General features: G+C 43.2%; 2 protein-coding genes across 11 annotated transcripts; one reads left to right on the top strand and one right to left on the bottom strand.

Annotated features, from left to right (window-relative positions):
• Nucleotides 1-1,434: 1,434 nt before the first annotated feature.
• Hnrnpa1 (heterogeneous nuclear ribonucleoprotein A1) lies at nucleotides 1,435-8,158 on the bottom strand. 5 transcript variants are annotated; one of them, XM_076556979.1, is made up of 12 exons: nucleotides 7,524-7,672; nucleotides 6,858-6,974; nucleotides 6,492-6,638; nucleotides 6,067-6,277; nucleotides 5,890-5,982; nucleotides 5,710-5,802; nucleotides 5,472-5,546; nucleotides 5,110-5,268; nucleotides 4,421-4,576; nucleotides 4,170-4,235; nucleotides 1,773-3,944; nucleotides 1,435-1,577 (listed from the first exon to the last, which is right to left on the bottom strand). In XM_076556979.1, the coding sequence occupies exons 1-10, from the start codon at nucleotides 7,536-7,538 to the stop codon at nucleotides 4,180-4,182; spliced, it is 1,122 nt and encodes a 373-aa protein (XP_076413094.1). In that variant the 5' UTR covers nucleotides 7,539-7,672; the 3' UTR covers nucleotides 1,435-1,577; nucleotides 1,773-3,944; nucleotides 4,170-4,179. The 5 variants fall into 5 exon arrangements, with proteins under 5 accessions (XP_076413094.1, XP_076413095.1, XP_076413097.1 ...); XM_076556980.1 differs by having other exon boundaries at nucleotides 1,773-1,844; XM_076556982.1 differs by lacking the exon at nucleotides 5,110-5,268 and having other exon boundaries at nucleotides 7,524-8,158.
• Nucleotides 8,159-8,193: 35 nt separating this feature from the next.
• On the top strand, nucleotides 8,194-57,168 carry Cbx5 (chromobox 5). Of its 6 annotated transcripts, none has more exons than XM_076556983.1 (6): nucleotides 8,203-8,321; nucleotides 30,830-30,929; nucleotides 32,516-32,697; nucleotides 43,255-43,441; nucleotides 47,420-47,520; nucleotides 48,733-57,168. In XM_076556983.1, exons 2-6 carry the CDS (start codon nucleotides 30,870-30,872, stop codon nucleotides 48,881-48,883), a joined length of 681 nt encoding a protein of 226 aa, XP_076413098.1. In that variant the 5' UTR covers nucleotides 8,203-8,321; nucleotides 30,830-30,869; the 3' UTR covers nucleotides 48,884-57,168. The 6 variants fall into 6 exon arrangements, with proteins under 6 accessions (XP_006981864.1, XP_076413098.1, XP_042120858.1 ...); XM_042264924.2 differs by lacking the exon at nucleotides 8,203-8,321 and adding an exon at nucleotides 30,560-30,690 and having other exon boundaries at nucleotides 47,423-47,520; XM_016000360.3 differs by lacking the exon at nucleotides 8,203-8,321 and adding an exon at nucleotides 30,567-30,690.
• Nucleotides 57,169-62,083: the final 4,915 nt, after the last annotated feature.

Below are 62,083 nucleotides of genomic sequence, written 5' to 3'. Positions count from 1 at the left end.
CCTGGTTTTGAGAGAAATGCTATCCAAGTCATGCTGGGGGGGGGGGGGGGGAAGCGGCGGTGGCGGCGGCTACTGTTTCTACCCTTCTAGATTGGAGACATGGTCTTAATATGGAGGCATGTCAGCCACCAATTCATAAAGTTCCATTTGCCCGTCTCCAAAGTGTGGGATTAAGTGTGTACCACCATACCCAGCCCACCCTTTTTTAAACATTTTGTGTATGATTCAATCAACGTACGTACCATAATCATGCAGGAGCCTATGAGGTCAGAAGAGGTGTTCCCTTGAAGGAGTTTAGAGTGCTGGGAACTGAAACCCTGTCCTGTTATTCTCACATAGGCAGGGTCCCACATAACAGGCTGGCCTTGCACTTGTGTAGTGGAAAAGGACCTTGAGCTCCTAATCTTCCTTTTTCTACCTCACAAGGGCTGAGATGCTGTATGCCAACCCAACTCAAACTATGTCTTTTCTTTCATTTGGAAATACAACTGTGTTCTAGAGGAAAAGGCAAAGAGATCCTAGGACAGCCAAGGATACACTTCTTAGAAAACTAGGTTGGCCTTACACTCATTTAGAAGTCCAAGCATCCTCTTGCCTCCCTATCCTACCTCCCTATCAGCACCCAATTTCCTTGGCTGTTTCCCAAGTCATAGCTTTTTAATTTTCATTTTCTTTTATTTCATTTTCTTTTCAGCCTGCCCATTTACTGCCTTTTTCCTCACAGGAAAAACTAGTAGACCTATCTACTTCATGCCTGTAGATCTTAACTGAGCTTGCTAATCTGGGATTTTTGGTCAGCTTTTGGCCTAGCAATGTTTTTCCTTCTATGTAAACTCACAAAAAGCAGTATGAATGTGTAGTGGCCCAAGCCTGTATTCCCAGCACTAAGAGGTAAGGGATTGCTTCATATTTCTACATGTATCTATAATTATCTGTATAAATGATTTCAGGTTAGCCAAGGGCACATTTAACTGCCTTCCACCAAGAAAATAAAAATTTTATAAGGGTCTCATAGCCTCATCTGGGCTGGACATTCCTAAACTGGGAGTGGTGTGAACTACCCAGTTCCATCATCTCTGGAACACTTAACCCTCACAACTATCTCTAAATTCCCCATCAAGTTTTAGGTTTCTCACATCAGAAACCAAACATGCAACAGGTTTGTACCCCACCCCTACCCTATAGAGATGGTCAGTTTATCCTTGCTAGGTTCTCAGGGACATTCTATGACCAGTTTACTTCCCTAAAATTAACTCACAATGCATTAATACACATGCATCCAAAATATTAACTCAAGGGTCAAAGAAACTCTGGTCAGAAATGACTCAGATTTGTATGCTAAAAAGTCCCATATTCCCCAAACTCAAATTTGGAATTTGCATAGAATACAGAACCAAGTCACCTGCCATAAATCCCAGAAAGAGACAACAGAAGTTAATTAACTATAGTTTATTTTAAAAAACCAAACTAAGCCATTCACAAAACTGAATGATTTTAGCAGCATGTTAAAACCCAACTGCATGGCAGTGAGAATGAAGTAGTGGCCCAGAATAAAGGCTGCTCTCATAAGGATGTTCCTGCAAAGGAGAAAAAAAGCCATGTAGTTTTATATTGACAATTGTGGATTATACAATTTTACCTACCCACCCCTGGTTACATTCTGTTGTCCTACTAACTGCCAGCTACAAAAATAACCAGCTATCGCTTGGTTTTTAATTGCAGCTTGCGCCTTTTAACTTTTAGATAGCAAATCACCAACCATAAAAACTTACCCTTTAGCCAAGAACTTGAAGTTTTTGTTTTAAATTTTACAACAGCTGTTAAGCCTTGTAGCAGATTCCTCCCTAGAAAAGTAAACAACCTTTAGAACTAGTCTTTTGTGAAGTTAATTCCCATCTTTTAAGCTATTCCCACCCTCCTCCCGTTAATGATCCACCCATCCTCCCACCATTTTGGGGAAAGGTGTCTAATATATTACTTTGAGCCATTGCTTTAAGAAAATGGGTCAAAGGAAGGTTACGTAAAATTAAAGGGCAAAATGTATCTTCACAATAGAAATGTGTTAACTTCCTTCAAGTAGGAATATGGGCATTAATTAAAACAATTTATCTCCAGAAAAACCAAGTGCAGCTTAACTGGACTAGTTTTGGCTCAATATATTAAGAAAAAAATCCAACAGAGAATTGGACTTGATAACTATATGGATGTAAGTAAAATCTGTTCTTACCTACTAGCATAGCAATAAAACCTTTCCTTCTGGTTCTGCCTGCTAGTCCTAAGAGTCAGGTGTGTGCCTTACTCTCGTCTGCCTCCTTTCTTGCGATGGTCACTGAAACTTCACTCCCTCCTAGCTTTCATGGAGGTGCTGCCGTGGCCTGCCCCTGGCTTATCTGTACTCCACATACCACAAGTGTCTACTCTCAGCTGCAGAGTTTCTGAGCTCAAAGCCATTCGCGCTATGCTTGCTAGCAGTTCCTAGTAGCTGAACATCTCCTGGATCTTTAAAGGCATTGTCCCGATTCCTGAGGTCTCTGCAAACTCCCTCAATAGTTAAGGTTCCACCTGCTATTGCAAACTCAGCCAGTATCATGGAACTACCATCCACACTCCCCACCCCCACCCTGCCACTCCCCCTCCCTTCCCCCCACCAAAACTTCCAAGCAATACACCATGAGATGGAATATACAAGTCCTATGGCAAACAAATCATCTATGCTACCAGGTACAATGGCACTTAAAAGGGCACCAAATGGGAAGCTCAAAAGCATCTATGCACAAATAACAATTATTGGATAGTAACTATTTTGAATTCATTTTCTATACAAATAGAAAACACTTCAGGATAACAGTGTGAAGGAAAACTGCTGTTAATACACAATTATATTTCTAATTTGAATTTTTAATTAACTCAATTATTTCTAGAAAACCCTGAGGCACACCCACCCATGACCCTGTTAAACTGCAGTTTTCCTTCACTATAGCCTGCTCTTATAGCAATTAAGAGTCCTTACTATATATAACCACTTTTAAGATGCCCCAACACTCTAATCTGTGGACTTATGGGTGGCATAAACCAGCAGTTGGTTTCTACTCTGGCAGAGCTCTGAACTTGCACTGTGATAACAAACAATCAACATTTACCAGGGGTAGTGGGTAGGGAAAAGTCCAAATCTCTGCCAGTCCCAAATCCATACAGTTGTCAATCCATTCAAGAGAATTAAATCGTTTATTGATTTACACATGATAATGGATGATACACAAGCTTCATTCCCATCTGTTATTTTTTCTGATACCATTATTCAATTTTGATATTGCATAGGGTGTGCCAACAACCATTTATTGTAACCAAACTGTGACTTTGCTTGGATGACCCTTTTAATGGTAAAACTCATTAAAGTCACAACAGTAACTGGCAGTTTAACTACACCAAGGTTTTTTGAAGACAATGGCTTCTCCACCCAAGCAATTATAAATAAATTCCAAATGGAACTTGGCACCACCCTGAAGGAATTCTAACTTCACACTGTTGGGGAAGTTTACCAAGATGGCTTCAGAGTAGACTAACTTTACACAGCACATTTAAAAAGAAAAAAAAAAAAAGAAAATAGAAAAAAAAGAAAAAAAAAGACACATTTATTCAGCGTCATGATCAGACTATTACATTTAGCAATCAACAGCATGGGTGAAAAAAGGTCTACAGTAAAACCCTTTGTTGGAATGCTTTACACTTTCCACAGAACAGAAACTAAAATAACCTGTTATACAATTAGTCACAAATACAGTCCTGGAGTTTTTTGCCCATACACATGAGTATTGTCTAAAACATGTCTTCTTTGTAGCAGCTAGACCCTGCCACCACTGTGCTTGGCTGAGTTCACAAATCTGTTGTAACCTGTAGCTTCCCTGTCACTTCTCTGGCTCTCCTCTCCTGCTAAGCTTTGTTTCCTGTTGAACAATATGGAATAAAGTTGTTAATCTAAAACACATTAAGACTCAAGGCTACAATCCAATAGAGCAAGTTGTTTCCCACAAATTTTGCTGAACTGTATATTAACTTAACATCCACCATTTTACTGCAATTATAATGTTAACTATGTTGCACTGCTCAGCTATATTAGGGTTACTGGGTTCAATTACAAAATTTAGTCAACACACAAAACAGGTACTTACCTGGCTGTAATTAGAACCTCCTGCCACTGCCATAGCTGCTGCTGCTGCTGGAACCACCATAGCCACCTGGAAGCATTCAAACAATGTTTCAATACTGTGCATGTGTGATAGCAATGATTTTACAGTAATAGACAAATTCAATCATGATCTGTTACGTGTCCCACACCTATGATGTAATTAAGGTTACAAGACTGATGGGAGGGTGTGATTTTTTTATCAGACTTTTGCCATATTCATTACATATACTGTACCTTGGTTTCGTGGTTTAGCAAAATACTGGCCACCACCACCATAAGGGCCAGAACTTCTGCCTCCAAAGTTTCCTCCCTTCATTGGTCCAAAATTTGAAGACTGATTGTTATAATTGCCAAAATCATTGTAGCTTCCACCACCTCCAAAATTGCTTCCTAGAAATGGAAAGAAGGCCTTTATTGATGACCTGAGGACTGAGCTCGTTCTATTATTTAGTGTTCTGAAACTCCAAACCCTTATAGTTCATTCCCCGAGTAAGGCATTCAGTTAATAATCCAGTATTTACAGGAAGAAAAAGTCAACCCCACTAATGACAAACTGAGTTTTCTCGTTAGTGGTACTCACAAGCAATTTAGACATGCAGGCCTTCTATATTCATGGCCAATGCAGGGATCTCTTGGATATATCAACTAAATGCCTGAATTCCCAAAGGAATTTAGATACTAAATCCAGGTATTGTTTAATCTAATTATCTTAAATTGAAGATACCACTAACCACTCATCCACCTACTTATTTTTTGGGGAGGCGGCCCCAGCTTAAAGCCAGGAGGAGGTAGCACAGCAAGCCTATTTAATGTACCATGCAGTGTACCCACAATGCTTTAAGAGCTGTAAACCCCAACACGGGTATTAAACTCTATGGCTAATCTAGCTATCACACCAAGTACTTGCATCACTGGATACCTACCACTACCACCGCCAAAGCCGCCTCCGCCTCCTCCGTTGTTATAGCTGTCATAGCTGCCACTCCCGCCATAGCCACTGCCCTGGTTTCCATAACCCTGTCCACCACTTCCATAGCCTCTGCTTCCTCCAGAGTAACCAGGGCCGCCTCCTCCATAACCACCTACAAGAATACAAGCCTTCTCAATAAGACAAAAGTATTTAACAATAAAAATCTAAGCATAATGGCTAGTCCTGCTCACAGCATGCGTATTATGGGGCTGGTTGAACTCTGTCATGCACTAGGTTTAGTCTCTACTACTAGCCTAGTCTAAAGGTACAGGTTGCCAGAAAACTTTGTACTTACGGACTCCTTAAGAAACTTACCATCATTACCAAATCCATTATAGCCATCCCCACTGCCACCATATCCACCACCACCACGGCTGCCACCGAAGCCACCTAGAGGAAACAAAGGCTTTAAACCAGGCTCCAAGTGAACGAATCAAATGCTAACTGTTGTGTAATGAGAACTACATTTGTGTTAAGACCTAAATCCTGGAAACACAAGCCAGCAGTTACCCTGAGTTCCAAAGGCAGTAAGTATGAAATCCAAAATACATACCACGACCACTGAAGTTCCCCCCTCGACCAAAATTGTCATTGCCACCAAAACCGCCTCCACGACCACCACCAAAGTTTCCGGAACCACTTCGACCTTAAGAGATGTTTGGATCATTACATTAGACCAACTTGCAAAAATTCAAACTAGCCTCTATGTACTCTAAGTAAGCAACAGAAATACCTCTTTGGCTGGATGAAGCACTAGCCATCTCCTGCTTTGACAGGGCTTTTCTGACTTCACAGTTGTGGCCGTTCACAGTATGGTATTTCTGAACTTTAAAAAAAAAAAATGTTAAAATTTTAGGGCTCAAAACCACTTGAATTCCACAGTCATTAGGAAATCTAACACGGCACTTACTAACAATCTTGTCCACAGAGTCGTGGTCATCAAAAGTGACAAAAGCAAACCCTCTCTTTTTTCCACTGCCTCTGTCAGTCATGATCTCAATCACTTCGATCTTTCCATACTGCTCAAAATAATCTCGCAGGTGATGTTCTTCAGTGTCTTCTTTAATACCGCCAACAAAGATCTTTTTCACAGTTAAGTGGGCACCCGGTCTCTGAGAATCCTAAGAGGAAAAACCACTTCAGTCATTTAGAACACTCCAATGTCTTATGTCATTACCAGCAGCACCCTTCCAAATGATAGGCAGCTGTGGCGGCCCACGCCTTTAATCCCAGCACTCTAGAGGGAGGGGAATCTAATCTCTCTGCTTTGAGATCTGCCTGGATTAATACAGTCTCCAAACAACAAGAACCCAACTATTAATAAAAACCACTCACTTCTCTCGACACGGCTCTCTTAGGTTCCACAACTCTTCCATCCACCTTGTGTGGTCTTGCATTCATAGCGGCATCCACTTCCTCCACAGTGGCGTATGTGACAAACCCAAAGCCCCTGGATCGCTTGGTGTTTGGATCTCTCATTACCTGTGTAGAGTTAATTCAATCAACATATTGCCTGATCTCAAGGCCTGACGCCATTCCTACCCCGAACACGTCGGGGCTTATTTATACAAAAGTCCCAAAACTGAGACTTTTTTTAAACTACACCATTAATTACCTTTACAAAACATCTGGCTAAGAAATGCAACAAGATTAAACCAATAAAATTAAAGCAGCTCTGCTTTGTGTTCCTTCTAATCTTACCACGCAGTCCGTGAGTGTTCCCCATTGCTCAAAATGGCTCCTCAGGCTCTCGTCGGTCGTTTCGAAGCTCAGCCCTCCAATGAAGAGCTTCCGCAGCTGTTCGGGCTCTTTGGGAGACTAAACGGAGGAAAGAGCGGTTAGCCAAGGGGATGGAGCTTGGGAGAAGGAAGCCACTCCACGCATCAACACAGGCCGCACTTTTTTTTCTTTTATTGTTCTTTATCACTGCGCAGGACCACGTGCTCCTCCCTGGGCCAGGAGGTGCTGCTGGGGGGGACGAGCAGGCAGCGCATGCGTCCCCACTCCATACGCACGCGCAACAAAAGACATGGGCTGGACTGGTCAATCGCCATTAACACTTAATGGCTCCCAAAATCATTTATTAGACAAAGCCAAAAAAGGGAAAAAAATAACCAGAGTCACAACACTCAAAACTGTTTGTCTCTGAATTGTGCCACAAGGCGCCGTGCGTGGAGATCAGTAGTCAGCGGACGGCAGCCTCATGGCGACTGCGAGGACAAAATGGCGACCTGCACTTTGTGAGCAGGCCTCGGCGAAGACCGACCCCACACCGACAGCACGGGAGCCGGCATCAAAATCGGGTCAGATCCCGCCATATTCGTAAAGTATGAAAGAAGACGAAGCTGCAGAGCGCGCCCAACTCACCTCGGATTTGGACATGGCGGCAGGGCAACGAGAGCCTTCGGCGATGCTTCCCCGGACGCGTCAACAGGCAGAAAGGAGTGAGCCGACGAACGCACCCGCCAGCCTACCGTCTGCGCGCCCTTTTATCCCGCCTCCGCGCTCTCGGCATTGGCAGACTCCGCCCTTGCTTCACTCTGATTGGAGATCTGAAGTTGTTCCCGCCCACTATTGGCCAGTGGACCCGCCCTGCTCAGAGACATCATCTGTTTGGGCGTTCTACGCAGTCTCCGCCCCCTGGCGTCCCTGAGGCCCCAGGATCTGTTATTTTTAACCAGATTATTGGCTAGATTATCTTTTTTTTTGGTATTTGAATGTAACCATGTCTTTAAACGCTTTTTATAACTTTCCAGCGCCGAACATTACAAACTCACTTGGCAAAACACGATACGTTAGAAAAGTAGTTCGTACCACTTTTTTCAGCCACCACCCACAGAGCGCATGTGTAATAAAAAATGGCGAGTTTACGCCGGCGCACTAAGAAGTTCCGCTTGCCTCCTGTAACACGTGAAATGGCGGGCGGGAGAGGGTTGTGAACCTAAGGCGCCTGCGTGGTGGCGGGAGCTGCGTCCTGTTTTGCGCAGGCGTTTAGGGCGGAGAAAAAGGTCTGGGCCCGGGATTGGTTGCGCAGGCGCAGGGAAGGATCCGTTTTGGCGGGCGGTTGGCGTTGCGCAGAAGGCGGCGGTAGCGGTGGCTTGTGGTGCAGCTTTACCACAGAAGAACCGCGCAGGCCTTAGTGTGAGTGGTCACTGTAGCTCCCGGGTAAGTGGCAGAGAGTCTAGACTACCCGTACGAGATGTTGGACCCGCTCCAACTGGACTCGTTATTGTACGAAATGAATGGACCGCTGGACTGGGGGGGAACGGCAGTGGAGGGGCCGCGATGGGTCGGGCCAGCCAATGGGAGAGCTGGGGGCGGGATGTTTTAAGCCTTGCAGGTTCTTTTGAGCTGCGCTACCAAGGCGTTTGACTGGCGGGGATACAGGCCAATTGGGTCTTCCTACAGCCGCCCGCCGCTCGGCCCTTGGGCCATCGGAATGTGGGAGGCGGGCTTCTCCCGCCTGAGTTGCGTCTCTCCGAGCCAATGAGCCCCAAGCGCGCGATAGGCCGGCCTTCTAGAGGCAGAGACTGGACTCCAAAGGAGAGCGCGCGAGTCGGCAGGTTTAATTCATGGACCCCAGCCTGGAGCCCCTAAATGGACAGACTCTCGGAAAGAGATGTTTACTCTTGGAGGGAGTTGTGAGGGTGCATATTTTATCTACAATGACTCCTATAAAGGAGGCATTCATTTAGTACATCACCTTAACGAAAGCATGCTTTTTTTTTTTTTTTTGTGCCCCTCGAGTTTGGTCTCTTTCTTGCTCTTTTCGGTACGTTCCACTCTTCTCTTGATATTTTGAAGGACTTAGGGAGGGAGGTTTTAGTTTTTGAAAACTTTTAAAGGAGAATATTTAAAATTTTAGAGTGAAATGGCTACCTATTACTGTAATGGAGAGCATCCAAGAAAAATACTTACCTCCACCACAATTCTATTTCTGTGGCCACAGAGAAAGTTTTTGAGAGCTACATGACCAAGTGTTGCTTCTATGGACGCAATGGGGTAGAGGCCTGCTGTATGTCTATTTGAGGGATAATTGTCATTAATGAAAAGCTTAATAAAAAAAAATGGATTCATTTGGGGTTTTTTTTTTGGTTGTTGTTTCCAGTCATCATGTGCTTCTCACCATCATTCAGGTCTCCAATTGTTTAATCTGAGTCACCGAGCAACTTTTTTTAAAGTTTCTCTGTGTAACCCCCATGGCTGTCTTGGAATTGGCTTTGTAGATCAGGCTGGCTTCAAACTCACAGAGATCCGCCTGCCTCTGCCTCCTGGAGTGCTGGGATTAAAGGCGTGGGCCACCACCGCCTGGCCCCTTGTATTTTATCTGCAGTCTTTGGTATTAATAATGCCCACACTTCTCAGAGGATCTGGACAAATGTGTAATTTTTGTTTATTACCTGTCCGTTGATTTATTTTGAGTCAAGGAGAAATATTTAGATTCATGATGAATAACTTTTGAGGTGCACTTGTAATTAGAAAATACTTTCCAGCCTGGCTTAGTTTGAACACCTTTGATCCCAGCACTTGAGAGACAAAGATAGGTAGATGAATCTCTTGAGTTTGAGGCCAGCCTTTGTCTACAAAATTCTAGGACAGCTAGAGGTACATAGTGAGACCCTGTCTCGAAACACATATAAAAAATAAAAAGAAAAAAAAATACTTTCCAACTTTGTACAAAAGACTGGTGATTTCAGCTTAATTTTGTGTTTTGTTTTTGAGAAACTATATCCCAGGCTGGCCTCAAATGAAGGGATCTGCCTGTTCCCGTTTTGAGTGCTGGGATTAGAAGCCTATGCTACCATGCCTGACAGACAAGTGAAATTTGTAATGAGTAGAGATTTCCACACTGGTACTTGGACAAACACGTTTTTTATAACTGGTTACCTACTTATGCTAATAATGCAGTTGCAGAGCTCAGCTCCAAAGCAATAGTGTTCTCATGCATCTACCTAGATACAGTTTCTGGTGTGGGGGGGTGTCGCTGGGTTCAGGACAAGGTTTCTTTGTGTGGCCATGCCTGTCCTGGAACTTGGTAGACCATACTGGAGTAGACCATACTGGCCTTGAACTCAGAGAACCCCCTGCCTCTGCCTCCTGAGTGCTGGAACCAGAGGTGTGCACCACTCAGAGAACCTCCTGCCTCTGCCTCCTAAGTGCTGGAACCAGAGGTGTGTACCAGTGTTGCTATGTCTTTTCTTTCTTTCTTTCTTTCTTTCTTTCTTTCTTTCTTTCTTTCTTTCTTTCTTTCTTTCTTAAATAAAGTCTCAATCTAAAATGACTGATGCTAGAATTTATTATTTTCAGATATTTTAGATTGATATTAACAGTGTGGAGGAGATGAGGTGTAAGGGAGTAGTCTTTTTGGTTTTTCGAGACAGGGTTTCTGTGTAGCTTTGCGCCTTTCCTGGGACTCACTTGGTAGCCCAGGCTGGCCTCAAACTCACAGAGATCCGCCTGGCTCTGCCTCCTGAGTGCTGGGATTAAAGGCGTGCACCACCACCGCCCGCAGGGGAGTAGTCTTTAATAGATGGATCACAATCCTGTTTTTCCTCTGGTATAGATCAGCCTTTGTATCTTGGCATGAAAAGGAACATTTTACTATTTCTTGGAGTGTAAACATAGGATTATTCCACTTGTGGTGGCAGAGGCCGGGTGATCTTTGAATTCAAGGTTAGCTGTGTCTGCTTTGTGAATTTCAGGCCAGCAAGGGCTATATAGTTAGACCATGTCTCATAAATAAACCTGATTGATTACATCTTGTGGCTTGCTAGAAAATGACAAATAAGGGGCTGGAGATGTAGCCCTGCCTTGGATAGCTCTTTTTATTTACCGGACATGGGCTCCTTCATTCTTTTCCTTTTTTTTTTTTTTACTGTGTGTGTGTGTCAGCCCTGGATGTGCTGGAACTTTCTGTAGACCAGGCTGACCTCAAACTCACAGAGATCCCCCTGCCTTTACTTCCCAAGTGCTGGAAGTAAAGGCATACACCACCATGCTTCCAATGTTGACATTCTTTTGGAATATTTCAGGCACTTAACATTGTTTCTTTATTGATTTTTAAAAAAAATATTGTGAGCTGCCATGTGGGTGCTGAGAATTGAACTCTGGTTCTCTGGAAGAGCAGTCAGTGCTCTTAACTGCTGAGCCATCTCTCTAGCCCCCATCCCCACCCCCACCCCCACCCTACCCCTTTTTAAAACAAAGTCTCTGTTGTTCATGTTGTCAACTCATTACATAGCTCAGTTTGGCCTTGACTTGAAACAATCCTCCTGCCTCAGTCTCTCAAGTGATGAGGTTACTGGCACGACCCACCGTACCAGACTCTTGATCCTGTCTGTATACACATTAAAATGAGTTTCAACAAACAAGCATATAAAGTACCGTGTTCTCGTCTGTAATGTATTATTTCATTTTCTTAATCAGGTCAGTTTCAAAGTTGTGGATATGGCTCAGTTGGTAGAATTCTGATCTACCATGCATGGAGTCCTATTTTATCCCCATAGCAGGGAATAAACCTGCTATGGTGGTGCTGACCTGTAATCCCAGCAGTAGGGAAGCCGCCCTCAGCTAGCAAGTTAAAGGCCACTCCAGGCTTTATGAAACCTGCCTCAGGTTTGTGATTCTCCAACTTCAGCTTCCTGTGGTGCAAGTTTATCATGAGTTCTGCCATCCAAGTAAAGTACAGCTCTAGCTCTTGCTTTCTGGGTTTTTTCTTGGCTGTTTTATGTAACCACTTAGCTTGGTTTTTGTTTTTTGAGACAGTTTCTTTGTGTAGCTCTGGTTGTCCTGGAACTCACTCCATAGACCAGGCTGGCCTTGAACTCAAGAGATCCCGCCTGCCTCTTGAGTACTAGGATTAAAGGTGCCACCATATTCTGCATAGCATTTTTTTTTATAAGATTACATAACTCTACTTAGTAAAGAGCACTTTTACTATTTTGTCCTTTCTTCTGGTAATTTTTATTTTATGTGCATTGGTGTTTTGCCATGGGTGTCGAGTCCCTTGGAACTGGAATTAACAGAGTTGTGAGCTGTCATGTGGGTGCTGGGAATTGAACTCGGGTCCCAAGCAGTCTCTGCTCTTAAATACTGAGCCATCTCTCCAGCCCCTATTCTGATAATTTTTATATACATTCACCTTTCTCAAAAGTGGGCCAGTGGCTGGGCAGTGGTGGCACACGCCCATAATCCCAGCACTCGGGAAGTAGAGCCAGTTGGATCTCAGTTCGAGGCCAACCTGGTCTACAGAGCGAGATCCAGGACAGGCTCCAAAGCTACACAGTGAAACTGGGGGTGGGGTGGGGTGGGCCAGTTTTTGTTCAGTGTTCATTCTTAGACACCCACCATTGCTGCTGCTAACAGTGCCAAAATTTTATCCTCCTGTTCTGCCTGCATTCTCCCCAAGACACTCTAGGGGAAAGGGGGGCTAGGGCTCAGCAGGCTGGTTACCAACCACCCCACACCAGGGAAGATGGGGCCCATTTTGATGGGGAAAGGGTGTAGGACCACCTTCTCCCCTTGTTCTGTGGGGAAGGGGGGGCAGTGTTTGTCCCGGCCTGGGGCTCTGCTCTGGTTTCCTATTTGCAGTTACTTTAAAAAAAAAAAAAAAAAAGTGGGCCAGTGCTACACTATATTGAGTTTAAAAACAATGTAGCTATCATTTGGTACAGTATGACTGTTACATATTGTTATTCATGACCTTTGACTGAACAGTCAATCATCTTTTTTTCTTTGGCATGAGCTTTTACTTTTTTCCTTGTACTTAGAAGATGACTTTAACTCATTGTACTGATAAAAAGAAGTCTAGGGGCTCAAGAGATGGTTAAGCATTTAAAAGCATTTGCTGCTCTTGTAAAGGGATCTGAGTTCAGTTGCCAGCATCCAGCACAGATAACTCACAACCACCCATAACTCCAGCTCCATGGGGTCCAGTACCTCTGACCTTAGACACTTGCACTTACATGTACAAACATGCAATGCATACAATTTCTAAAGTTTTTAATAAGAAACAACAAACCTAGGTCATTCTGAGAATTGACTTGTGTACAGTGGAAGCTGTGGATTTGTTTCCTTCTGTAAGTCACTTGAAGCCACACACTCATTTCTGGGGACTTTACACTTGTGCTGGCAGAACACCCACAGTGACACCTGTGCCTGTGTTTAGTCTGTCCAGGAGCTCAACCCCATCGGTTTGTGGAAAAACCTACACTTCTTGTTAGCAGCTATGTAAATATTAGTCCTCTTAGGTTTGCAGGTTTATTTTGAACAAATTGTATCCTGCTTTTTTTTGAGACAAGGTCTCACTGTGTAGTCCTGTCTAGTCTGGAATTCAGAGATCCCCCCTGCTTCTGCCTTCTAAATGCTTAGGATTAAAGGTGTGTGCCACCACACCTGGATGTAGATTGTAATTTTTTTTTTTCATTTACCCATTGGTATGAGGGATTGAAGGTTCTTTGTAACAGGCTACTACACTTGGGAGGCAGGCGGATCTTTGACTTTGAGGCCAAGGAAGTCAACATGGTCAACATAGTGAAACCCTGTCTCAAAAAAGTTAGGCTGGGCTTGACGACATATGCTTGTAATCCCAGCACTCAGTGTGATGAGGCACATATATTTCTAAGTTGTTTTGTTTAGTTTTTTGAGATAGGGTTTCTTTGTATCCTTGGCTGTCCTGGAACTCACTCTGTAGACCATGCTGCCCTCGAACTCAAAGAGATCTTTCTGTCTCTGTCTCCCTAGTGCTGGGGTTAAGGCCTGTGCTGCCACCACCTGGCCATATATCTTTAAGTTTGAGGCCAGCCTGGTCTACACAGTGTGTTCCAGGACAGCGAGAGCTACATAGTCAGACCTTGTGTCACAAAAGAAAAACAAAGAAGCTAAGGTAGAGGATGATGAGTATAGGATCCGTTTGAGCTACTTGGTGAGACCCTGTCTCAAAAAATAAAAAAGTCAAGCCAGGCATGTTGGCACACAATTTTTGTTGTTGTTGTTGTTTTGTTTTTCGAGACAGGGTTTCTCTGTGTAGCTTTGGGCCTTTCCTGGATCTCGCTCTGTAGACCAGGCTGGCCTCAAACTCACAAAGATCCACCTCCCGAGTGCTGGGATTAAAGGTGTGCGCCACTACCGCCCAGTGGCACACACTTTTAATTTCAGCATTTAGGAAATGGAGGCAGTCAGATTTTGTGTGATCAAGGCCAGCCAGGTCTACATAGATGCTTTCTTAAAACAAACAAAAACATAGAGGAAGAAGTCTTAAACATTCTTTGGGTTACTTGAAGTACAATTCTTTTCTTTGTTTTTTGATTGGGTGCTGGAGGCTGAACCCAGAGCTTTGAATATACTGAGTACATTCCCTTACCACTATACCATACAACTCCCCCAGTTACTCATCTAAAAGTTTACTTTCCCTGCTTATTAGCTTCCTGCAGCTTCTATAGCAGCACATTGCTGGAAATGTGCATTAAAAGTCTTTAAACTCGATGGACAGCAGTGGCACAAGCCCTTAATCCCAGCACTAGGGAGGCAGAGCCAGGCAGATCTCTGTGAGTTCCAGGCCAACCTGGTCTACAGAGCGAGATCCAGGACAGGCACCAAAACACAGAGAAACTGTCTTGACCCCCGCCCCGCCCCAAAGTCTTTAAACTCTTGTGCAGACTCTAGAAAGAATGTGTTCCTTTTCCTGCTTCTGGTGGTCACCATCCCTTGGTTTATGGCATGAGGTCCCTTTTTGTCTCATTCTGTTCTTTGTGTGCCTGTCTGGGAACTCTGCCTCTTATAAAGATAAATATGCTTGTACTTAAGGCCCACTGGGGTGAATCAGGATCTATTTCTCTCCTCTCATCTTTTTTTTTTTTTATATTTATTTTTATTTTATGTGCATTGGTGTTTTGCCATGGGTGTCAGGTCCCCAGGAACTGGAGTTACGGACAGCTGTGAGCTGCCATGTGGGTGCTGGGAATTGAACCCAGGTCCTCTGGAAGAGCAGTCAGTGCTCTCAACCTCTAAGCCATCTCCCCAGCCTCTCTCTTATCTTCTAATAACAACTTTTGCTATGTAAGGTAATATTCATAGATTCATGGGATTAGGGTATAAATCTTTTTTGAGGGGGCCAGGGGGACTGTCATTCAAATAAGTTTTTTTTTTTAAAGATTTATTTATTATGTATACAGTGTTCTGCCTGTATGCCAGAAGAGGGTGTCAGATCTCATTACAGATGGTTGTGAGCCAACATGTGGTTGCTGGGAATAGAACTCAAGACCTCTGCAAGAACAGCCAGTGCTCTTAACCTCTGAGCCATCTCGAGCACTCAAATAAGTTTACAAAAAAGAGGTTATTTAAAAAAAATTTTTTTTATTCTGTCTGGGTGGTGATGGTGCATGCCTTTATTCCCAGTACTCAGAAGCAGAGGCAGGCAGAGGCCAGCCTGTTCTACAGAGTGAGTTCTAGTACAGCCAGAACTGCACATGGAAACCCTGTCTTTAAAAAAAAATTCTTTTAGCTTTATTTTATATGTCTGAGTATTTTGCCTGCATGCATGTATGTGGACCATGTGTGAGCCCAGGGTCTATAGAGGCCAGAAGAGTATTGGATCCCCTGGAACTGAAGTTACCGATGGTGGTTAGCCATGAAGGTGCTAGGAATTGACCCAGTTCCTCCACAACAGCAGCTAGCACTCTTAATCACTCAACTATTTAGTTGAGTCCAGTCCCCAAACTTGGATTTATTTTTTTATTTTTGAGTCATAGTCTCTCTCTGATAGAGCTCTAGTTGTCCTGGAACTTGCTATATAGACCAGGCTGGCTTCCAACTCCCAGAGATCTACCTGCCTCTGCCTCTCAAGTGCAAGGATTAAAGGTGTGTCCAACCACAACACAGCTGCATTTGGTTTTAGGACTACTCTCCATTTAGATTAGGCTAACCTTGAACTCATTCCCAGAATTTTGTTTTTGTTTTTGTTTTTTCTGAGACAGGGTTTTTTCTGTGTAGCTATGGCTATTCTAAAACTTGCTCTGTGGACCAGTATGGCCTAGAACTTTTTTCTTTTTTTAATGCCAATAATTAAAAATGCAAATCAAGGCAAGCCTGATGCTGTATGCCTTTAATTCCTGTACTTGAGAGGCAGAGGTAAGAAGATCCCTCAGTTTGAGGCCAGCCTGGTCTATATACCCAATTTCAGGTCAGCTAAAGCTATGTAGTAAGACCCTATCTCAATAATAATTTATTCTAACACTTTGACCAGTCTGGTAGTATGGCATTTTTGCCTAGAACTTAAGAGGCATAAAATTGACTTGCTGGTTGATTCTCCACTCCTTGGGCTATTAACATAGACAGACAAACCTGTACTTAAATATATGCATGAACTTTTTTAAAAAGTGTAGGGGATGGGGATTTAGCTCAGTAGTAGAGCGCTTGCCTAGCCCTGGGTTCGAGGAAAAGGCGCAAAGCTACACAGAGAAACCCTGTCTCGAAAAACCAAAAAAAAAAAAAGGCTGGGCCATTTTACTCCCTTTAGTGAATTTGGGGGCCATGTATTCTGAACTTTCCTTTCTAGTAACAATAAGTACTTCATCAGAATTAAGCACTGTCATATTTTCTATCTTAAAATAGGTCATAGATGGAATAAAGAACACATGCAGGGTTTTGTTTTTGGGGGGAGGTTGTTTGTTTATTTTGGTTTGTGGTTTGTTTTTGGTTTTTCTTGACAGGGTTTCTCTGTGTGGACAAGGCTGGCCTTGTCCTCACTTGGTCTGCCTCCTGAGTGCTGCAATTAAAGGCATGTGCCACCACCTCCCGTCTTTTTTTTTTTTTTGGTTTTTCGAGACAGGGTTTCTCTGCATAGCTTTGCGCCTTTCCTGGAGCTCACTTGGTAGCCCAGGCTGTCCTCGAACTCACAAAGATCCGCCTGGCTCTGCCTCCCGAGTGCTGGGATTAAAGGCGTGCGCCACCACCGCCCGGCCCACCTCCCGTCTTTTCACATGAAGTTTTAATATATAGATTTGCTGAGTGTGTGTTGTATTAGGCTTCATAGCTAGGAAGGATACTAGAATTCATGAGATTGATAAGGTATACTTGAAAAGATTTGTTCAAGGTCAATCATAGCAAATCGTACTCCCATTTTTTCCATGGAGCCAAGGAAGCACATTGAATTCAAGTACTCCCTGATTGTGATCTACATTCCTCAGAATACAGCAAGTTTGTATCTGAGCCAACAGGTATAATTATGTTGGAATAAAATGGCCTGTACTAAAGAGGTCAGCTAACAAGCTGGAAAGTTTTAAGTTTAGTTTCTGAAGCAAATCCTTGAACTCAGTGTGCCTTGTTCTCATTCCTAAATCATGGAGACTCACTTCACAGGGAGTTGTTGAGTGTGATATACTGCTAATTTGTTCAGTATCTTACAACAATAAATTATGTCTAAAGATCTGATAAAACATAGTAAGCCTCATTTATATGAGTAGTTGGAGACAGCATAGATAAACTTAGAGATAATTCAGAAAATTCATTAAAGTTATTTTTTAACTTCCTTTATTGTCAGATTTTTGCCTCTGTTTCCAAAGTGCTCTCTTGTTCTTTTTCCATAACAGACCTATGAAATAGGTTGGGCAAATAACAGCAGGTTAGTTAATTAAGGTATCAATTCATCAAAAGGACATAATAATCTTAAGTGTTTATACAGCTAATAAGAAAAGCTTTAGGGGCTGGGAATATAGCTCAGTGCTGGTGTTAGCCTAGCATGTGTTAGGCCCAGGGTTTCATCCTCAGCCTTACAAGTGTGTGCACACACTCACTCATAATGTGTGAAGGAAAAAAGATAAAAGGGAAATAGCAGACACCTGTAATTATATTGGGAAATTTAGCCAATTGATAAAAACAAATGTGTAGGAAAGTATGAAAGTAGAAGACAACATTATCAACTAGTCTGACATCACTGACATCTGTAGAATAGTTTACACAACCGTGAAATGTTTTCAAGTAGTATTTAAGTCTCATTCAAAAGGATGCTATCATATAAAGTGTTTCTGACCTTAATGCAGTTGTATTAGAAATTAGCTACACATTGGGAAGTCTCCAAATATTTGGAGTACTCTATAACCAAAGTTACTCAGGGTCAAACAAAGGGGAATGCAGCTCAGAGCTTTTGTTTATGCAAGGTGCTAGCTTGGTATATTCCCAGCACCAACCCCAGCAACAAAGGAGGATCACATGAGTTCAAAGACAACCTGGGCTATATAACGAGAGACCATCTCAAAAGACAGAAACAGAAAAATCAAACTGAAAGTTATTTGAGAACTGATAAATCAAGAAAAGTAGAACACATAAATAACCATTGTTTGGAATGAGAGAATTGGTGCCACTGTTGACCTTTGAAAAAATAATAAACGTTAGAAAGCTTGCATGGTGCTTCTCTAATCCTAGCATCTAGGAGGCAGAGGCAGCAGATTTGCTGCATGTTGGTGATTAGCCTAGGCTACAAAGTGAGACTCCATCCCAACATTTTCCCTTCCCTCCTCACCAAGAAAAGAGAAACTAAGAAATAATGCCACTGTTCCCATGTCTAATGAAAACCCTGTGCCCCACCGGGTGGTGGTGGCACATGCCTTTAATTCTAGCACTCAGGAGGCAGAACCAGGAGGATCTCTGTGAGTTCGAGGCCAGCCTGGTCTACAGAACGAGATCCAGGACAGGCACCAAAACTACACAGAGAAACCCTGTCTCGAAAAACCAAAAAAAAAAAAGAAAAGAAAGAAAGAAAACCCTGTGCCCAATTTGTTTTGTATGCCTCCACCCCTGCACCCACGGCAGCCCTGTGAGATAAGCAGGACAGTAACTAACATCTGGTCTTCTACAAGGGCAACAACTGCTCCTAACAGCTGACCTGTGCTCCAGCCCCCAGTTAAAAAATGAAGTTACACGCCCCCCCAGGAGGCAAGCTTTCTCTTTGTAGCTAGCCTTGGCTGTCTTGAAACTGGTTCTGTAGACCAGGCTGGCCTCGAACTCACAGATTCACCTGCCTCTGCTGTCCAAGTACTGTAGAGTTACCTTTTAAGTAGCCTTTACTTTTCCTTTTGTGACAGTTACACTGTAGCTAAGGCTGTGGTAGAACTCACTATGTAGCCCAGGGTGGCCTTGAGCAGTTCAGTGATCCTTTTCCTTCAGCCTCCTGACTGCCACTGGTTTGGCAAACATGTTGCCTTTCTGATCTTTTGGTTTGACTTGGTGGTATTGGGACTTGAACCCTCAGCCTTGTGCTATCTCCCATGCACTCACTGCTCATTAGCAGCTAAGGTGCTGCTTCCAGAACCCGTGTGGTCCTTTGTGGTGGTGGTGGTGGTGGTGGTGGTGGGGGGGGGGGCGGGGGGCAGCCTTTGTGGAGCACTGACTTAACCCAGGGGAAACTCAGATTTTTTAGCCCACAGGTTGAAGACAGCAGATTTAGTGCGGATGCAGTGCTTGACACTTATTAGACTCTCAATAAATATCCCACAGCCAGCTAAACAGTTTTAGAAAAGGAACAGAATGACTATATTAATCATCTCTTTGGCACAGGATTTGAATTGGGAATGTGGTTGGAAACTGGACAAAAAGAAAAATCTTACTTGGCTTAAATAGCACATCAAAACACTTGAAGAGCTAGGTGGTCTGAGATCAGCCATCCTCTCAGTCATTTATCTGATGGTGGCCTTTCTTTGCATTTAACTATCAATATATTTGAAGTGTAGAGCACACTTTTATTATATTGTGCCATAGTAACTCACACTTAAATGTCAATAGAGACACTTGCAAAGACCTGCAAGGTTCAATAACTTCTGGTGTGGGTTTGTTCCTCCTGTCATCACCCATTATGGTGTTTTTTTTTTTTTTTTCTTTACAGCTTTTAAATTGCCAGAAAGCAGAATTGGTCAGGATCATAATAGATGGCCCAGGAGCTGCCAAGGATACCCTTGTATGGGATGAGAAAAATTTAATGCTGGCTTGATTTTATTTATCTAAAATGTAGGATATAACTTCAATATAATTCATGTTGCAAAAACACCAAGGTGATGACCAAGCACAGAATTGTGCCATATGTTGGAGGAATGCTCTCTTTATTTCCTGAAGTTTTACACTCTGAGATGTTTCTTACTTTAATCATGTAAAGATTCCTTTCTTGTCAGCATGCATCAATCAGATTATAGTATATAATCTTAAATAAATCTTCAGTTAAATTAGAAATATTTTAGATTATGGTTATGTAAGTTAATTTTTATGTCTTTTGAATGTCTTTGCTAAACAGGTTATTGGACAAATCTAAATTGTCTGACTTAGTATGTATAGGCTCTTCCTTAAAAATAGATGATTGGTTGAAATGACCTAAAGGGGTCTTTGTAAGCCCTAAGCTGTTTAAGTCTAAAAACTGCAAACAATGCCAGGGTAAAGACTGAGTTTTGTTTGTGGTTTTTTGGTTTTTCAAGACAGGATTTCTCTGTGTTGCCCTGACTGTCCTGGAACTTACTCTGTAGACCAGGCTAGCCTCAGACTCAGAGATCTACCTGCTTCTGCTTCCCTAGTGCTGGAATTAAAGATGTTTGCCACCACTGCCACCCTACCCCCAGTTTGGGTGATGTTTGCAAAGTGTTTTCTGCCCATAGTTTTATTTAGGTAGAGAGACATTTCATTTCTCTTTTAACTTTATTTCATTCTTTTTTCTTTTTTCTTTTTGTAGAGATAGGGTCTACTACATAGCCCTGGCCTACTTGGAACTCACTATATAGGCCAGGATGGCCCCAAACTCAAAAAGATCTACCTGCCTCTGCCTCTAGAGTGCTGGGATTATAAGTGTGTACCACCACACCTAGCCCAACTTCCATATTTTGTAAGGATGATCTGCCAAAGTGGTATGTATAAATTCATTGTAATCTACCCAAACATTTTTATTACCCATTTTTCTTAAGATTTATTTATGATGAAATCATGAGGTTTGTTTTTTGTGTGTGTATGTGTAACATGACAGGTTTATAAATTCATGTTTCCACATTAAGAGAGGCATGGGTATGAGATTAACACCCACTTGAGAGTGGGACTTTAAGATGAGGACATTCCAGGGGTAGAATTGTTAGGAAGCATCATCTGGAAGACATTTTCCAATAATGGTGCCAAGTTTTACTTTCTCATAAATCTTGGAATAGTTGCATATACAGTATCTACCCAAGGATTAATTTACCAGTACCGTAACTAAACTTCATTACAACTTACACTTAAGAGGAGAAATCAGTAGATTTTAATAAGAGGAAAAGAATACTCAACCTTATTTTGAGATAATAGGAATTTGTGTGTTGTTGCTAAAAATACCAGTTTATCAAACTGACATGTCAAGAAGTTCTGAGAATTGAGTCTGTAATCCACATTCATTTATAAAAGAAAGATGGTCAGGGCCACTGTCCCTTGAGGAACCCATACCCAGTCTTGATTATGTCTCATTCACCTCCACCCCCCACCATGTACTTCTTAAAGAAGCCATGGTCTTGGATATGTCTTTCTTTTCTCTATATGTGCTTAAGCCTATATTAATATATCTTTTGGGGGTGGTGGATTTCTCTGTGTAGCCCCGGATGTCCTGGAACTAGCTCTGTAGACCAGGCTGGCCTTGAACACAGGGAGATCCGCCTGCTTTTGGCTCCCAAGTGCTGGGATTAAAGGTGTGTGCCACCACTGCCTGGCTTAATATATCTTTATTAACCCCCCAGCTCTTTGTTTTAAGCAAAAAGAAAACAGTTGTCAGCTGGGCGTGTTAACACACATCTTTAATCCCTGGACTGGGGAGGCAGATATAGAGAACCTATCATTGCTTTCTGGCGAGCAAGAGATACATAATAATGCTCTTTTAAAAAAAGGTCAGACTTGGGGAGCGGCACATACATCCAAATGGAATTATAGAATGGCCTTTAACAGGTTTATGTCTTTTTTTTTTTTTTTTTTTTTTTTGGTTTTTCGAGACAGGGTTTCTCTGTGTAGCTTTGCGCCTTTCCTGGAGCTCACTTGGTAGCCCAGGCTGGCCTCGAACTCACAGAGATCCGCCTGGCTCTGCCTCCCGAGTGCTGGGATTAAAGGCGTGCGCCACCAACGCCCGGCAACAGGTTTATGTCTTAATCTGAAAGAACAAAAGGAGGAAACAGGAGGATTGTAGTCCATCTAAGGGATGAGACAGAATGAGACCTTGTCTCAAAAGCAAAAACCAAATAAAAATCCTTTACTCTTTGTTCATTGTAGCAGGATGTTTATATAACCAATAGTACTCAGCCTCAGTGTAGTTATATAGTTGGTTGAAACTTTGCCTTAGCTTCTCATTTTGGGGGGATGTTCTGGGGATTGAACTCAGAGCTTTGCACATGGTAAACATTTCCTACATTGCCTACATCCTCAGACACTTAGTCTGATTTTAAAAGGATTATGAACTGTAACTGCTAGCCACAGGGAGGACACTCTGTAGACACTCTTTCCTCTCTACTGTACTAAAGCTTGTGTTGATTGTATGTGGTTTGTAAATGATAGGGCTGTTAATAGCCACAGTTAATCCTCTTCAACTCTTTCCTAATCCAGTCTCTTACATAGATATTTTAAAAGCTTTGACTCCTCCTAAAGTGGGTGTTTATCTGCTTCTGATGTAGATGGAACGATAGTTATCAGCCCATGTAACAAACCTTGACACAGCCTGGACAGCTGTAGTCTGCAGTTGTGCCATGTTCTTGTGAAAATGTCACATGACCAATACTCTAGAAATCATAAATCCAGTGCAAGATAAAATACCCTTTATGGAGGGTATTTTGTCTTTATGCTGTATGTGTTACATACCTAAGACCATTGGTACTTCAATACCCATAAAGAGCAGAAAACACTAGCAGTTTTTAATTTGTTTGCATCTGCTCATTTCTACTTTTTTTTTAAATTATTTTTATGTACACTGGTGTTTTGCCTGCATGTATGTCTGTGGGATGGTGTCAGATAGTTGTTAACTACCATGTGGCTGCTGGGAAATGAATCGGTCATCTAAAGAGCAGTCAGTGCTCTTAACCGCCAAGCCATCTCTCCAGCCCCTCTGTTCATTTCTTAAGTGTGTCTGCATAGAGTACTCCTAGAAGTTAGGATTGTGACCAACAATTGAAGCTTCCCATCAACTGCAAAATTTGTTTCCTTTGTAGTTTTTTGAGACAAGATCTTATACTATAGCCCAGGCTGGCCTCTTACTTATGCTGATTTTTCTGCTTCAGCCTCTCAAGTACTGGGAACTATAGGCATACACTGCTATGCCCAGCTACCCCGAACTACTGTCTCTCCCAAGGGCCTTAGAGAAGAAATTGCTGTTTCTCTTTGAGTTTAGTGGTGTGTGCCAGTACTCCCAGATCTAGGAAGGCAGAGGCTGGAGGATTACTGCAAATTGGAGGACAACATACTTAATAGATACAGAGAGAGAGAACGTGTCAGGAGGGAAGGGGAGATGGAGGAAGCCTGGGCCATGTGAAACCACTGATCAATAGCATATTTAATTTGTGTGGTAAGGAGGACCTTTGAATGTGTTTTCCCCCTCACTGCTTTTTAGCTGGGGCTTGCTCTCTGGAAGTTTTTTGTTTTGTTTTGTTCTTTTTTTTTGAGACAGGGTTTCTCTGTGTATCCCAGGCTGTCCTGGAAGTTGCTTTGTAGACCAGGCTGGCCTTGAACTCCCAGAGATTCACCTGCCTCTGCCTCTGGAGATATGACTCAGTGGTTAAGAGCACTGGCTGCTCTTCTAGAGGACCTGGGTTCAATTCCCAGCACCCACATGGCAGCTCACAACTGTCCGTAACTCCAGCTCCAAGGGATCCAATATCCTCATACAGACAAACCAATGTACATGAAATAAAATAAATCATTTACAGGTTGGGAATTTAGCTCAGTGGTAGAGCGCTTGAAGGCCCTGGGTTTGGTCCTCAGCTGGGGTGCGGGGGGGCATATACCACCACTCATCTTGATTTTTAAAGATTTCATCCATTAAAGAATTTCTTGTCAGTGATTTGGAATGTGAGTCTGACTCTGCTTGACCATGAAGTTCTTTGATGTTTTTCCAAGACTGACTTCTGTCTTGAGGAACCTATAATGTGAAAATTGCCTTACATTGCTCATAGGAAGGTCTGTTGGTACTGCTTTTTTTTTTTTTTTAAGCTCTATGGGCTCTAGTTGCTGCAATCTATGGTGTATAATCCTTTTACCAGAGATCAGTATTCAAGAGACACTGAAAGCTGTTTTCCTTTAAAAGGCTCTCTAGAAACTTGAGAGGCTCCTCACCCCTTCCCATGAAGATTTCCATAAGGATAAGGTTGCCATAGTATCAGGATTCTGCTTTAATCACTCCATCATCCTGCCAGCCATATCTCATTTCTCATACCAGAATGCTCCTCCCTCCCAGGCTCAGCTTGAACCACCAGTCTTGATGCTTTATCGGGCCCAGGCACTAGCCTTAAATTGTCCGCCTGGCTTTGTGTTTCATTTGACCCTAATACACTGGGTTGCACTGTCTAAAAGAGAATTATGTCCCCTCCCATGTCTGGATGCATTTCTCATTTCTTACTGCTGGTCCTGAGGAGATCTGTTAACTTCAAGGTTAAGATAAGACACATTCCATCAGAACTATGTCGTCATCCTTGCCAGCTTCTGATCTGTGACTGTGACAGGAGATTTACAAGGCAGTTGCACGCCATTCTTTAAAGAATATTATGGTTGGACTCTGACTCCTGGCATCAGGCCAATTTGATTTGTCAGCTGTTACAAAACCCATTTCCCATAGAGAAAGGGGCCTTGGCTCATGTGCCCTTCAGGCTGCTCCTACAGATGAACAGGAGTTAGTGTATCTGAACCTTTTATTTCCTGGTGTTTTATAAGGGTAAAGGTAGATAACAAGAATATTTTGTCCTTTGTTGTGTGTATGTGCGCACACGTGTGTATACTGTGTAGCTGGGTATGCACACCATGGCAAATGTGTAGCAGTCAGAAGACAACTTTGTAGTGTCAGTGCTCTCTTTCCACCTTTGTGTGGGGTCTGGGGGTCAAACTTGGGTCATTATCAGGCTTGCATAGCAAGCTGAGACATCTTGATGGCTTCCTATTATATAGCTCTTTCAACATAAACTCAGTTCTTTCCTTACTGGGTAGACTATGGGGATTTATTACTCTAGATTCTTCTTTTAAGATTTATTTTTATTTTATGTGTATGAGTGTTTTGCTTGTGTGTATGTATGTGGATCCCTTGTGCCTTGTACTCGAAGATGTCAGAAGAGGGTGTCAGATCCCCTGGGACTGGAGTTCCAGACAGTTGTCAAGCCACCATGAAGGTGCTGGGAATCCATCCTGGTCCTTTGACAGAGAAACCAGTGTTCTTCACCGCTGAACTGTCTCTCCAGCCCTGACCTTTTTTTTTTCCCTTTCTTTCGAGACAAGATCTTTTTATGTATCTCTGACTGGCCCTGCCTCTGCTTCTACAAGTACTGGGATTACAGGCCTTTGCTGTTGCTCCTAGCTATTTGTCCTATTTCAGTGATGCTGAGGTTTGATATAAAGGTTATTTGCTCAAGATCAATTGTGCCTGGGAAGTTACTATCTTGACCCTATTTTAATTTCTTTAGTGATATTTTCATATTCCTTAATTACAAAAGGTTAAGAAAGGTGTGGGGGACCAAAATCCACACTTATTTTCCCCAGGAACTCTTGAGGAATGGGGGATCAGAAGCAGAGAGAAAACATAGGATAGACGTAGTGGGCGCCAGCAGAAAAGATGAGACCAGGCATGATGGTGCACACCTTTAATCCCAGCACTGGGAGGCAGAAGCAGGCAGATCTCTGTGGGTTCGAGGCCAGCCTGGTCTACAGAGTGAGATCCAGGACAGGCACCAAAACTACACAGAGAAACCCTGTCTCGAAAAACCAAAAAAAAAAAAAAAAAAAAGAGTGAGTTCTACAACCAGAGTTAAACAGACCCTGTCTTAGAAAGAAAAGAAAGAAAGAAATGAATTGGGATTAAAAAAACAAAAACAAAAAACGTTTTTTTTTTGTTTTTGTTTTTGTGTGTATTCCTGATGGTGCCCACGGAAGCCAGAAGAGGACATCCGATCCCCTAGAGCTGGAATTACAGGTAGTTATGAGTGCTGAGAACTTAGTCCTCTGAAGAACAGTAAGCTCTCTTAACCACTTGAGACATATCTCCCAGACCTCATTAGTTTTATGGCAGTCTTATTATAGCCCAGACTGGCCTCAAACTTGTGAGCTAGTGACAGTTCTCTTTTTTACCCTCTGAATGCTGGCAGCATCACGGAACACTGCCACACTGTTTGGGGAAATGGGTCTGTGGGTAAAGAAGTTTGCTGCCAGCCGGGCGGTGGTGGTGCATGCCTTTAATCAGGCGGATCTCTGTGAGTTCGAGGCCAGCCTGGGCTACCAAGTGAGTTCCAGGAAAGGCGCAAAGCTACACAGAGAAACCCTGTCTTGAAAAAAAACAAACAAAAAAAAGAAGTTTGCTGTCAAGCCTGATAATTTTCATTCAGTGTCTGGAACTCACACAGTGGAAGGAGGGAATCAGCTCCCAAAAGTTGTCCTTTGATCTCCATATGCACACCATGCCATGCAGGCATCCACACACACAATATATTGTAGTCGGAAGTTTTCCTGTGTCCCACCTGGCCAGTGGTCAGGACATAGCTCTCCCACTCATGTCCCCCAAGTAAACACACAGAGACTTATATTAATTATAACTGTACAGCCATTCGCTCAGGCTTATTACTGACTAGCTCTTACATTTAAATTAACCCATAATTCTTATCTATGTTTAGCCACATGGCTTGGTACCTTTTCTCAGTTCTGCCTTGTCATCTTGCTTCCTCTGTGTCTGGCTGGTGACTCTTGACTCAGCCCATCTTCCTCCCAAAATTCTCCTCCTCTGCTTGCCCTGCCTATACTTACTGCCTGGCTGCTGGCCAATCAGCAGTTTATCAACCAATCAGAGCAACAAATATTTATAGCATACAGAGCGATATCCCACAGCAAAATGTGTGTGTGTGTGTGTGTGTGTGTGTGTGTGTGTGTGTGTTTAAAAGGCTGTGGTGGTGCTCAGTACAGTGGTATACCTCTAATCCAAGCACCCAGGAGGCATAAACAGACAGAGATAGACCTATGACCAGCCTGGTTTAAATAGTGAGTTCTAAGACAGCCAGGGAAACAGAGAGATGCTGTCTTTTGTCTTTTGTGTGGGGACACACACACACACACACACACACACACACACACACACGTGTGTGCGTGTGTGCATTTGCAGGCGACATGGGACAACAAATGGGCAAGGACTAAAAACCAAAAGTTCCTGAACTTTGAGAAATTCTCTAGCAATTAAAAAAAAAATTTGCCGGGTGGTGGTGGTGCATGCTTGTAATCCCAGCACTCGGGAGGCAGAGCCAGGCGGTTCTGTGAGTTCGAGGCCAGCCTGGTCTACAGAATCCAGGACAGGCTCCAAAGCTACAGAGAAACTCTGTCTCAAAAAACCCAAAAAAAAAAAAAAAAAAAAAAATAATTGCTCTTCAGACAGGTGCTGCTGGGTGGGTGAAAGCCAACTAATAATTCGGGAGGCTGAGGCAGGAAGATTGTAAGTTCAAGGACTTACTGGGTTAACTCGATGATACCCTTTGAATGAAAATAAATAGACGAGATACTGTTCAGTGGTAGAGCACTTGCCTATGAGTATGAAATGTGCTAGATTCAACCCTTAGTACCACAAAACTCTCATACTCTGAAACTCCTGGTTGGCTTGGTTTGGTGTGGATTTTTGAGACAAGATTTCTCTGTAACAGCTCTGGCTTTCCTGGAACTTGCACTGTAGACCAGGCTGGCACTGAACTCCACAGAGATCTGCCTGCCTCTGCCTCCCAAGTACTGGGATTAAAGGCCTGTGCCACCACTGCCCAACCCCTGATACTTCTGTTTGATAGCCAAAATTATCACCATTCTCTACTTTTGAAGCCACCCCCACCCTCCACTCCCGCCACCCATTGGCCTTAAACTTAGAGATCTTGGATACTATGAGTAAAGGCATACACTGCCATGCTAGGTGGGCCTTCTTTTCTTTTGTTAAGTTTTTATATAGGTCTATGTGATATGTTGAACACACTCCCTCCCCCATATCCTCCCATTTCTCGCCCTCTTTTTAGTCCCCCTTCTGCCCCTAAACAGTGTTAGTTCTACATACATGATTTTATGTATCTCTATTAAAACTAGGAGTTGCCATTGAAAGAACATACTGTAGTTGTAAAGTTTTTCCAGTCCTGCCAAGCCCCGCCCCCCCAGTCCCACAGCCCTCTTATAAAATAATCACTCAGAAGCTTATATTAATTATAACATCAGCCATTAGCTCAGGCTTATTACTGACTAGCTCTTACACTTAAATTAACCCGTAATTCTTATTTATGTTTAGCCACATGGCTTGGTACCTTTTCTCAGTTCTGCCTTGTCATCTTGCTTCTTCTGTGTCTGGCTGGTGACTCCTGACTCTGCCCTTCCTCTTCCTGTCTCTCTCTTGGATTTCTTGCCTGCCTATATCCTGACTCGCCATAGGCCAGAGCAGCTTCTTTATTAACCAATCATAGCAACACATATTCACAGCATACAGAAAGACCATCCCACAGCAACATACTATATTTATCTTTCTAAGACTGGCTTTTTTTAATATAATCATCTCCAGTTACATCCATTTTCTTGAAAATGATTTAACTTTATTCTTTATGTCTGAAAAAGATTCCATAGTGTATGTATGCATTTTATTTACCCATCCCTCAATTGCTGGGCACCTAGGTTAGATAGTTCTGTATTTTAGCTGTTGTAGATAGCATTGCTATAACATGAATGTGGTGTGTCTCTGTGGTATGTTCACTTGGAGTTCTTTTTTATTTTTTAATTTTTTTTTTGTTATTTTTTTTTTGTTTTTGGAGACAGGGTTTCTCTGTGTAGCTTTGTGCCTTTCCTAGATCTCTCTCTGTAGACCAGGCTGGCCTTGAACTCACAAAGATCCGCCTGCCTCTGCCTCCCAAGTGTTGGGATTAAAGGTGTGCACCACCACTGCCCGGCTTTTTTAAGATTTTTTTAAAAAAATTTTTATATGTGAGTGTTTGCTTGCATATATGTCTGTATACCACATACATGGCTGTTGCCCTCAGGTGCCAGAAGAGGGTGTCAGATCCCATGGGACTAGAGTTACAGGTGGTTGTGTGCCACTCTGGGTTCTGGGAGCTGAATCCTGGTTCTCTGCAAGAGCAGTTAAGTGTTTAAAATAATTGATTTATCCATCTCTCCAGCCCCTTATAAAGTAAAGAGCATCCTGCTTTTCCTTACTCTCCTGTGGAAGCAGCCTTAGCATGCATAGAGCTCTGACACCACAAAAAAGGTTTAAATTCCCATATGTGAAGCAAATAGGGTTTTGGATCTCTAAAACATTTGTTACAGCCAGGTGAAAGGACACTATGTATTATAGTCCGGTTTTCTTTCTTTCCTTCTGAGACTAGGTCTCCTGTAATACAGGGTGGTCTTGAACTTGCTGTGTTAGTTGTACATGACCTTGAATTCCTGATTTTTCTGCTTCCTGTTAATGGTCTCTGTTTTATCATTATGTCCTCCTTTCCTTGGGTCTTAGGAATTATGAGTAATATATTAGGGGTTATAATTACTAAAAGTCTGTTTTATAGCATTACAAGAATAACTAATAAAAAACTTAAATTTAACCATAATGGCTGTGGCCAGCTTGCTCTCCCTCTTTTTTTAAACTGAGGGACTAATTTTTCCCACCTGTAAGCTCAGTTGGAAGGTTCTTCTGTGGTGGGTGTCTCAGTCTGTCCCAGGCCCGGATTCCATCCCCAGCTTTTGCTTCATGTGTTTGGGTTCTGGTTGTGTTGTGATTCTCTCAGACAAGAAAAGTTACATAGTATTACTAAAATACTTCCCCTCTCCCTCTCCCTGTTACTTCTCTCCCTTAAGCAATTTTAATTAACTGTGTACAGTGACAGATGGTGGAAAAAGCTTTGTCTAAAGGGCTTCTAGATTTGGGTGGTTTGTCTTGGTCTGTTGTTTGAAGAACTTACTCTTGCCCCTCCCCCTCTGCCAGTGAGCTGTGATCCTGTTAGGTGGTCCTAACAGGCTATTGATTAATTCACAGTGCTTTTAGAGTAATAAGCCTAAATTTTGGTCTGTAAACCAAAGAACTAACTCCCTTGAGCGCTAAACGCCTTAGTCTTAAGGCCAAGGGAGGTACCTTCCAACTTCTCCACCCAGTCTGCAGTGAAAAGGAAAGTTAAGCCTTTTAACTTTTTCATTTGCCTCTCCCTCTTAGTCTAGTACGGCTGCCAGTTGCCATGGCAACGGACTGGGACAGCTGCGCAGTGGCGCCCAGGCAGCTGGGTGGGGGCGGGGGAGCTGCCAGCCCGCCAAGCCCCAGACCTGGGAGGGGAGGCCCCTCCTGTTAGCCCAGAGGGAAAGAAGGAACTGGGGCGATCCGGTAGGTAAGGGAGGGAACCCCTATTGGTCTACTTAGGGCTTCTCTTCAGCATGAAGGTATAAAGAAAAAAATTCTTTTCCTCCCTCAAACTGTAGAACACATATGTAAATCCTTGTTTTTTTTCTTCCTGGTGAGGCAGGGAAGGCCATAGCCACAATGCTTAACTGCATGCTTCCAACATGGGGCTGGTTTTAACCCAGCGCTCTGACCTAAACTGCTCAGCTCCCGGAAATTCCAAGGTGAGTGGGGGTGGGGGTGGGGTACTCTCTCTGGAATATGACATTTCCTGTCTGTGGTGAGGTCGGAGGCTGTTTATTTTAAATAAACCTTAATATAATTTTTTGATGCCTGGGAGTCTTATAAATTAATGGAAAGATTTTTTTTTTTTTTGAAAGCCTTTTACCTACATTCCCCCATGCCTTCTCTCTCAAAGTTATATAGGTCAGAAATTAATGCAAGCAGTTTTTGAGGCTGGCCTACCTACTGTTAATAAGTTCTTTAGGTAGGATTTTCAACACTACATTCCTGTAATGATTTCTTAAAATTACTAATTCAGAATAAATTAATAAATACAACTTCTACTTCTTTGCCTTGAACATAATACTGAGATTAGTTGCCCTTTCTATTCCTGAGGTTGGCTTTCTGGCCAAGATGGGAATGCTCTGCAAAACATCTTTAGAGATTATAGCAAAATAACAGTGGAGTCAGCTGAGATATCGATTCCTGCCATTTGGTAATTCAGACTATGGGTACCATTTAACACGATTAAGGAAGAATTTTTTTTTTAATGATTATAGTTCAACAGTGTGGGAATTTTAAAAACTAGATTCTCTGTTGAATACCTCTGACGTGCATATTTCTGAGCTTAACTCAATTTCCATTTGTGATGCATTGCCTTGGCTTTCCTGGGCAATGAATAGCCCTCTGTGTTCTGAGGAGGCTTCATGTTGATGCAGAATCTGGGGCCAGATTTCTTTCCCCTCCTCTTCCTTTGGCCCAAACTCAACTTCAGTTAAGAGGCAAGGTACCTATGTAACTATTTGGGTTAGTTGAGCCCTGGGAATTACAGGCTAGTCCAGTAACTAATTTTGAAGTTTTTTTCTTTGCCCCTCTTCCCTTGTATTCCCAAATGAGCTTGCTAAAAAGGAGGCTTAGTGTGTTTGAGCTGTCAGCCTTGCTTTTGTGAGCTGATGGACACTGAAGGGACACGTTCAAGTTGTTTAAGGAAAATGTACCAAGTCACTAGAAATGTGAGAGATGACCCAAGTAGGCGTGTGTGTGTGTGTGTGTGTGTGTGTGTGTGTGTGTGTGTGTGTGTGTGTTGCTAAGAGACTGATCAAATGCTCAGAGTACAAAAAAGTTACTTTTGGGTGTTTTGTAGGGGGAGGTTTCTTTCTTTTTTCTTTTTTTTTTTTTTCTTTTTCATTTTTATAAAGACCTTTATTCACCTTGGAGGAAAAGATTTTTATTCTGTCTTGGTTCCTTTAATTGAAGGTTTTCCACATTTCTCTTTGAGTTCCTGGCTCACAAGTAGATGTAGAAACGGTTGAGAATAACATACCATGCTATTTGCTTTTTTGGAATATGAAATTAAAGGAGTTAAACAATTGTGCCTTCTAATAATTTTGATTTCTTCAACTGAAAAGAACTTGTTTTTAGGGAAATATGGATTGACCCATCATAAATTAAATTTGTAGTCCTGTCTTAGAATAATTGTAGACCAATAAGGATATGTGGCTCACTTGTATTGTACCCTCTATTCCATCAAGAAGTGACAGTTTTAACCCTCATGGATTGTAATTATTTTGTCTTTCCCCCTTTTCAGGAGGAACCTGGTGGCCTTAGTCCTTCAGGTGGATCAACCTGCGACATGGGAAAGAAAACCAAGAGGACAGCTGACAGCTCTTCTTCAGAGGATGAGGAGGAATACGTCGTGGAAAAGGTGTTAGACAGGCGCATGGTTAAGGGGCAAGTGGAGTATCTGTTGAAGTGGAAAGGCTTTTCTGAGTAAGTGCCTTCTTTTCCAGGCATCAGGACTCTGTAGAAGTAGAAAACTGGTTTATTTGCCCATGAGTTACTATCTGTCTTTTTCCCATTTACATTCTTTCATAAGAATCAAGAAAGGCAGCAGACCACAGTCTCCCCATCAGGGAGCTGATGTTTTAATGATCTTGTTTTTGAGGGGTAGTTTAGGGATTGGTTGGGAGCACAGACTTGGGAGCCGGATTTCCTGGGACCAGATTCTTGTTCCACCCTTTAAGATACAGGGCTAATTTCTTTTATTGTTATTATTTTAAAAAATTCTTTTCTTGCTGGGCAGTAGTAGTACACAACTTTATTCCCAGCACTCAGGTGGCAGAGGCAGGCGGATCTCTTGAGTTCAAGGTCTACAAAGTGAGTTGCAGGACAGCCAGAGCTACACAGAGAAACCCTATCTTGAAAAACAATTTTTTTTTTTCTTATTTTGTATGTATGAGTGTTTTGCCTGCATGTATATTTATGCACTGCATTTGTGTTATCTGGTGCCCACAGTCCAGAGAGCATCAGATCAGCTAGAACAGGAGTTAAATGTGGTTCTGAGCAGCCATGTGAGTGCTGGGAACCAAACCATGGTTGTCTGGGAGAGCAGGCAGTGCTCTTTAACACTGAGCCGTTTCTCCAGTCCATTGGTTAATTTCATAATCTTTTTTCCCCCTTTAATGAAATAGGGATAAGATGTGGGTGTAGCTTAGTAGTAAAGTGCTTTCACCTAGCATACTCAGGGTCCTAGTTTGATCCTCAGGTATGCCAAGAAAAGGAAAGAAGACAAACAGACAAAACAGGGATAAGACATAGTACTTAGAGTTTTCAGTGATTGTGAGTAGACACACTTGTCATTCACTGCAAGTGTGAGCATGTGAGTTTAGATGACTGGAACTCATGTGAAGCCAGGCATGTGCGTCTTTCCCTGTGGTCCTACTTTGAGATGTCAGACAGAGACAAGAGAATCCTTGGAAGCCTGAGAGACAACTAGCCTGGCATACATAGCAGTGAATAACCCTGTGTTTGACCCTGTTCAAACGAGGTAGCAGTCTGGGACCTCCAGTTGTACATACCCACACTCACATGCAAACATGCAGGAACATTCACTTAATACATGTACGTGTGCATGCGCACTGAAAGATTTGTAAGGGGTAGATTGTGGTGGTATTATGTTCCCCAAAATATTGTGCACCCTAATAAACTTATCTGAGGTCAGAGAACGGAACAGCCACAATATTAAACATAGAGGATAGGCAGTGGTAGCACACGCCTTTTTTTTTTTTTTTTTTTGAGACAGGGTTTCTCTGTGTAGCTTTGCGCCTTTCCTAGAACTCACTTTGTAGACCAGGTTGGCCTCAAACTCACAGAGTGCTGGGATTAAAGGTGTGTGCCACCACCATGGCAGCACACGCCTTTAATCCTAGCATTCCAGAGGCAGAAATCCCTCTGGATCTCTGTGACTTCAAGGCCACATTGGAAACAGCCAGGCATGGTGACTCACGCCTTTAATCCCAGGGAGTGATGGCAGAAAGCAGAAAGATATATAAGGACCAGAAACTAGAAGCTTTTGGCTGGTTAAGCTTTTAGGTTTTTGAGCAGCGGTTCAGCTGAGATTCATTCTGGATGAGGACTGAGAGGCTTCCAGTCTGAGGAAACAGGATCAGCTGAGGAACTGGAGAGGTGAGGAAGCTGTGGCTTATTCTGTCTCTCTGATCTTCCAGCATTCACCTCAATACCTGGCTCCAGGTTTGTTTTTATTAATAAGAACTTTTAAGATTCCTGCTACAGCAGATCACTTTCACCTTCTTGTGTGAGTCAAAGTCTCGTGTTTTGGTTATGTGCAGCATATCTGAGGCTAGCTGGCCTGTAGCCCTCAGTTCTGTCTTTGCCTCCCATCTTGCAGTGGGAATACCAGTGCATCCAGCTTTTTATGTGAATTCTGGGGACTGAACTCAAGTCTTCAGACTTAGATAGCAAGTGTATTTACCTACTGAGTCATTTCCACAGCCTGACATCATGGCTTTAAAGTGTAGGGCTTCAGCAAGAGATCCTATAGCTCAGTAGTAGAGTGTTTGCCTAGTTTATGTGAGGCATGGGGTTTTGTTCTCTTTGGTGTTTGGTTTTGTTTTTGTTTTTTCAAGGCAGGGTTTCACCGTGTAACAGTCTTGGCTGCCCTGGAACTAGCTCTGTAGACCAGGCTGGCCTGGAAATCAAACAGATCCGCCTGCCTTTGCCTCCCAAGTGCTGGGATTAAGGGTGTGGGTCACTATCCAGTTGGGTTTTATTCTCAATACCACTAAAAGTAAACATAGAAACAAAATGCAACAAAAACAAAAGGTAGAACTAAACTTGCTAAAAGAGTCAATGTTTTGCCAATACTTTAAAGTTAGGTCCCTTCGGGACCTAGTGAAAGTTACTTCATTTCATGATTTAACATTATTCATATGGAGCACTGGACATTTTAGGTAAATTGATTCATGCATAACAGATTACTTAGCATCTCTTTCACCAGAGTACTATTTTTATACAAGGTCTCATAGCCCAGGCTGACCTAGAACTATGTGGCCAGAGATAATATTGAACTTCTAATCTTCATGTTTCTGCTTCCCAAGTGCTGGGATTCTGGGCTACTACACTGGATTTTGTAGCACTTTGTGTATCTAGGCAAGGACTCTTCCCAGCTGAGCTACATGCCAAGCCCCGCTCCATCATCATATTTCTAAAGAAGAATGATAGCACTACTCACCAGGTATGAAAACCATTGAATGTGAGAGAGAGATAGGAAAGCCCTATGAAATAGGAATTTAAATAATACTTGAAGAATTCCAGGTTGTTCTTAGACTTATCATTAAATCACCGCTAGAAATACTTTGAAAGGAGCTTAAAGCATGCTGTTAGTCCGAGCACTCTGGAGGCGGATCTCTCCAAACAAACAAAAAACTATTTGAACTTTTGGTACCTAACATAGGTACAGAGGTGAAAGTTGGGGTAGATAAAGCATTGTCATAAATGAATGCCTGAGATTGGGACTAGAGACATGGCTCAGCAGATGAGTGCTTCTTGTTCTTCCAAAGGACTCTAGTTAAGTTCCCAATACCCTGTACCACGGCTCACAGTAGCCTGTGACTCCAGTTCCAGAGGTCGGATGACCCTATTCTAGCTGCCTCCCTCACACATACCTTTGTACATTCAGTACATTTGTACATCTCACTATGTATCTCTGGTTGACCATGGAACTCTCTTTGTAGACCAGGCTAGCCTCAAACTTAAGATACCACCTGTCTCTGCCTCCAGAGCTCTGAGATCAAAGGTATGTGCCACCACACGCAGCAAATAAAATCCTTTTTGGGAACATGCCTGGGGTTTCATGAAAGGCTAGACTACGTTTTCCTGTCAGCCCTGAGCATTGTCTGTAAGAGAATACCTAGCTGTGTGCCATGGCACTGTCCATATATAAACTTTTTTCCTGTACCATATATAACTTGTGGTAAGTTTAATTTGTTAGGGAAGTACAAGGTTAACAATAGAAACTAGGGATTTGGCTCAGTTGGTAGAGTGCTTGCCTAGCTTACACTAAACTTTGGGTTTGACCCTAGCACTGCATACACTGGATAAACCTAGCTGTCAGTGGTAGAAGCAAGGAAGGTCAGGAACTCAAGGTCATTCTTGGCTACATAGTTAACACCAGGCTAGCTAGCCTGGGTTAAAAAAGCTACCCCCCCCTCATTAAAAAAAAAAAGTTTTGATGGATTGATGTGCTAGTGTGTTCTTTAGAATATAAAAAATCAAAATTAAAGCCGAGCAGAGGTGGCTCACTATGCTGATACTTTGTTTGTGCTCTATCTAACAAATAAAGCTTGCCTGGAGATCAGAGGGCAGAGCTAGCCACTAGTTAAACATAGAGGCCAGGGGCGGCGGTGGTGCACACCTTTAATCCCAGCACTTGGGAGGAGGAAGCAGGAAGATCAGGAGTTCAAGGCCACCAGGCGGACAGAGGCTCATACCTTTGAGCCTAGTACTTGGGAAGAACACCTTTAATCCCAACACTAGGGAGGTGGAGACAGGAAGTGATAGGGCTGGGTGGAGAGAAGAATGTAAGGCAGGAGCCAGGCAGTGACGTAGACCATTAATTCCAGCACTCGGGAGGCAGAGCCAGGCATATCTCTGTGGGTTCAAGGCCAGCCTGGTCTACAGAGCAAGATCTCAAACAGGCACCAAAACTTCACAGAAACCCTGTCTCGAAACACCCCCCTCCAAAAAAAAGTGTGTGTATATATATATGTATGTATGTATGTATGTATGTATGTATGTATGTATGGCGGCAGGAGACAGGAGCTGTGGAGTTGGCAAGTTAAGTAAGAGGTGGCTGTGGCTTGCTCCTTTGTCTCTCTGATCTTTCAACACACACCGCCACCATATCTGGCTCCAGGTTTTTATTATTAAGACCCATTTAGAATTCACGCTACAGCTCATGCCTTTAATCCCAGCACTCAGCAGACAGCAGGTCTACACAGAGAAACCGTGTGTGTGTGTGTGTGTGTGTGTGTGTGTGTGTGTGTGTGTGTGTGTCGACATGGAAACAATATAGTAAGATAGGTTGAGACCATTCACCTTTTATAATTTTTTTAGTAATTCTATCATTAATTGTTTTTTTAAGTAAAAATAAAATTCTTATTTTGTGTATGGATGTTTTGCCTGCATGCATGCCTGGTTTCCATGGAGACCAGAAAAGGGCATTGGGTCCCCTGGGACAGAAATTACAGAGGGTTATGAGCCACCATGTGGGTGCTAATAATTGAAGCTGGGTCCTCTGAAAGAGTAGTCAGTGTTCTTAACTGCTGAGCTGTCTCTGGTCTCCTATCACTAGTTATTATTAATTTTTAAAAGAAGGTGTATGTGTATGAACTCTTTGCCTGCATGTATATATGTGTACCATATGCATACATGGTCAGAAGAGGGGAACAGAACCCCTGGAAGCAGGGGCTGGGGTGATGGCTCAGTAGTTAAAGAGCACTGACTGCTGTTCAGTCAGTTCAGAGGACCTGGCTTCAAATCCCAGCATCCACGTGGCAGCTCACAACTGTCCATAACTACAAGACCTGACACCTCACACAGACATACATGCAGCAGAACACCAACACACATAAAATAATAATGATTGTGAACCACCATATAGGCATTGGGGGTCAAATCCAGTTCCTCTGTAAGAACAAGTGCTCTAAATCACTGAGCTGTTTTCCAGCTTCCTGTTATTTTTTTAAATTTGTTTTTGTGCGGTTTTTGTTGTTTCCTTGTTTTTTGAGACAGGTTTTTCTCTGTGTATCCCTGGCTGCTCTGGAACTCATCTTGTAGACCAGGCTGGCCTCAAATTTAAGAGTCTGTCTCTGCTTCCTGAGTGCTGGGATTAAGGCGTGGGCCACCACTGCCCAGCTAGTTCTTTCTCTTTGTTGAGATGAGGTCTCACGCCAGGATAGCCTTTTACTGTGATGATACAGGTTTGTGTTACTTTGCTTTCGGTTGCTGTGACCAAAAGCAGTGTGAGGGGGAAAGGGTTTATTTTATCTTACATGTTACATATATTCCAAGGCTGAAGGAAGTCATAGCAGGAACTTGAGCAGGGCAAGAAGTTTAGGTAGAAGCCCTGGAGGAGTGCTGCTGGTTACTGACTTGCTCTCAGGCTTGCTGTCAGTTATCTCCCCCACTCCCTTCTTTTTTTTTTTTTTAAAAACAAGGTTTCTTTGTGTAGCCCTGGCTGTCCTGGAACTCTCTCTATAGATCAGGTTGGTCTTAAACTCACAGAGATCTTCTGCCTGCTCCTGCCCCCTGCCTCTGAAGTGCTGAGATTGAAGGCATACACCACCAGACCTGGTTGTCAGCTACCTTACACAGCTCAGGCCCACCGGCCTCTGCGATGGCACTGCCCACAGGGAATGGGGCTTCGGTATCAATAAGCAGTCAAGACAGTGCCCCAGAGACACGCTCACAGGCAGTCTGATGGAAGCTGTTCTTCCGTTGAGGTTCCCTCGTCCTAGACTTGTCAAGTTGACAACCAAGATAGCTCCTCAACTTGACAACCAAACACATGACTTTAAAACATAATATTTCATGTTAACATCACAGTATAAAACACAGTCCAACTTTAGAAGTCCCATACTTTTGGAAAGTTAAAATTTTCAACACTTTAAAAATTTTTTGTATTATGTGTGGATATTTCCCTTGCATGTATATCTGGGTACCGAATGTGTGCCTGGAGACCAGAGGCCAGAGAAGGGTGTCAGATTCTCTGTTACTAGAATTACAGACACCTGTGGTTGCTGGAAATTGAACCTGGGTCCTCTGGAAGAGCAGCCAGTGCTCTTAACCACTGAACTATCTCTCCAGCTCTGTTCAGGTCTCCTTAAAAAAGCATCCACACTAGGCACCGTGGCGCACACCTTTAATTCCGGCACTCTGAAGGCAGAGGCCCATGGATCTCTGTGAGTTCTGAGTCAGCCTGGTTTGCATAGTGAGTTCCAGGACAACCAGAGCTACATAGTAATACTCTGTTTCAAATAACAAAAAAAAAAAGTTGCAGGCCTTTAACTGTGGGCTTCTATGAAATAAAAAACAAGTTAAATACTTCTCTTCCTCAAACAAAACCAGAGTCTAATGGTATAGTGCCCCATATGATATCTTGGACTTGTTCAAGATCTTCTGGGCTCCATGGGACTTTGAGCAGTCCCATTTCTCTAGAGCTGCCATTAGCGCCACACACACACACACACACACACACACACACACACACACACACACACACCACTTGTCTCCTAGGTTCGAGCCAGATATGATATCTTGGACTTGTTCAAGATCTTCTGGGCTCCATGGGACTTTGAGCAGTCCCATTTCTCTAGAGCTGCCATTAGCCACACACACACACACACACACACACACACACACACACACACACACACCACTTGTCTCCTAGGTTCGAGCCAGCTCTGCTTCACACCTGCCATTCATTGTCCTTGCATCTCCAGTATCCTGGGGTTGTTGCCACTGCAACTGAGGGTGCACCTTCATAGACGGTCTCTCTTTGGGGACGTTATCCCTGCCTCCTGGTACCAGGCCTCAGCTGTTCTTCATGAGACATCTATCATGTTTTCAAAATTAGAACAGTGTGGGAGACTTATTGCCAAGTTCCACCAGCTTGATGTCCAGCGTTGGACCCCTGCTCACTGTACCTCTGTGCTCCCCAGAAGGCTGACCAGCAGGTTTCACTTCCACAGATTTGTTTCTCTGTGTAGCCCTGTCTGTTCTGGAACTCAGAGATTCCCCTGCCTCTCTCTCCCAAGTGCTGAAATTAAAGGCATATGCCACCACTGCCCAGCCACTTCCACAGATTCTTAATTTAAAATGTCACACAGACAGTTCCAGTAGAGTCTTTGTTTCCCTCAGAAACCTCAAGTCAGCACTACCCAGCCTTACAACCCTAGATTTGACTTCAACAACTTCCCTCAAGCTAACTGCAGGTTATAGATGCTGCTTTTGTGGCTTATTGCCTTTGTTGTTGTTATTGTTGGCTTCTGTAATTCATTATAGGTTACAGGTGTGTTTTGTATAAAAAACAAACCTAATCTTTCCTGTCTAATAGAAGAACTATGCTTCTGGATAGGGAAAGGGGATGATAGTTTTTTTCTTTATAGATTCATTTCTTGCTTTTTGTGGGGGGTGGTTTCAAGACAGGGTTTCTCTGTGTAGCTTTGGTGCCTTTCCTGGAACTCGCTTTGGAGACCAGGCTGGCCTCGAGAACTCACAGATCTGCCTGGCTCTGCCTCCCGAATGATGGGATTAAAGACGTGCACCACCACCGCCCGGCCCATTTCTTGCTTTAATTCTACAAGATTGTTGTAGTTTTAGCTTTCTAGAACACATGCTGTGAATACAAAATACACTTTGAGAATACCAAAATTGAAACAGACATGTTGGTTCATTCCTGTAATCTAAGTTTTTGGAAGGCTGAGAGGCAAGAGAATTGTGGAGACTTCAAGACCATCTTGGGCTACATAGTAAGACTCTGTCTTGAAAAATTCAGAGAGCAGCTGGCTGTGGTGCTACACACCGTTAATCTTAGCACTCAGAGAGGCAGAGACAGTAGAATCTCTGTTAGAAGCCATCCTGATCTACCTAGCAAGTTCCAGGCCAGCCGGAGACCTTGGGTTAAACGAAAAAAAGAAAAAGAAGCCTACAGAGAAGGCTGGGAATATGTCTTATTAGAGTGCTTGCATAGGATACACAGCACTGGTTGGGCCCCCAGTACCATATAAAGAAGGTGTGGCACCACATGCCTATGAACCCAGTATTCAGGAGGGAGAGAGAAATCTGAGGATGAGAAGTTCAAAGTTATCCTTGACTACATAGTTTGAGGCCAGCCTGGACTACATGAGACCCTCTTCCTCAAAAAACTTACTTTCTACATGATAGGACTTCATGTTTTGTCCAATCATTATCTCAGATTTTGTGTGTGTATATGTACAAAAAACTTGCTGACAGTAGACTTGGGTCTACCACATTTGAATGAATGCATTCCAACTCCTACTTACCAGAGTTTACAAGTAATATCTAACACAATAGAAATTGGAGGTGTGTGTGTAACTTACTAAGTTACCCTCGTACAGGCAACTGATGGTATGTATAAAATCATACTCTTTGCGCCGGGCGGTGGTGGCGCACGCCTTTAATCCCAGCACTCGGGAGGCAGAGGCAGGCGGATCTCTGTGAGTTCGAGGCCAGCCCGGACTACCAAGTGAGTTCCAGGAAAGGCACAAAGCTACACAGAGAAACCCTGTCTCGAAAAACCAAAAAAAAAAAAAATCATACTCTTTGCACTTAATTAAGCTTTTATAGTTGGGCTTTTTCGTTGGGGAAAAGCTGTGCAAGGGTTTGAACTCCTGGAACCTGGCTTATGACTAAATGAGCATGCTTACCGTTGAGCTATATGCCCACCTTGTAGGTTGGGTTTGTTTTTTGTTGTTTCTAAGGATTTGATTTTTTTTTTTTTTTAATTTTGTGTGTGTGTGTGTGTGTGTGTATCTGCCTATATGTGTCTGTGTGGGATGTGTGAATGCTGGGCAGGTGCCTGTGGAGTCCAGAAGGCATTAGAGTCCCTAGAACTGAAGTTAGAGATGTTCAGGTCCTCTGCAAGAGTAACAAGCACTCTTAACCACTGAGCCATCTCTCCAGTCCCAAAATTGGGAGTTTTAAAAAGGTTTATTACAGTATAATTTATGTACCATAAGAGTCACCCACACCCGGTGGTGGTGGTGGATGCTTTTAGTCCCAGCACTTAGGAGGCAGAGGCAGGCAGCTCTCTTAGTTTGAGGCCAGCCTGGTCTACAGAGTGAGTTCCATTGACAGTCCCTCAAAAAAAAAAAAAAAGTCACCCACTGATATTGTACAATTGATGTTTTTTGTTTTGTCTTTGAGATAAGGTCTTTTGTTTCTCTGTGTAGCCCTAGCCTCAATCTCCTGAGTGCTGGAATTAAACGTTTTCACCACCATACCTGGCTCAATTGTTTTTGTTTGTTTATTTTTGTCTTTTGGTAGGTATTTATATAGACTTGTGAGACTGTTAGCACACTCCCATTTCAGAACATTTCCTCAGTCTAATCTACTACATGTCTCTAAAATGTATCTTACTAGGACATGTCAGAAAACCCAAAAGAAAGCATATCTTTTCTTGTGTCTTTTTTTTTTAACTTAGTATGTAGTTTTTTATATTTTCTTAGGTTATATTTTGTTTCTAAATTTTTGTTGCTGAATACTATTCCCTTATACAGTTGTGCCACATTTTGTTTATTCATCCATCAGTTGATGAGCATTTCAGGTTTGTTTTTGGATTTTGGCTGTTAAAATGTTGCTATAGGACTAAGGGTGTAGCTCTGTGGTGGATCAGACATAAAATCCTGGTTTGAGGTTTGATCCCCAGCCCGCAAAATAATACTGCTGCTGTAATAGTTGAACAATCCTCAACCCCACCCCTACCCCCACAACCCTAAGACAGGTTTTCTCTGTGTAGCCCTGGCTGTCCTGAAACTCACTTGATAGACCAGGCTGTCCTCGAACTTGGGGATCTGGCTGCCTCAACCTCCCAGGTGCTGGGATTAAAGGCATGTGCCACCAACCACAGCAGCTATAATAATTCTTTATGTGACTTTGTGTGGACATACTTTTTCCCAACTTCCTTCAGTGAAAATCTAAGATCAAATTTTTTGGATCTTTTTTTTTCTCTGCAGAGCTGGGATCAAACCTATGTCATTACATGTGCTAGGCAAGTATGTTACCACTGAACTAAACCCTGAGCCTCTTATTAAATCTTTAAGTATAGAATTTCTATCCTTTGCTTACATGTCCTCTTTAAAATAAGCTTTAGCACTGAAAGGGGCTGAGGATGTAGCTTGCTAGCACTTGTCAGTTTTAGGTTCTGCAGAGATGCTAAGTGGGTAAAAATAGGGCATTATCATCATCCCTCAGTCTTTTCCTTTTGTCTTTATTGTCATTGTTCAGGGAGCACAATACTTGGGAACCTGAGAAGAACTTGGATTGTCCTGAACTAATTTCTGAGTTTATGAAAAAGTATAAGAAGATGAAGGAGGGTGAAAACAATAAGCCCAGGGAGAAGTCAGAAGGAAACAAGAGGAAATCCAGTTTCTCCAGCAGTGCTGATGATATCAAATCTAAAAAAAAGAGAGAGGTAAGTTTCTCCCCTCCTCCCACTTAACTATCCTTTTACTACTATCATGCAAAGGGAGGTTTAGTTATTTTTTGGTCTAAGGACAAACCTAAAAGGTATATTGTTGGACAAAAGCTTCCAGGGAAGTTATGCTCATTGACCACAGTGACCCCTTCTGGCGGAGGGAGAGCTGGTGTAGCACTGATTCTAACTAAAGTGTCAAAACTAATGTGAAACTGTCTCCCCACTCCCCCTCCAGTGAATAGAAATGTGTGTGTATATCTGAGTGGATGCTGAGGAGGCCAGAGGAAGGTGTTGGATTCCCTGCAGCTAGAGTTACAGGCAGTTGTGAGCTCCCAGAGATAAGTGTTGGGAACCAAACTTCCATCCTCTAGAGGAGAAGCAAGCTCTCTTAGTCACTGAACCAACTGTCTAGCACCAAGAAGACTCTTAAATGTTTTTTTCTTTTTTTTTTTTGGTTTTTCGAGACAGGGTTTCTCTGTGTAGCTTTGCGCCTCTCCTGGGACTCACTTGGTAGCCCAGGCTGGCCTCGAACTCACAGAGATCCGCCTGGCTCTGCCTCCCGAGTGCTGGGATTAAAGGCGTGCGCCACCACCACCCGGCTTGTTTTTTTCTTTTTAAATAAAGAAAAGTAGCTAAGGATAGGGTTCATGAATAAAGGTGTCTGTTGCCAAGCCTGACAACATGAGTTCAAATCATCTCATATTGTGGAAGGAGAAAACTGACTCCTGAAAAGTTCGCCTTTGACCTCCATGTGCACCTGTCTGCCTGAACACACCAATAATAAGAGTAATAGATAACATTTGTTACTTTATTAAAAACCAAAACTTGTAACCGGGCGGTGGATGGCGCACGCCTTTAATCCCAGCACTCAGGAGGCAGAGGCAGGCAGATCTCTGTGAGTTTGAGGCCAGCCTGGTCTACCAAGTGAGTTCCAGGAAAGGCGCAAAGCTACACAAAGAAACCCTGTCTCGAAGAAGAAAAAAAAAACAAACAAACAAAACTTAACTGGGCAGTGGTGGTTCATGCCTTTAATCCCAGCACTCAGGAGGCAGAAGCAGACAGATCTCTGTGAGTTTAAGGTCCGTCTGGTCTACAGAATGAGTTCCAGGACAGCCAGAGCTGTTAAACAGAGAAACACTTTCAAGATTAATTTTTAATCTTCTTTTGTGTCTGTTCATGGATTAGTTTGGAAACTAATTATGAAGTTTGGCTTGACTCAGTTGCTTTTATCTTTTTGGTTTTTAGATTGAAGGTAGTAACATAAACGCCATATTGCCTCTTATTTCTCCTGAATCTTTGCCATGTGAGTGTTCCACAAATGCACTCTGCCCCTCCAGCTTTGCCTCTTTCCATTTTATTTCAGGGTTATGAAGAATATATCATACACTTAAAATTTAATAAAATAGAATAAAACATCAATTCCCTGTTTGATCTGCATTATACTTGGATACCCATTTTTCTATACTGTTGCTCTTAACTCTTGACTACACCTTAGAACCACCCAGAGTTTCTGTGGGTAGAAGCTTTGGGGCTTTATAAAGGCTTGTATATAATTCTTGGCCTCTGGAACTGGGGGCTGTTCCTGTCTGGCTCTTTTCTCTGGTTAATTGTATTTTTATAACCATTGTTTGTTTGAGACAGGGTATGTAGTCCTAGACCTTGCTATGTAGACCAGGCTGACATCTAACTCACAGAGATCATCTTGTCTCTGCCTCCTGAGCACTAAGACTAAAGGCATGAGCCAGTATGCCTGGTTGCAACCTTATGCCAGATTCTGGAAAGGGGTGAATATCATTATGATAAACTATATTGATAAAGAATTTAAGGAACATTTTCTGAGGAAATACCACTTGATCGTGCGTGCGTACGTGTGTTGTTTGAGATAAGGGCTCACTCTATAGTCTTGGCTGGCCCGAAACTCACTGTATAGACCATCCTGGCCTCATAGTCTCTGTCTGCCTTTGCCTTTCAGATCTCCCTGTGCTCTTTTTAAATTTTATTTACATATTTAATACATTTTACTATTTTTCATGTGCGTGTGAGTGTGCGTTCCACTGCACATGTGTAAAAGGTAGAGAACAATTTGGAAAAGTCAGTTATTTTCTTTGGCCAGGTTGGTCTTGGGGATTGAAATAAGATCCTTAGGCTTAAAGCAGGCACCTTTACTGACTAAGCAGCCAGCCTCTTTTTGTTGTTGTTTTGTTTGATTAGCCCTTGTATTCTGGCTTTTGTCGTTTGGTTCTTTTCTAGTTAAGTTGAAATAGCAAAATAACACAACCAAAGACTTTTAACTATGTATTTGTGAGAGATAGTAAACATTTCTTCAACTCAAGGTCTTTGTTCTATTAAAGGCAACGATCTGGCTCGGAGTCCCTGGCCACTTGAGAGCGCTTCATGTCTATCTAGGTTCTGGAGCTGCTGACCTTGAAAACAACCTCCGCACATCCTTTACATCATGTTTGTCTGGGCCTCTGATAGCATTCTGAGCAATACTGGCAGCTGTCAGGTAGACAGCTCGCATGATACGTAGTGGTTGTGTATTTTCAAGTATGGGGGATTTCATTTCTTTAGACCGCTGCAGAAGAAATTTCTTGGTTTTATGCCTGATTTAAGATTACTGCCGGTGATGATTTTAATGTTTTCCTTGCCTTGGCTCCTTTCAGCAGCTTGAACATTCTTTTTTCATTTTCCTCCCTCTGTAGTAGACTGTTTCCAGCCGCCAGCGATGATGTATGACTTAGTCCCTGTGCCAGCATTCCAGCTGTGAGCAGCTGTGTTTGCATCTGGGAACCTATTCCCCTTAAATGCCCCAAAGAATCTGTGTCTTAAAAAGCCAGTATCTTTCCGTTGATTCATGGCTGGAATTTCTTTCCTGTTGTGGCTTCTGGTATCTTTGAGGACCACCAGGACTGTGCAAGCTTTTGTGTTCCTATTTTTAAATTTTCATTTATTCATTTATTTATTTGTTCATTGTGTTGGGGGACATCATGCACTAGTGTAGGTCAGGGAACATGTGGGAGTTGGTATTCTCCATCCACCATGTGAGTCCCAGGGATCAAACTCAGGTTGTCAGACTTGCCTACAAGCCCCTTTGTCCACAAGCCATCTCACTGACCTTTTGTATCTCAAAAGAAAGTAAGATGATCAGAAAGATGTTAGGAAAATCACACACCCAAGATTTGGTTCATTTGGAAAATCTTAAGTTTTTCTTTGTGTTGCTAATGAGTTTGCATTATCTCTTGTAAATTTTAGAACAGTTATGATGTGTCTAATTTAGACTTTTTTGTTCTGATGAGTGCCATTACACCTGAATCAGCCTCTGCTGTGTGTAGATGACGGAATTAATTACCTGAGAGCAAGTCCCAGTACTCTTCTCAGTTCAGTGGCCTAAAGTCTCAGTCCAGTCCCAATTAATGCTAATAGTCTGTCTGTGTTGCAAGGGGCTGAGCAGACCAGGGGCTTCTCTCCCAAGTATATGTAAACTAGTGTTTGTGATCTTTGAAATTTGCCCTTTTTAGGGTATTGGTCTTACATTCTTCTTGCCTCTGTTTTTACAATATAGATGACTGTGTGAAATATTAAATCTATTGGTCACTGTTAGATAAAAGTCTAAAAGGTTATGGTTGAGAAAGCATATCTGAAATTAAGAGAGTGAGAATGAGCTTGTTTCGTGTCTCAGGAACAAGAGTAGAGGGGTCAGCTTGAAGTACTGAAGAGGAGGTCCTAAAGGTCAGGGTCATTTGCAAGGAATACCAGGAAAAACAACTGCATCTTCTTGCATAAATATCTCTTGACTTGGTTACTGGTTGATCTAGAAGTATGTTCCTTGAGTTCTAAGGGTTTTTCTGAATTGATGACAAATGATGTCAAGTGATGTTAACAAAGGCTATGATTTGTTGTTCTGAGGAACCATTTTTTGTTTGTTTTTGTTTTTATTCTTTCTGTAAGCTCTAATCTCTCCTGTTCTATTTATAGCAGAGCAATGATATCGCTCGGGGCTTTGAGAGAGGACTGGAACCAGAAAAGATCATTGGGGCAACAGATTCCTGTGGTGACTTAATGTTCTTAATGAAATGGTGAGAGAAGTTGGGCCTCACTCTACAGTTATGTTCCTTTGCTATAAAGAAAGGATGTAAAATTGAGAATTCCTAAATTTAATTCTTAACCAACACTGATGTCAGTATTAAGTGGGGATTGTGGTTCAGAATGGGTTTGTGACATTCTCAAGCTTTGGTATTATTGTATCATAGTAACCTGCATGTCAGAAAAATTAATTTAGGGTAAAATATTTGTAGCCATCCCTAAACATCTTTTTGCATGGAACTGAATCATTTGCTGTAAGATTGTGAGCCTGTGACCATGGGATAAGAGCTAAGTAAAGCTTCTTCCCATCACTGAGGGTCAGGATCACTGAGAGATTTCTAAAAGAGAAATTATTTTCAACAAAGGGCATTAAGATTAATGCTGAATAAAGCACAAAATACCAGAAATAGTTACTTCTGGAAGAAAGTGGAGTACTTCATCCCTCCCTCCCTCCCTCCTTTTCTGACAGGGTCTAATATAGCTCAAGCTGGCTTTGACCTCAATGTGTAGTCCAGGATATTGAACTCATTCTCCTGTCTCCATCTCCCCAGGGCTGGAGTTACAGGATTACAGGCATGTCCTCACCATGCCTGACTGGATTTTTTCCTCTTCCCTATTCTTTTTCTTTCCCCTCCTTTCATCTTTCTTTTAAGATTCATTTTTTGTTCATTTTATGTGTATGTATGTTTTGCCTGAATATATGTATGTGCACCATGTGTGTACAGTGCCTGCAGAAGCCAGAAAAAGGCATTGGATCCCCTGGAACTGACGTTACAGGCAGTTGTGAGCTGCTATGTAGGTACTGGGAACTGACCTTGGGTCCTCCGCAGTAGACCTGGCTGGCTTTGAACTCAGAAATCCATCTCCTTCTGCCTCCCAAGTGAACAGTAGAATGCATTCTTAACTGCTGAGCCAACTCTAACCCCTAGGGTGTCATCCTCTAGAGCTAGAGAAAGAGACAGTTGTAAGCCCCCAGCTTACAGCTAGTGCACTGAACCTGAGTCCTCTGTAGCAGCCATCTCTTCTTCAGCTTTTTCTTTCTTATGTTTTGATGCTAAAGATCAAATACAGAGGCGCCACCACTGAGTTATACCTCCAGCCCTTTAAAGATCCCTTTATTTGAGATCAAAGTGTAAGGAGGAGAACATGCAGACAAATACCTCTGTCTCACTTCTCCTTCTAAGTCTTATGTTCTTTCTTTCCAGGAAAGACACGGATGAAGCCGACCTGGTTCTTGCAAAAGAAGCTAATGTGAAATGTCCACAAATTGTGATAGCATTTTATGAAGAGAGACTGACGTGGCATGCATATCCAGAAGATGCGGAAAACAAAGAGAAAGAGAGCTCGAAGAGCTAAAGGAGGGGGTGGTCTCTGTCATTTCTCTTTGTATATAATACGTTCACCTTCCTGCCTCCTCTCCCTTCTCCCATCCTTTTCCATCCTAAACACATCCATAAAAATATGTGCTTATCACTGTGCTTCATGGGAGAGATGTTGGTATTGGTTCTCTTGTAATATAACTGATGGTCGGATTCATAAGTGTAACTCTGTGAAAATCAGGCATTTACATGCCGTGTGTAATTCCCACAGTTTTTCCTTTTACCCTGATCTTTTTCTTCTGCTCCCCTGTAACATTTTAATCACCTTATAGAGTCATCATCTTTTTGGGCCAGTTGCTTTTTAAGCTGGGGGATTTTATTACAATGATGATGACTTCAGTTTCTTTTCATTGTTATTAGAATGTATTGATGACCACCTTTGTTTGGACATAGAAAGGATGTTGTCCATCTTTTAGAAAGCCTGTAGCAGTGGCCTACTTGTGTCTTTTCCCGTCTCATCTATCTCTGCCATGAGAATATAGGGTTCCTGGTTTGGTCTTCTGGGCCACCCCTGTTTGTTCTCACTTACCCTTCCGTAACAACTCTGCTCTTTTGAGGGCTTGAAACTTTACATTTAAATCTGTCAAGGCACTCTCTTTAGCCCTCAGGCTTTTGGCTTTTTTATTATCAATCCCTGATTCTGCTTCTGTAAGGTGGCATAAAATGACAAGATGAACTGTGGAGTCTGTAAGCTGTAGTTCAGGAGGATAGTAGGATGAGGCCAGATACAGTTGTCTTTGGTATTACATGGTATATATGTATTCTTTCCTTTCATCCCTCATATTTAGACTATATCTATTGATGTAGGTGTGAGTGATTGCCTGGGGCTTGCTTGTGCCAAGGTGCTGGGCACCCTCTAACCCTGCCAACTTTTATGGCCTCCCAAAGCTTCCTGTTACCAAAGAGGCATCAGAGTAAATTCACTTCTTAGTGGACTCACATTCCCTTACGTGCCATTATTTTCAATTGGGAATTCTTAGAGAGAAGCCACTAGCCACAGTATCAGTTTTTAAATACTCACTGTAGTACTAATCTGTAATTTTACTGCCTCATGACTCCTGGATTTGCCACCAAGTCCTCAAAGTATTAATGTTCCCCACCTTCTCCACCCTCAGACTTTTAGTTGTATCTTATTTTTTAAAACTGTATTTTCTTGGAAGACTATCATCTCAGAAAGTGACAGGTCTTGACATTAGCTTTTTGGCACAACCTTCTCACAACAAACTTTCCTTTTTGGCTTACTCTTGCTTTGCTGTTAATATGTTCTGACCCTGCTCTGCTTTTTTGTCCTTTAAGAAATGCCACCTTCTCTTCATTCTTGTATAGTTGAGGAGGCTGGAGAATCAGGACTAAAAGTAAGGAAATAACAGGGTTTGGAGCTAAGTACTCTTGTCCCAGCTCCAAGGCTGAGGATAAAAGAATAAATGCTGAGGTAGCCTTAATGCTAGACTTAATCAGCTACTGAGGCTGTTTTTGTTGTTGCTTCTGATTCTTATAACATAGCTGTCTGGGTTGGAGCATCCAACCATTTCTGGATTATTCATGGTAATGAGAGAAGTGGATGGAGTGCTCCAGTCCACAGATGAGCCAAATAATGTGCAAATCATAGACCCATTCATAGCATTTGTTAGCTTTGCTTTTCTGCTCAATGCTGATTGAATCCTGTGTGCTTGCATAAATATGTCAACAGTTAGACTGCACAGCGGAGAAGACAGCTGCTGCAGTGACGAGGCAGACAGACAATGAAGCTTTGCCCTGAGTCAGCCAGGGAGAGCCTGTGGGTGGTGATATGGTCAGGGAAGAGCACCTCACCCATACCTCACATGGGTGAGTGTTTCTCTCTCCATAATCCATTGCAAGAGTTAGAGGCTAGATCAAGTTCTGGATAAGTGACTGTTGTCTGTACTTAACTTGAGGAAAGGAAGGAAGGGTGGTTAGAGAGCAGATTTGCCATACAAACAACCAAGGATAGTAGTAATTAGAGTAGATGAAAATGAGAAAGAATAAGCCAGAGCTCCTGGTGTGATCTGAGTCTCTTGATTGAAAACTGGAAGAAAGAACAGCCTGTCTGGGTAGTCAGTGGTAGTGGGCTTATAAATTGGGGTGACAAAATCTTTTAAAGCCAAAATCTTAGCCTGTGGGCAAATGTAACAGTACATATTTGGTACTTGATACTAAGACTGCTCCTAAGAAGCCAGGCCTGGTGGCTTAAGCATATAGTCCCAGACTGTGATACAGGGGTGTTTTATGTTCCAGGCTTTCTGGGAAACTTAGTGAGACCCTTTCTCAAAATAAAAAGTATAAAAGACTGAGGATATAGTTTCTTGAGAGTTCAATCCTTTGTAATGCAAAAAAGTCTAGGGAAGGAGTGGCCCTGAGAAGCCTACAGTGCATAATTGCTGAGACAGTAGATGGTGTTTAACAAGATCGTGTACTATTTGCCATTGTTTTAATAATCTTTACTCCATCTTTTCGGTCCTCAGTTCATGGTTTTCTGCTAAGTATTACCAAAATGTCCTTGTTCTTAATATTATTGCTGGTTATATCTAGAAATAGAGAACTGTGATTTCAGTATTATCTTAAGTGTGAAGAAGTCAGACACCCGCCTGTGCCTCTAGCTTGTGTTGGTGCCAAGTAGCTTGTTTCTGCTAGAGGATGGCAGCCTCAGAAGAATTTCCTACAGATTTCTTCCCTTTAAAGAGTTTGCAGCCAAAGGTGAAACACTTAAACACCTAAGTATATTTTCCTGTGTAAATCCTTTTCAGAACTAATTTTGTGGTATTAGGAATTGAACCCTGGGGTAGCTTAGACACGCCAGGCAGGTACTCTACCACTGAACTGATATGTGCCCCATGCCCGACATACACCATTTTGTTGTAGAGCAGGCTGGCCTCACACTCAAGATCCACTTGCCTCTGCCTCCTGAGTCCTGGGATTTAAAGGCTGCCTTGGCCTATTGTTTGAAAGTTTTATATACCAGGCTAGCCCCAACTTGTGGTATAGTCAGAGGTGACCTTGAATTCTTGATCCTCCTGCCTCTGCCTCCCAATCCCAAGGATTACAAGTGTGTGCCACCATGCCTGGGTCTCTCAGCCCCGTTTTAAAATTTTTATTTTGAGACTGGCCCTTCAAAGTTACTAATGTTAGACGGGTATGGTGGTGCACACCTTTAATCCCAGCATTTAGGAGGCAGAGCAGGTGGATCTCTGAATTGGAGGCCAGCCTGGTCTATATAGTGAGTTCTAGGCCCGCCAAGGTTTTATAGACCCTAATCTCAAAAGGAATATAAAGAAAAGGATACCTAGGCCAGCCTCAAACTTAGGGTCTTTTTGTATCAGTTGTGAGGAACCATACCTAACTCAATATTTTTTTAAAGTTAATTACTTTATGTATATGGGATTTCTGTCTGCAGATAAGTCTGTACACCATGTGCATGCCTAGTTCCCTAGGAGACCAGAAGAGAGCCATATCCCCTGGGATAGGAGTGAGCCACTATGTGGGTATTGAGAATCAAATCCTTGTTCCCTGCAAAAGTAGTCAGTGCTCTTAACTGCTGAGCCATCTCCCCAGCCCCTCAAATCATGTTTTTTGTTTGTTTGGTTTTGGTTTTTTGAGACTGGGTTTCTTTGTTTAGCCCGAAGTTGCTTGGTAAGCTCACCTCAAACTCACAGAGATCTGCCTCTGCCTCCTTAGTGATGAGATTAAAGGAGTGCACCCACTGCCGGGCTCGGAACATCTTCCTGAACCTGAATTTCTTTAATTTATTTTTTTTCCTGTGTAGCTCTGGATGTTTCTTGCTGGCTTCACCCTCTAATAGGCATGTCACCAAGAGCATGTTGCCAGCTTGACACAAAAGCAGAGATGAACGGGGTAACCCACCAACTTGACACTGTGCTGTTCACATTCCCACAACATTAGCACACATCAATATTGGTTTCATTCAACAAACATTTTGGTTCAGGATACAAAGTTTATCACCGTTGCCTCTCAGAGAACTTTGATAACGGTGTGGGATGATGGTCTTTACAGTCTTGTATGTAAATAACTACACATACATAAGTTTCTGGTTTGGGGTAGAACAGTCCAGTGTACAGAAGGACGAGTCTTGGGCGGGCGGTTCAGTGGCAGAGTGCTAGTGGAACATTCATGGAGCCCTGGGTTCCCACAGGGAACCTTGGAGTGGAAAGACCTGTGGTCTTAGATGAACTGAGTTTCTGGCCATGGGGGCATTGCAGAAAATAAAGAGGATACAGCTGAGAACCTTCTTCAGCTCTTTTGGACTCTGCCAAAACATGAATGCCACTCATGGTTGCTTTGCTTGTGGACAGCATTGCCTGCATTACGGGTGCCTTTGTGTGCTGTGCTATGGGTCCTTATTTTAGCAAGTTGTTCACACTCTTCAATTTCTCACCCCTTTTGGAGAAATCAACATGAGGCTGGCTTTAAAGCCCAAAGCATACCATCTAATGACAGGCTTTGGTTTTGTTTTTTTTTGTTTGTTTGTTTGTTTTTGGGTTTTTCAAGACAGGGTTTCTCTGTGTAGCTTTGCACCTTTCCTGGAACTCACTCTGATCCTCCCGAGTGTTGGGATTAAGATGTATGTATATAAGATATACCGCCCAGCGATAGGCTTTGTTAAAGCTTAGGGACCATCTGCCTCTGGGTCAGGCACTGCCAGTCATTTCTAAGCAGCACCTGTGTAGCGTATGTGAAAACCTCCAGAAACACGTCCCGGCTCCTCAGGCTTCTTCTGTCCAAGGAGGTGGACCATGAAGCCCCTCCCAGTTAAAGCTCTCATTCTGACTCGAAAACAAGAAAAAGATCATAGCTCCACCTGAATAATTGGCTCACTTCAGAAGTCAGAATTCCCAGGAATTCAACTAACTGTTCTAGAAGGTTAAAATGTGAAGTTTCTTGTTTCTTCTTTGCTTATGTTGACCTTTTTTTGAATTTTAATCTACCTCTTATTTTTGTATTGCCACTTGAGCATCAAGCTTGACTTTGGCCTAAGATGGTATATCTTCTGTTCGTTGACAGTTCATTCATTCTCTTGCCTTTTCTCTTGGCCCTCACTTCACCTAACATCATCTTCCATTGCTCCTGTCAGAAATATGTTTTAAAGTCTTTTTTTATGGGAAGAAGTAATCCACCGCTGCTGTTTGTCTCTGAGGTCGATGAGAGAAGGGGCTGAAAGACAGTGGTGGAGGAAGGCAGATCCTGCACTTGAGGCAGAAGCTGACAAGGGAAGAGCCATTAATTAAAGACAATTTCAAAGTCAACTGATTGTGATCATTAATGTCACAATAGATCAAAACCTAATTATCACAGCCTAGGTAAGAGCCATCAGTATTAATCGGAAAATCTAATAGGAAACTATTATCAGGAAATTAGGCCAAATTGAATGCAATGAACTTTTTATCATTCTCTTTTTTTTTTGGTAATGTTCCTTGGCATTGGCAGGTATGACCCTAACAGTTGGTCCAAGCCCAAATTGATAGTTTCACTTTTTTTTTTTTTTTTTTTTTTTTTTTTGGTTTTTCGAGACAGGGTTTCTCTGTGTAGCTTTGTGCCTTTCCTGGATCTTGCTCTGTAGACCAGGCTGGCCTGGAACTCGCAGAGATCCACCTGCCTCTGATAGTTTCACTTTTAAAGAGCTTTTTTTTTTTTCCCCAGGCTGGCCCCAGTACTTAGTCTTCCTGCCTCAGCCTTCAGAGCACTAGGGTTTTGAGGGGGTGGGTGTATTCAGGCTTAATGTGTGTGCAGGGGGTGGGGTTTGAACTCAGGGCCTTGTACATTCTAGACAAGTGCTCTACCACTGAGCTATATTCCTAGCTCAAAGAGTATTTTGTTAGGGGAGTTTTTAGACAGACTGAATCCGAGCTGTCATTGCTGAAACACTACCATTTGTCCAGTGTAATCAGCCATCAGTGGAATATATATATACACATGTATCTTAAAGTCTTGGAGAGCCCATGGTGAACATTGTGTGATGTGTCACTATGCCATCCCTCAAGTTCTTGTTCAATGTAGAGTTTTTCACTGGCTACCATGAAGGCTGTGGGAGGAAGAACATGTCCTGCTTTGAAATTCTTAGAGAACTCCTAAAAAGATCGTTTCCTTGTGTGACAACATTCTCAAGATGTAAGTCAGTGTTTTCCAGCTCTGGCAGGTTCTCCCCCCACCCCCACCCCCATAGTTTTAAGATAGGAACATAATGATTTCCCACCAGAATGGGGGGGGGGGGCCTCAACTGGTTTCTGTCCGCCTTCTTGGTTTGTTTCTGTTTTCTGTGTTACAAGTTATATCTCTGGCAGCGGGAGGAGCCATCACTATATCCTTAAGCTGTATGTGAAGATGCCACCACTCTTGGGTGAGATGAGGCAGACTGTAGAAAGGTGTTTCCTTTGGGTGTTACAGGAGGAATACCAGACTAGAAGGCATTAGAATCATGGACACTTTACCTGCTCTTGGGCTCAGCCCTGCAGCCCTGCTGTGCTTCAGTTGCTCAGTACTGCTTACTGATCCTATGTGGAAGGGCCATGCTGCTTTCTGCATTTTTGGAACCTGGATTATTTTACTCAGTTGAAGACTGAGAAATCAATGTCTTAATACTTCACTTGTTAAATGAATTTTAGTGTTTAAAATGCAACCTGATTTTCAAAGTGGCACTAACTAAGGTGGTCTTCAGAAGCAAGGCTCCTTGGGTTACTCCAGGTGAGCAACAGCCCTCATGTAACAGTCCGATGGTTGCCCTCATCTGGCTGCAGTGAGGTGACTGAAAGCAAAATGTTCTAATGGATACTGACTGTGCCAGCCTCCCCACTTGGTCTTAATGGCTGACCTTGGGCAAGTCTTTCCTTTCAATGCCTCAGTTCCCCATCTGTCAAATGGGGTAATAATACTGACCTACCTCATGGGGTGTTGTGAGGCATTACAGATCAGAACTGATGACTCCTTTGGGGTTGCCTGTGGAGGATGCCTTGAGTTGACATTTTTTTAGCCCTCACTGAACTGTTTCCAAGTTTGGAAGTACTTAGTGACCTTGGCAAGTTTCTGCCCCTCCACCCCTCATCAAAGCTGCTAGTTCAGATGTTGACAGTGTTTTGTGAATGTTGGAGTCTTGATAGTTCAGACTATCTTGGGATGTTAGAGTAGGCACTAGGGTTTTGTGCCTTGCATTCACCAAGAGGCTGTTTGAAACTCAAGAATCTTGGGTTAGAGAATCATGAGGCAAGAATGTTACAGCATTTCTTTCTCTGTAGGTTGGGAGTTAAGCACCTATTCCCATGGACTTACAACCACTTCTGTCCATGAGCAAAGCAACCCTGGTAGTTTGGATTTATATTATTTCTTTCATTTTCCAGACCGGTCCCAGGATAGTGAGATCACTGTTCCTCTGTGCTCCTAAGCCTCTGCTTCTCGTAGAAACCACATGGTTCAATCAACATAACCTTCCATCTGCCACCATTGGTTCTCAAGGCTTCATCCAGTTCACTGTGTGTGGAATCTGTCACCTCTTTCCCAGTGTCCACAGTCTGACCCTGACTGAGGACATCTTGGACACTTGTTTGCCCACTTATGGGCTCAAGAGCCTTATTCTTTCCGTCTCACTTAGGGGCTAAGGCAGCCCTAGCTCTTCCAGACAGGGCTCTTTCCCTTTTCCCTCCTTGACCCTGGATTGGTAACCCGTGAAAAAGCACAAGGTCCTGGCTCCCTGGAGGCACTCTCCAGTTGTGTTAGGTGTACTCTGCTCCTAAGGGGGGTACTGGGGGCCGTGTGGTTCTTTGGAGTTCTAGAGGATGGAGAAGGAGCAGTCTAATGTCCTGCCAAGTAGTAGCCAGCAGTTGCCTTACCCCTGCCTGCTGGCCATGTTCCCACCTCCTAGAATGGGCTTTCAGAGACCCTAGAGCTGGCTTTCCTCAGCATTGTGCCATTCTGAGTAGGAAGCAGGTCATACCTTGTAGCACGTGTCTGAATGGAAGTGAGACATTGAATTCTCTGTGGACTTTTGGTTTGTGGGGGAGTTTTGGTTGCGTTTCTTGGTTTTATTTCAGCCAAACTCGTCTGCTTTTGATTTCTTTAAAGGATAAATGTTCTATATATGTTTGCATTTTAAGTGTAAATGTTTTTAAAAATAGACATTTATGTCTTTCTACAACTGACATCCAATTCAGACATCATTCTCCCCCCCCCTTCCACCCTCTTTCCCTCCCTTTTCATACTCTTGTATTGATTCTAATAAACGGTTGCTTTTCAAATATGGATCTTGAGTGATGGTTTGAATGTTTGTATGTGTTTTAAATTTGGGTCCTGGAATGTTAGCTGATAATCATACATTTCTGCCATCCTCCATTACTTCAGTGCTGAGCATCAAAGCCAGGACCTTGTGTAAGCTAAGTAAGCACTCATTGAGCTGAGCCCCAGCCCATTTGTAATCCCATTTTTGAAGCTTTGTGAAAGAAGAGCTGGCTGTCTGCGACCTTTCCCTGAAGGTTTGTTGGTTCCGACTTTATACAAACAACCACAGGGTGGCGCCAACCCTGGAGAATAAGCCGGTGCCCTGTGTCTGAGTGACCCTGCTCTTACTGGACAGTTCCGAGAGTAAACCCATGGTGCTCTGTGAGTTCTTCACACACGCTGCCGAACAGTCTAAGGTTTACAGTTTATGGTTACACTGTAACTGCCTCATCTTTGATTTGCTTCACAAATACTAAAGAAACCTGTGTCCTAAGGACCTGTGGGCCAGAAACGGGGTCGCAGTAGGAAATTGGAGAGGAAAGTGAGGTTATCTAGGGTTTATTGGGTTATATAAGTGATGTGGCCTGATCCTGGTGGGACTAGGTGGAAGCTTGCAGAGATAAGTGAAGATGGACGGAGCCTGGTTTCTACCAACCTGTCCCTGCAATTCCGCTCTCTTGTTTTCCTTTCTGGCTGTTGAGTTATAGAGTCTCTGCAGCCTAATCTCGTAAAAGTCTTATGAAGACATCTGTAGGTTGGCTGGCTTAATGGTCCGTGACCCCATAAACATGGGACAGGAGAGCCATTTGGTCCACCTCAGAGATGGGCCTTTGTGAACATATTTATTTCCTACTTCTGAGGACTGGGTCTGCTTGCTCCTTCCCGTTCTAGTTCTCTCACACGCCTCGGCCCATCAGGAATCAGGACTAACTCCAGGGGGTTGGATCCTATACTCCCAGCCTTAGACAACTGTCTTGGTTTGTGTCTCCCCACAGTGAAGAATGAGGTCTGCTTGACACCCAATTCAGATTAGTTCTTCATTGCCTTATAAACTTTCAGTTTTCTGGAAAAGTCCAGAAGTCACCAAGCTGGTGAAATGGATGCAGTGCTGGCAGCTGGAGACCAGTGGAGCCTCACTGCGGGGTGTCTGCTCTGCTGGCTCATTGAGCACATAGCTCTGAACTGCCCTGTCGGAGTCAGCAGCCCCAGGCTCTCTCTGCTCTTTGGAAGGAAATGTAAGCTGCAACCATGATAATGAGAGCTGACCCTGGTTGAACAGGGGAGGCCATGCCATAGCTCCTGCCCAAGCCTGGAGTGACCTGTGTGTGTGCTTGAGAGAGGAATGTGTGACACTGTGCAATCCAACCCGAGTTCAGTCCCTGGAAGAGATCTGGAGAAAATGAACTCCACAAAGCTGACTTCCCCGTGTATGTTTTTTGATTTGATTTTTTTTTTTTTTTTTTTTTTTTTTAAGGGAGATCTCACTGGACATGGTGGCATGCCTTTAACTCCAGCACTCGAAAAGCAGAGGCAGATAGATCTCTGAGTTCCAGGCCAACCTTCAGTGAGACACTATCTGAAGGGGGAATAAAAGGAGACAAGATGAAGGCTGGGGTCAGTTGGCGTGTGGGCATATGGCATGGGCACTCTGTGGCTCTGGGCAAACTGAGTCCACCTGTTCTGTGTCAGGTGGAAGGATGGTCTGGGTCTGAGGCACCAGCCTTCTCCCTGCCCTCCATGTTGCTTCCATGTTTCCTCCCCCTGCAGCTGTAACATCTTGTTTTCCAGGTGCTGTGCGGGCTTCCCCCCTTTTATGGTTTTTGCCTCCTGTATTGTGTGTATTTGTGTGGTCCTTTTGTCTCCCCCCCCCATTTCTGATTTCTCCGCCCCTCCCAATTCCATAAGCGACCTTAATTTGGATATTTCATTTCAACCCATCATCTTTCTTGCAATAATCTGGGACTGTTTACAAGCTTGTTCTGCTCCATGCCGCCTCTGGAAGCAGGTGCATGTCTTTCTGTGTGAAATGTGGGGTCCCCTTCCAGACTAGAAGGTGCTTGCCCGCTAGCTGCCAGCTCCCTCGGCAAGGTCTTGTCTGATATAATTTGGTTATGAGCCAGGGAGGAAAAGATGCTGATAATTTTAAATGGGGGCTGCTGCGATGAAAGGTTTGGGTTATGACTTTACCCTTTACCCCCTCCTGCTACTGCTGCCTTTGGAGAAAGAAGCATGTGGGGAGCCACAGCATTGGCCACAGCTGCTGCAGCTTGTGAAATTCTGCCACATCTGCAAGGAGGCAGGGGAGCAGGTGAACAGGAGCCCTTGCCTTTGCTGTGTAGAAGTGGAATGGACTCCCTCCAGCTATTTCCACACCTGCAGCATCTCCTGAGGCAGCCTGCCTCCCCCCATAACTGTGGGCTTCCTTGTGTACATCCTTTCACGGTGGGAGCCAGGGGTGGCCAGCTCCGAAGGATCTGGGCCTGGCTGTCCTTTCTCTAGCTTCTGCCTCATTCAGGCTCATGTAGGAAGCTGGGGTGGAGAGTGTGACCACGCCTGCCTGAGGCCCCTAGGAAAGAGCACCACCACATCCTGGGCAGAGATGCAGCTGCAGCCCAGCCAAATGCTAGTCCTGCTCTGAGGGCTTCTTCCCTCTCCTGCCTCTTCCTGTTTATGGCCCTTTCTCAGTTCCTGATTATTCTTTTTCATGTCAGAGAGCTAATAAAGGAGGTTAAGTAAAAGGGATACAAGGGGGAAGAATACTTCTTTTTCTCTTCCTCTTCAGAGCTCCAGTGAAGGGAAAATTGCATCCTTCTGGGAATTAGAGTGTCTCTATCTTCAGCTCTCCTCACTCAGCAATGATGTGTAAAACAGGCATTCATGACCTTGAAAGACCTGTCAGGGCTGGAGGGCCAGCTCAGTGGGGCCACATATGTCCAAGCATGCATGAGGCCCTAGGTTCTGTCTCCAGCATTGTTCCATCCCACCCCAAATAATGGCCACTTTAAAATAATTTTTTAAGCCAGGCAGTGATTGCATACACCTTTAATCAGCATTCAGGAGGCAGAGGCAGGCGGATCTCCATGGGTTCTAGGCCAACCTGGTCTACAGAGTGAGTTCTAAGACAGCCAGGGTTACACAGAGAATCCTTGTCTACAAAAACAAAACAAAGACAAAAAAGCAAGTAAGTGTTCTTAACCACTGAAGCATCTCTCCAGTCCAATAATGGCCACTTTTGAGAATTTCATAACCTTTGGGGTGTCAGTGCCATCTCAGGACAGGGGTTGCCATAAGACTGGAAGTCACTGTTATAAAACTGTTGGATTCTTTGTCTGGAAAACAGCAGTTTTCTCTTAAGGCAGGGTCTTACTATGTAGCCTAGGGTGGCCTTGAACTTACTCTTTGGCCTTAGCCTCCTGAAAGCTGAGAATACAGGTATGTACCAACATGCCTAGTTTCTCTCTGAAATATTTGTTCCATTCATCATATCCACAAAGATGTCCCATTCATCAGCCTAGGGGAGCATGTGGGCAGCTGGAAACCTGGTGCCCAGCAGAGCCTCAAACTCCCTGTGTAGCCAAGAATAAGCTTGAACGTCTGATCCCTCTGCTTCTACCTCCCAAGTGCTGGGGTTCTAGGTATGCAACACCATACCTGGTTTCATGCTGGGGCCTTGTGCAAGCTAGGCAAAAAGTACTCTACCAACTAACTGAGCATCCCATTCCCTACCCCACTCTGCCCTCCACTTCTCAAACCTCAAACTAGAGGCGTGAGTCTGGGGTGTGGATTAAAGAGCTGGGTCAAGGGAGGGGAAGCTGTGGTGGGTATGTAAAATAAATGAAAAAAAAAAAATAATTAAAAAAAAAAAAAGAGCTGGGGTCAGTGTAGCTTGGGGACCAAAGTACAAGTCTGGGGAGGAGGGGGAGAGAGAAACAGTCTTGTCCCCGTGAAAATTAGCAGATGAATAAAGTGGGGAAAAGGAAGAAGTGAGAAACATAGCGAAATCAGATGTGTATCCAACATGTTCAAGGACTGAGGAAGCCCGTGGGAGGTGCATGCCTGGGCTTCTGTGGTTTCACCATCCAGGCAGGCAGCACCCTCACTCCCTACAGACACAGCAGACTAGAATGTCACTTCCAAAGAGCTCTGAGTGATAAATCACCTCAGTATCTGCCCTCTCAACTCCATGAGCTCCTTGGAAACCTGAAAAATACATGGGTAATTTTAGGGGCCCCTGTGCATCTCTAATGGCTTTCGTTTGTACTCTTGTGTGGGGAGATTGGGGAGCTTAGATCCCTCAACCTCCAGGCCTGCTTTAGGCATCCCAGAAAGGGAATGAAGGGAGAGGCAAATACTTGGCAGTTCAAGTGGCCACAGGTGAGGATAACTAGTCCCTGTTAGAGATCTCGGAGGCCAAGTGACACTTCAGGTTCTCCCCAAATACTCTGGATCCCTCACAAAGAAATGTAACATCTGGATGTAAGTGAGTTGGAGGGAAGGATCGATCGTTTGAATGTGTTTGTGCTCATTTGACTACTGTGAATTCCACCTCATCTAAGTCGAGCACATAATCTGCAGATCATTTATGAAAATGAGTGAATAATGCTTGGGATGCTACTTGGGAGGGATTTCTCTCCCAGCCAAGAGAAGAAGTCACTATGGAGAAAAGACAATCACTCTCTCTCTCTAAGCTTGCACCTTCATCCCCTAAGCAATACCCACCTCAGTCCTTAATGCAGGCCCCCAAGTCCTCTGTTCTGAGAGGCCTGGGAAGTAGAAGTAAGGATGAAAGAGGGAACTAGGGAGGTGGCTCAGCTGGTACAATACTTACCCAGCAAGCACAAGGTCCTGGGTTTGTTCCCCAGCACCATATAAAGCTAGCCATGCCACCCAGAAGCAGGAAGCTGCAGGTAGGAGCCCAGGGTGCTTTGAAGGCAGCACA

The sequence above is a fragment of the Peromyscus maniculatus genome, chromosome 20 (genome assembly GCF_049852395.1).
Source record: "Peromyscus maniculatus bairdii isolate BWxNUB_F1_BW_parent chromosome 20, HU_Pman_BW_mat_3.1, whole genome shotgun sequence".
NCBI classification, from domain to species: domain Eukaryota; kingdom Metazoa; phylum Chordata; class Mammalia; order Rodentia; family Cricetidae; genus Peromyscus; species Peromyscus maniculatus.
The sequence above is the reverse complement of the archived record's forward strand: the minus strand, read 5'-3'. Positions and strand labels throughout refer to the sequence as shown.

Bases quoted from the DNA above. Each gene is read 5' to 3' on its own strand.
- Hnrnpa1 (XM_076556977.1), bottom strand. The intron at 5,983-6,066 runs GTAAGTGCCGTG...TTTTTTTTAAAG, and splicing joins CTCTGTGGACAAGATTGTTA to TTCAGAAATACCATACTGTG. The intron at 4,236-4,420 runs GTACAGTATATG...GAATGCTTCCAG, and splicing joins TGCTAAACCACGAAACCAAG to GTGGCTATGGTGGTTCCAGC.
- Cbx5 (XM_076556983.1), top strand. From the start codon at position 30,870: ATGGGGCTGGTTTTAACCCAGCGCTCTGACCTAAACTGCTCAGCTCCC. The intron at 43,442-47,419 runs GTAAGTTTCTCC...TTCTATTTATAG, and splicing joins AATCTAAAAAAAAGAGAGAG to CAGAGCAATGATATCGCTCG. The intron at 47,521-48,732 runs GTGAGAGAAGTT...CTTTCTTTCCAG, and splicing joins TTAATGTTCTTAATGAAATG to GAAAGACACGGATGAAGCCG.